The sequence below is a fragment of the Mustela nigripes genome, chromosome 10 (assembly GCF_022355385.1).
Source record: "Mustela nigripes isolate SB6536 chromosome 10, MUSNIG.SB6536, whole genome shotgun sequence".
Taxonomy (NCBI): Eukaryota; Metazoa; Chordata; class Mammalia; order Carnivora; family Mustelidae; genus Mustela; species Mustela nigripes.
The window spans coordinates 60,283,442-60,355,530 of NC_081566.1; the positions used below are offsets into that span (position 1 = coordinate 60,283,442).

At 41.5% G+C, this 72,089-nt stretch overlaps 1 protein-coding gene and 1 long non-coding RNA gene across 4 annotated transcripts; one reads left to right on the top strand and one right to left on the bottom strand.

Moving 5' to 3' along the window:
* Nucleotides 1-20,399: 20,399 nt before the first annotated feature.
* On the bottom strand, nucleotides 20,400-50,008 carry NUF2 (NUF2 component of NDC80 kinetochore complex). 2 transcript variants are annotated; one of them, XM_059413412.1, is made up of 14 exons: nucleotides 49,891-50,008; nucleotides 46,202-46,339; nucleotides 44,906-44,980; nucleotides 44,224-44,300; nucleotides 43,651-43,712; nucleotides 40,095-40,192; nucleotides 38,835-38,908; nucleotides 37,399-37,495; nucleotides 35,889-35,951; nucleotides 33,219-33,356; nucleotides 30,903-31,043; nucleotides 29,824-29,999; nucleotides 28,761-28,896; nucleotides 20,400-22,034 (listed from the first exon to the last, which is right to left on the bottom strand). In XM_059413412.1, the coding sequence occupies exons 2-14, from the start codon at nucleotides 46,322-46,324 to the stop codon at nucleotides 21,900-21,902; spliced, it is 1,395 nt and encodes a 464-aa protein (XP_059269395.1). In that variant the 5' UTR covers nucleotides 46,325-46,339; nucleotides 49,891-50,008; the 3' UTR covers nucleotides 20,400-21,899. The 2 variants fall into 2 exon arrangements, with proteins under 2 accessions (XP_059269395.1, XP_059269394.1); XM_059413411.1 differs by having other exon boundaries at nucleotides 46,202-46,336; nucleotides 49,891-50,007.
* An 83-nt stretch (nucleotides 50,009-50,091) lies between these two features.
* LOC132025738 (uncharacterized) lies at nucleotides 50,092-52,692 on the top strand. Of its 2 annotated transcripts, none has more exons than XR_009406686.1 (2): nucleotides 50,092-50,330; nucleotides 52,516-52,692. It is a non-coding gene; the product is annotated as an uncharacterized LOC132025738 (long non-coding RNA). The 2 variants fall into 2 exon arrangements; XR_009406685.1 differs by having other exon boundaries at nucleotides 50,092-50,278.
* The last annotated feature ends 19,397 nt before the right edge of the window (nucleotides 52,693-72,089 follow it).

Genomic DNA, 72,089 nt, shown 5'->3' on the forward strand with positions numbered 1-72,089 from the left:
CATCTCATTGTGTGCTTTAAGTGGGAACAGTTTATTTTATGTAAAGTTTTTCTCATTAAAACTATTAAAAATTGAAGAGGAAAAAAGATCATTCTAAAGCTGGGAGCATAGCAGTTTGGTTGCCACCATGAACCTGGTACTTTGTATATGCCCAGCGCATGGAGATGTTCAGTAAATAAGTAAATAATTTGGTTAACACAAAAGGTGCATTTGTTTTCATGGATATATAGAAATTTGTATCTTATGGAAGGAGAACACATATTTGTGCAGTTGGCCATAAAGTAGACTCCAACCCTCTCTTAAGAACAATGCCAAGAAACTAGGAAATAACAAAAAGACAATGGCAAAGCTGTAACAATTTGAAAAAATGTAAACACTTATTTCCAAGAGGAAATAAACAAGAAAGAAAAAGGGGAACAAAAAGATACAAATTCAGAAGCAAGAAAGGTTTACAAACACAGTTAAAACTAAAATATTTTTTAAAAATATAAAAAAACTGCTTTCTAACTGATTGCCTTGAAGGAAAAAAGAACCTATTTTTGTGCATCATTTACCAATCATGCCACACAAGCGTTTATTTTTAGTACATTTTATTTTTTCATAAAATTGCTAATGCCAAAGCTTTGTATTAAAATAAATAAATAATAAAATAAAAAAATATATATATATACATGATGTAATCTAACAATTTGAAAAATGTACCTGAAATGAACGTATTTCCAGAAAAGCTAAATTATCAAAACAGTCCAGATGAGATAGGAGATTTGAAAAGACCAGTATTAGGAGAGGATATTGTGTACATTGTCAAAGATTAGAAAAGGTACAAGTAAGCACAAAAAAAAAAATTATAGCTCATTATCACTTATGAATTTAGATACAAAAACTCCAACAAAAACATTAACAGACAGTCATATAACACATTAAAAATTATTCATGATCGAGTGGAGTTTGTTCCAAGGTTAAGGTGGAGGAAAAGCAGCAATAAATAGTTGTTTTATTTTTGTTAAAGGCATTTTTTAAAAAGTTACTTTTCAGTGATTTTTCACCTTAAATATCTTCATGTTATTTAAAAGAGAAAAAACATTGAACAATGACTGTAAAAAAAAAAAAAGTATCTATTAAAAGTAAGCAGCAATTCATAACAAAAATTCTAATTAAAATTGGATAGAATGAACATTTCTAAAAACAGTAAGAATCATGAAACAGAAATTGGTAACAAATGTAGAATTATATGATGAACCAGTAAGTGTATTTCTCTAAAGCCAGAAATGAGAGAAATGCTCACCTCATCACAAGTTTTACAGTATTCTGGAATTAATAGCTAATGAAATAAACAAAAAGAAATATATGTAAATATTTAATTTATTTTTAATTAAATTATATTTATTAATTTATATGTATATATGTATATACAATATACATATGTATATTTATTTGTATATTCAAATTAAAAATATATATATTCTAAGAGAGTCAACCAAAATAAAAATAACTATATAAAACTATGTAAAATAACTATATAAAAATAACTATTAGAATTACTAAAGAATTCAGCAAGTGGCTGGATACAAGATCAACATTAAATGGCTTTCTTTGATACTGACAAATCATTTAGAAACTGTAATTGAAAAAGATACTCTGTGCTTACACATCAGCAGAAAAAGTACAAAGTATCCAGAAATAAATATGTAAGGAAATGCGTAGTATTAATGAGGAACAGAACATAAGATTGTGTCGTACTTTTGTAATTCTGACACGTATGCTTAGTTCTTTCAGCATTTCCCTTTATCCAAGGTACAAGCAAGGAATTTTACTTACCTAGTCCTTAGAATAGGCAGGTAGCCTCTGATATCTACACTGTCCATTTCCCATCATTTTGAAACATCACAGTGACCATCTAATACATTCGTATATATATGTGACACTTTTTACTAGGCTACTCATGCTAGGCCACCGAATTGTTCTATTTACATATTTCTGACCTGATAATATAAACAGTTTTATGAGAAAATAATATTTGCTAGAGGATTCCAATCTACTGGTTAAAAACCCCTCCTGTAAACCATAAATTAAAAATTATTGGAATGTCATTAAACAGACTTCAGAATTCTGGGGCCAGGTGGTTTTCCGTTGAGAAATCCTGTGTGCATTAGTCTAAGAAAGTGGATTCTTTCACTGTCAGCATGCCCCCCCAACCTTGTTTTTGAAACTGTTATTAAATATAATGAGAAGTTGATCTTCACAGAAAGTTCCCACCTTATCTCTTCACTGACCTAGTTTGGAGCCCAGCAAGTTGTTGCTCAGCTTTTAAAAACTGGTGACGTTCTCCAGGGGGTTTTAAAACACTAGTGCCAGGTGCGGCACATTTATACAAAGGCACGGCTCAGCATTTCCAGACGATTCCAACTCTTCCCTAGGCTGAAGCTAGCAGTTCTGTCAGTCTGTCCCCAAGGTGGCTAGATGTCCCACCAGGAAAGAAAAGAGTCTTGCTTATTTAATTTTGATTTGCTTTAGAAAGCAAATACACACAAATTTTAGTAAGCGCCTACGAGGACTCATTTCTTAACCTGGTAACTATTTCATGGTTTAAATATATGTGGGTATCACCTTTCCTGTTTCCAAGGAGATTTAACTCTACCCACAGACAAAAACACAGAAAGGCTCCCTTTTATGAATCTGATCAGAACTTTTTCTGTTTTCACCAAGGATTTCCAAAAACTTCCATAGAAATAATGGGTATAATCTGGCTCTCTGAAAGCTCTCAAAGGTCAAAATTGGACCAATTTAGGGTGAATTTAAAGGTAGAGGAATCACACACAATTTTTAAATTGGCATTGTAAAATGAATCACCAGTTCAATGTATCATTATGATAGCTGGGTGTTCTCTTAAACATAGCTCTGGACCTTATTTTCAAAGTGACCAAAGGATCAAAAAGCTTAGACACAGGTTTTGTCTTCAGAAACTAAATTTAGATTTTTTTTCCAGAACAATTTTTCAAGGAATAGTTGGATATATCATTAAGTTTTTGAGGGATGGGGAAAGGAACAACCAATGTACTTTTGGCCAAATTCCTGTCATATAGAAGATTCAAGAGTATTGCAAATGACTCTCTACTTCAGATGGTTTAAGATTATAGGCTTTGGGGGATGATGAAACCCAGTGATATTTATTTTCAATCATGATTATAGACCATGGATCTGGCATCAGTTGCTATCTCATTCTGGGAAAACAAATTGACAAAGTAAAATAATCTAATGTGATTAACCTGCTTATTGTATAATATCTGGTTGGGGAAGGGGAGGCTTCTAATATATGCAACAGCCCATCAGACAAAAACTTTGCTCATCAAGTTTCAGTCTTAATGTGAGAGCAAAGAATTCAGTTGTTTTTTGTTTGTTTGTTTGTTTGTTTTAGATTTATTTATTTATTTGACAGAGATCACAAGTAGGCAGAGAGGCAGGCAGAGAGCAAGGAGGAAGCAGGCTCCCTGCTGAGCAGAGAGCCCGATGTGGTCCTCGATCCCAGGACCCCGGGATCATGACCTGAGCCGAAGACAGAGGCTTTAACCACTGAACCACCCATGTGCCCCCAAAGAATTCAGTTTGACCAGTGTTTATAGGATGTATATCATGTCCAGGAGCCATGCTAGGTGTAGGAGGTATAGCGATATGAGTCCAACCATAAGAATCTTACAGTCAAGTGGGAAAGACAGATGAACTGGCAAAGAAATAATCTCTCTGTAATGTGGTAACAAACAAGTTAGGACAAAACACAATAAAACAAAACGAAACAAACAAACAAACACCTCACAAAACTGTGAGCAACAAAATGATGTAGTAGTATCTAAGGGTAAAAGTCAGACTCCAGAATTTGGACCTCCTATGTACAACCTTGAGTTTCTCCAGGCCTTGAAAGACTTTACTGGTGAAGATTTAGAGGAGATACTTCATGTGCAATGTTAGCTTCTTAGTAGTCATTAAATAAATAGTAGCTACTGATAATATATACTATTAATATAGGGGATGTACAAGTCAATGCCCAGCTACTAAAAAAAGAAAAACAAAAAACATGGAGGAAGAGCCCACTCACAAAAGAACAAAGTCAAATAGCTAATAAAGAAAGAACATCATTCCAACTTCATGTGTAAAAAAATAGAAAACAATGAGATAACTTGGGGCACGAGGGTGGTTCAGTGGGTTAAAGCCTCTGCCTTTGGCTCAGGTCATGATCCCAGAGTCCTGGGATCGAGCCTCACATCAGGCTCTCTACTCAGCAGGGAGCCTGCTTCCTTCTCTTTCTTTCTCTGCCTACTTGTGATCTCTGTCTGTCAAATAAATAAATAAAATCTTTAAAAAAAAAAGAGGAAAGAAAGATACAAATTTGTTGTTATTGGTGTAACCTCTACCATGCAAATATATATATATGTATCAGTAAGATGTTGCTGCATAACAAACAGTCCCTAAAAATTTTAATTTAATTTATATTTAATTTAAATTTTAATTTAATTTAATTCAAACTTAAATTTAGTGATTTAAAATAACCATTTATTTGCTCATATTTTTGCAGGCATTTCAGGTTGGGCTCACCTGGGCAATTCTTCTCATCTGGATTTGTTTGGACATCTTTGATTATCTGGTCAGTTGGGAGCTGGCTGGTGTAGGATGGCCTCAGCTGGAATGATTCACCCATTCTCCAAATGTTCTTTTGTCCTTCATCAGGCCAGCCTCGGGTTGTTATCATGGCATATTGAGATTCCAAGAGAGAAAGGGGAAGGGTACAAGGCTCAGAACCTCCACATTATCACTTCTGCCATCGTCCATTTTTCTGAATAAAGTCACAAGGTTGACAAAAATTCTAGGTTGACAAAAGGGAAGGAAAGTCGATCCTACCTCCTGAAGGAAGGAACCACAAAGACATACGGCAAAGGACCAGAACATAGACAGAGGTGGAGAACTGAGAAAATGTTTTATAATTAACCTACCCCATAAACATAGAAAAAGGTTTGAAAGGTAAAACCAGCAACATATTAACATTGTACTTCTGAGTGGTAGAATGATGTGATTTTTAGTTTTTCACAATTTTCACTTTTTGAAAGCAAACTTTGCTTTGAGAAGCAGATAGAAATTAACATGAGAAATGTATTATGTAGTGCACATGACCTACTGCTGTAGACACATCCAAGCAGTTGTGGGATCCCAGCCCGGGTGGAGGTCAGAAGAGGCTTCTAGAGGGGGTGCCTTTTGAGCTGGAGGTTGATGGAAGACGATTTAGCCAAGCAAAGGAGGACAGGGCTTTGAAGGCAGTAGAACAGGTCAAGAAGAGCGTCCTTCGCAGGTGGAGGGAAAGAGTACTGAAATGAAGAGGGGGGCCGGGGGGAGCGTGACACACGGACGGGGCTTACGTTTTACTGTCTGGACAGCTATGAACATTTCAATTCAGTCCTTACAAACTCAGATCATTTTGAAAGGTGGTTCTCTTCTAAGGTTTCAAAAATATTAAATTATAGTCATAAGGACACTGGTGCAGAGGAAGAGAATTTGCTTTCAGCTGAGATCAAAACTCCCCAAGAATAAGTGTGCAGAAGTTAAAAGGAGAACAACCTATCTTCTCGGCAGTGGTGACCAACCCCCCCCCCCCCCCCCCCACTGCCCCTTCCCCTTTTGAAGCGTGGGGAATTTGGCAACTGCCTGCTAAGGAAGATTTTCAGAGCAGGATTAATCAGCACCTGCTGATTAAACTTTGGGCTATAAAATTGCAATATAGCTGTCACAGTTTTAGTGACAGTAGTCTATGTTATGTGTTTTCCAATGAAGGGCTTAATTAAAACGAATGCTTAGATATTTAAATTCCTAGAGCCAATCAATCAGATGGTTGTTTATGATTTCTCAAAGGACCCCTCGTGGCCCCAGTGCAACGTGGGCTGTGGTCCCACCACGGAGAGACATCACCTGTTCTGAAGTCGAGTTTACAGCCTCGTAAACTTGCTTGGTTTACCAAAGGAGAAAAAAATGCAACAAAACACAGCAAACTGGCCACGCTAGCAGAGATATGAATGGAAGGTCATGTGTGGAAATCCAGTCGCCAGCTTGGCAGACGTCACCCTATGTGTAGCTGTCGATTCTTTTCCCTTCTTAAGAAGACCAAGGATTGTAACGTATGTGTGTTGCTTTGTGACAGCCATTGGCACCTTAGTAAAAACTCACAGAATGTTCTTTTACTTCCCCGTCTAACTTTCTGTGGCTTTCTGTGATGGTGAGTAGCAACACCGGAGAGAAATGGTTGTTTCTTCTTGTAGTGATGAATGAATTTTAATTAGGATTGCTACATTTAGCAAATAAAAACTATAGGATGCCCAATTAAACTTGAATTTCAGATACACAACAAATATAAATGTAAGACATACTTCTCTTAAAAAAATTGTTGTGCATCTGAAATTCAAACGTAACTGGGTGTCCTGTATTTTATATGCCAACCCTGACATTAAGTGTTTGTTGGGAGGGCAAAGGTCCTTCTTCAGAGAGACAGCGGGACTCTGCATGGACACGAGAGAATCCAGGCAGGAGGCCAGGTGTCGGAGTCAGCACAGCAATGGAGGAATTCCTTGCCCCTGCTGGATACTCTTTCCTCACAACACCCTGGTGCACTTTGGTTGGGCAAGTCATTTCATGGATTTCATTATCTTCCAAATGACTTCATTGAATTTTATGTAGCTTACCCGGAGAGAAATAAGCTTCTTTAAGCAAAACTATCTAATCTGCTGAGTTGAGAGCCAGAAGTTTGACTGTTGGAGTCACCGTAGCAGCTACCCAGTCCAAATGCGCCAGGATATTGGAGTTCAGGAAAGAATGAGGACTTAAACCCTGAAGTATGAATAGCAACTGAACGTACTGACTTGGAGAGAAGTGAACATCAGAGAAAGGACTCCCTGTAATCAGCCGGAGCAACCATAAAATAGGACTTGGAACCTCCTCTGCAGTTCCTTCCTTGTTAAGAAGTTAGAAAAAAGGGGCATTTGGGTGGCTCAGTGGGTTAAGCATCTGCCTTCTGCTCAGGTCATGATCCCAGGGTCCTGGGATTGAGCCCCACATTGGGCTCCCCCTGCTCAGCGGGGAGCCTGTTTCTCCCTCTCCCTCTGCCTGCCACTCTCCCTGCTTGTGCTCTCTCTCTCTGTCAACTACATAAATAAAATCTTAAAAAAAAAAATACCCTTCAGCTCTACGTGGCCAAGAGAACCAACAACAATAACAACAAAACCCTCTGTTCTGGCAACAGCCAAATTCCTCTCTCATGTAGCCCTAATTCTAGAGACTCTGCCATATATTTTCTTCTGTCCTCACCCCCACACTGGTCTTTCTAGAGTGATGGTCCCAAATAACAAGGTCCTCGTGGCTCTGTGAAGATTTTTCTTAGTGACTGTCTGCCATTGGGCCTTGTTTGTTCTCAGCTCTAAATCCTGAGTGTTTTCCAAGAGTTCTACGAAGGATGTTTGCTCCTTCCAATACACTCCTCCTTCCAACACACTCTGCCAAATGTGTGCTAATTACTTTCCACCCTAGGAATAGTTTCTCTGTCTGTCTGCTTGGTATGGAGCTCAGCATTCTGCCCCGTTGGGTCATCCGCATGCTGCGGTGACAGGGGACGTTTGTCCCCCGTCTTGGGAAAAAGCACCGTTTTCTATTTGGGGTCTGATCTGAAAATAAATTCCAACATTGACTTCATTCATACATTTTTCCACAAATTATTGCTGAGCCCTGATTATGTGCCAGGAAGTACACAAGGCCATGGGAATAGAAATGAGAAAGAGAGGAAGGAAGGAAGGAATAAAGAAAGATCAAAAGAAAGATGTCCCCCATAGTCTAATGCAGAAGGCAGATATTTAGTAATAATTTCAATAATGTTGAGTGTTTTGATAGGATGGTATATGTATATGTATATGGTATATGTGAGGATGCCATGGGAGGCTTAATCTCAATTAGGTTCTCTTTTTTTTTTGTCTTGTGCAACTGGGTAGCTGGTGGTACCATCTGCTAAGAAGGGGAGATGAAAATGATGGATTATATTTTGGATGTGTTGGAATGGGGTCCCTAAGTGAGGGAGCTCAGAAGAAAGGTACATGCATAAGTCTGGGCTTAGAAGAAAGGTCTGGCACATGCAGCTATCGGAATAGCAGACTACAGAGCTGAGGGAAAGGGTAGACCTTGCATGGGGGACCTGGGGACAGCCAGCTATAGTCACTCAGGAGCATGACCGTTTCCCACGTCCAACATTAAGCCTGTAAGCTGGACGCCCTCAGAGCATGTCTCCTGGCAGTTGTCCAAAGGCCTGGCACAGCTCAGGATGATGTTAATTTTGCAAAACTTATTATATACCTAGCATGATCAAGGTCCTTTGTGAAACATGGTACAACACAGTAAATGTACCTCTTGGTAAGAATTGTGTATAGGAGGCCAGGGACCTGACAAGGATGCTATGGGGGCCATGGATGTGGGGTGACTCCCCCACCCTCCATATTGGTAATAACAGCAATCATGAGTCACGGAGTGTCTCTACACCAGTCATGGTGCTGGATGTTGGAGATCAAACAGTGAATGGGCCCAAAAGCTCACAGATGGAGGTGGAGTTACTCATGTAGGAAAACAACAAGAAACCACTGTGACGCACAAAAAGATAGGGAAAGGATCTTGTGGGACACAGGAGAGGGCGGGGTGAGTGGTGGTCTGGAACACAAGGGAGAGGTGGCGTTGCACCTGACCCGTGGCTGTGGCCAAATGCCTAATACTAGGATGGAGAGGTGGTACCAGCTAATGGTCACAGTCCTTGTCAGGACTCGCAGAGATAAAGCCCTTAAAACTCCTGATGGTTCCTGAAATGCTTGTGGGCTGGTGGGCATTTTTTACCCATTTCCAAACATACCAAAAATGAAAGACTCTATGGCAAAATGGTTGGATTGAATATCACCTGGTCCATACCTGGTCACTGACGGGGTCTAAAGAAGGAAAAACGGAAGCTGCTGTCGGGAACTGTTGGCAATTTTCTTCCTGGGTGTGGCCTACATACAAGACGTTTGGGATATCAAACTTCTCGGACCCTAAGTTCCTTCATCTGTAATCTAGGTGGGGGCACAGAGGAAGCATATGAAACACTCTCCACATAAGGACGGATGTCATGATGTCTTCGAATCAGGCCACCCCCTTGGGAAGTGGCCCAGGATATCCCAACTCTTCTAGTTACACCCGGTAACACTGATCGATATTTCTAGATGTATCTTCAGTACAGGTGTCGCATCTGAAGGACCTGGGTGTTGTGTGTTGGGATTTCCCTTGATGCACTCAAGCAGCAACCCTATCTATGCCTTACTTACTGAATTTAAAATTTACTGACTATAGAAAACAGAATGAGCGAAACCACAGTACTGGGAGAGCAAGTCAGACTCTCCATGTGACTGATGTGGATTAAGAAAAACAATCTACAGAACAGGACCCAAATTGCCTGAAGTTGGGCTTAAGTAGCAGAGATGATCCAGAATCCGGTGATAAGTTTGCAACTGCTCCAGGGTTAAGAGCTGTTGCTAATCTTAACAATGTCATTTTATTTAGAGTCCGTAGCAATGTTGGCTGAAGCCATCGTTTAAATGCTATGTCCTCCACATTAATTTTTCAGTCTAGACTTTCCAAATAAATCAGAACATTTGTTGATTAACCTGCCATTAATTTTTAGTTATTTTTGCTGTGTTAATGGTCTGCTCAAGTCCATGGTTTTAGTCACAAAGACTAGGCACAGGGAAGGAGGTAATGACAGCTTTGAGCGCGCTGGAAGGTGACAAGGGTGACAAGGGACCAGCCGGTTGGTCGTGGTGCCCAGAAGTGAGCCAACGGGAAGAATTTGAGACCAGAAGCTGTGGCTTTAGGTGACAAGTCTAGCAGACATTTGGGACCTGAGGGCTGGACCCTGCCCCATCCAGGTGTCCATTGCAGCAACCGCCATGGTAGAGACGGGAATATTCTGTGATCTTTCGGCAGAAGGTGCACAGATCCAACGGGTCTGTCCCGGGGAGTGAAAGCAGGGTGTGGAGGTGTCTTCCTCACTGTCCAGCCTCTCGGGAAGATCTTCAGGAAGCAGTGGAAATCATGCAGAAAGATTTCATTTCCCCTGAGCACTGGGCTGATTTTCTCCTCCGGCTGCCTTCTCATGAGCCAGGAATTCGGATAAACGGTGGTGTATGTCTTGTTCTAACAGGTCAGTAATGTAAGCCTCCAGCAGCCACATGGAACATTGTATCCAGTATAAAAATGAATCAGAGCATTTCACAACAACACTCTGTTCTCCTTTAAGGAAGGTGTTTATCTTTCAGAAATATGTCATGTTGCTACATCATGAATAATAATGGACATCCCTGTATACCATCACCTAACCAAAGAAAGAAAGCGTTAGCAATCCAGCCAAGCCTTTACTCTAGCCCTCCGTGAGGACAAGGCACCTCACCATTCTCCAGTAATCACTAACCTGAAAGTGACTGAAGTTTAAAATGGAAAGAGGGGCCTCTGCCCCTGCGAGTCTTGGACGTGGTGTGAGAACTTCCAAGGCAGCCATAGCTCTGGGACGCAGTTTTCCAGAAGCCCAGGCCCCCTGAAGGCTGTTGAGATTCCCTCCCACCACCCCACAAATCCCTGTTGCCAAGGTATGCCAGGGAACTTTAAAGCTGCAGCAAGCAAGCAGGGTTTAGTACATTTTTTAAAAATTCAAATTCATTACCATAAAAATGAGCCTCTTCTCTGTCACCGTTTGCAATTCTCTCTGACATTCAATTGACTGATCAGCAGACCTGTGCTTTATAGCAGGAGACTTCTTGCATTCCTCTTTGATCTGATTTCCCCCTATTTAATAGACAATTATAGGCTCTTTAAATCCCAAAGGTTCAGAGACAGCAAATAATTACCAGTAGCAATTTTAGAATAAAGCCAATCTAAATGAGTTCAGTTAAATTATGCAATACTAAGTAGTGGTGTTTTTTATTTTAAATAAGGACAGCAAATCCAAACCCCAAACAATCCTTACAGTGCTTCAAATTCCTCCTGACAGCTGCCTGTTAAACTTCTGACCTGTTTGTAAAAATCTGCACACCATCTACCAAAGGGATACACACATGATTGCAAACTTCTGTTCTAAGGACATTAAATAAATTATTTCTTTAAGATCATATGGCAGATCTATAATTAATTAAACCCACCATAATATTACGGCAAAATAATTTAGCTTTTCTAAAAAGGTAAATGTAATTTGCCGATCCGGTATTTGGAAGAATGCTTTGCCCAAAATCAATCCCTTTAGTTTCTAGAGAATAGGAACTAGAGGCAATCTCATTTTAATTATATCTCTTTATTGCTAACAAAGGAATGATTTATGCAATTAAATTAACTGGCTAGAAAATTATTCTCAGCTGGGCTGTCCTAATTCTTTGCTTTCTGAATTGCAGGCTCTCACACTTTCCTACGTAGATTAATTTTCCTGATATGCAAACAATGCTTCTGTGTTCATCTTGTCCTTTTTTTTTTTTTTTTTTTTTTAATTCAGAAGTACCCTTTTCTTCTTGCCAACGACATGAGTAATATTTGTTGAACTGCCGGGCTTTGACTAGTATTTTTTTAATGTTAAAAAGATGAAAAAGATCTTTTCTTTCCAGTCTCATTATTACAGAACAGAGAGAGGTTTGAGGGTTTCTTATCTGGGGTCCTGGAAGAGCAGAAAAGACACGGAAAAATTGCAGAAATGTCAAAGGCTGCAAAATCCGAAAGTGGTTTCAGCAGCCCCAGAAGTTGTAAATGAGCAAGTGCTTTCAGGAAGATCATTCTTCATTGCTTGCCTCATTGTCTCTCGGCCCCCTCCATACACCCCCCCCCATCTCCCATCCTTGGTCCCCTCTGTCTGCCCCAATTATTTCCTACAAAGTGCAACCAGGTAAATAACGTGCTATAATATCAGCAGCCCTAAGTCCTCATTTATGGAGCAATTTCCCTGCGCCCAGCACTGACTGCGGTGGGGCTGGGGGGCAGGGGGCTGGTGCTGGGAGACAGGCAGGGGAGGGAGGGTGACAAAGGAATTCAAAGACACTTTCTCACTTCCTAAGTAGTGGGTGACAATGGAGGCAACTTAGGGTAGAAATTTTTAGGAAACAATAACCATTTCTGTATTGGCAGGTTGAAGATAGAATGATGGCATCGTTGAGGACCAATATTCATTTTGATTATTTTTATTTTATTTTTTAAAAGATTTTATTTATTTATTTGAGAGAGAGAGCACGAGTGGGGGCAGTGCCAGAGGGAGAGAGAGACGCAGACTCTGCTCTGAAGTGGAGCCTTCTGTGCGGGATCCATCCCAGGACCCTCAGATCACGACCTGAGCCAAAATTAAGAGTCAGATGCTTAACCGACTAAGCCACCTAGGCGCCCCTAGATTATTTTAAAATATTCTGTATATTTTGTTATTGAGCTTTTAAAATAGGATGAGGTGAGGAGTTGTGACACACACACAACATACATTGAGGTGAGGAGTTGTGACACACACACAACATACATAGGCTGAGAGGTTGGGAAGCGACGGAAGGATTAGGTGCACTTTTTCTCTTGAAGGCGTGAGTATGTGATCAGCACATTCTTTCCTTTACATCACCTTTATCTGCTGGATCAGGGGTGACAACGGTCCTCTGTAAACGGCCACAGAATGGAGTCCAAGCTTGTCCTGCTCACCCCTCAACAGGCCAGGAAGTTAAGAAGCAAGGTCAAGTTGGGGAAGGACAGCAACCTTACTGGGAAAGCCCGCGAACAGGGAAGATGGTAGATCATTGTCCCAAAGAGCATCTTCCCTGGGCATGAAATTTGAGATTCTTTTATGTCAGGGGAAAGATTCTTTTATGACAGGAGGGGTTGGCCTCAACCTGTGACTGACCTCTGTAGACACCAGAGGAAGATTGTGACCGCTTTGTCCTTGGTCAGTTGACCTTCATGTGGGAATCTGGTCATGTCGTTCCCATAAATCTAGACATGCTTAGTCTTTTCTGCACCCACCTCCTTATCTCCTCAAGAGGTAGTTATGGGTAAAAACTTGATTTTGCAAATCTCAGCTATAACATGCAAATGTGCAGGGCTCAGCGGAAGTTTCTAAGCGCTAGGTCACAGCAGCAAGGGAAAAAGAAGCAATATGGAGTCAGACACGCTAAGTTTCTCCCTGGTACAGCCAGACATTAAATATTTTTGGCCCCGTGGCCCTTGTGGTTTCTATCTCCACTACTGAATTCTGCCACAGTAACAAGAGAGCAGCCATAGGGATAATCTATATAAGCAATAAGTATGACTGTGTTCTAATATAACTATTTCCAAAAGCAGGGAGCAGTCTGGTCTGGCCCATGGGCTGTGGTTTACCAAAGCCTGGACTACTCCCTACTTGCTGCTTTTCATTCTGTCTGAGGGCAGAGCCCTATCCATTTCAAAAATCAAAATCAAAAGTATTTACTGGGCCCCAGTACGTACAAGGTACCACGAATGATAGGAACCATGGCCTTCAAGAACTCCACAATCTGGTGGCTGAGGTATTTTTAATGGATTTAATGGATCTAATGGATTTTAAAATTACAGCTCAGGGACACCTGGGTGGCTCAGTGGGTTAAACCTCTGCTTTCAGCTCAGGTCATGATCCCAGGGTCCTGGGATCGAGCCCTGCATCGGGCTCTCTGCTCAGCAGGGAGCTTCCTTCCCCCTCTCTCTCTGCCTGCCTCTCTGCCTACTTGTGATCTCTGCCAAATAAGTGAATAAAATCTTTTTAAAAAAATTACAGCTCGATGTAATAAGTACTACAGTGCAAGTTTTAAAAAAATACTATGGGGAGAAGAAAATGAAAAGACAAGCCACAAATGAAATAAGACATTCGTAAAGCTGACAAAGGCTGGTACCCAGAATTAAAAATACATATATTCTTGAAGGCAGTAAGGGAAAAAAAAAATAATAACCAATCAGAAAAGTGGTCAAAAAATATGAACAGGTAATTCGCTAAAGAAGAAATCTAAATGGTCAATAAACATATGAGAAGATGTTTATCCTCAACAACAAACAGGAAGATAAAAAATGAAAACCACAGTGAAATGTCATTTCACATCTCAATGGCCAACATAATTCTGATTATACATAGTGTGAAAAACATAGGATATCTCCAGAATGCACAAATATCACTGGCACTAAGATAAAATGGCAGACCATTTTGGAGAGTCCATTGTTCTACTTCTTGATGTATATTCCAGAAATGTCACTATGTGCATAGGAAGGTAAACAAATTTTCATAGTGCATAGCATGTCTATAATAGCAAAAAAAAAAAAAAAAGGAAATGCTCTAACTGTACCCTTCGATAGGAGTATGCAATAGAACCATGCAGTGAAATACTACACAGAAGTAAAAGTGAAACAAGAGCTATCCATATAAATATAGACATAGCTCAAGAATGTAATGCCGATTCGGTCCGGGAAGACTTGAGTGTCCACTGTGTTCGCTGTTTTGGGCACAAAGTTTTAGGTGCTGCGGATATAACAGTGAACAAAACAAAGCCATCCTTTGTAAGTCATTCCCAGTAAGTGAAAAAAAAGCAAGTTGCAGAAGAACATATAAAACATGATATTCAACATTAGGCCCGTGTATTGTTAGGGATGCTTCCTATTAATAGTAAAAGTATAAAGAAATTCATAGAAATAATAAACTACAAATTTCAAGATAATGGTTGCCTGAGAGCAGTGAGGGGGTTTGTTATCGTGGGGCTTTAATTGCATTTGTGCTCTCTTTAAAATTAGGGGACGCTACAGGGAAGTTTATTATTATTCACCATGTAGTAGCCTTGTATATTTCTGAAATACAATACCTTTCTTTTAGGATAACAGAAGTGTCTTCGCATTCAATCATTATGTAAAGATTCTGATTATTAAGTGTCAAAACCAAACATTTTAAACACTAAAGAGTCTGCCTGATATTCTGAGTATCTAGAATAGATTCAACTAGCTCTTGAGAAAGTAACATTCTAGAGTTTTCATTACATTGAAACTAGTGCTGTGATTTGGTAGCATTAGACATTAAATTGTAACCTGTTGTATCAGGGTTTCTGGGCTAGGACACCATGTCTGATATTTATAAATAGAAATTCCCTTGTAACCAGGAAGGAAAAAAAAAAAAAAAAAGATGGTCGCCTTCAGGGAAGTATAAAATGAGGAGTAATTTGATCTGTAAGAGTCGGGGAAAACTTCTCAGTGGGTGCTCCAAGCCTGACCTGGATTCTTAGCCCTGCTTCAGTTACAGCCGTGTTATCTGTCCATGCTTGCCAACCATCTACTTCAAAGACTTCAAGGAGACATTTCTCCTGGGGTTGACAGAGGCAGAACTGACTTAGTGGGCCTGTTTGACCCTGAAACCACCTTTGGAAAATAAGTCAACTCTCTGGGACATGCTATGTAACTGTCAAATCCCTGGGACTAGGGCAGGCGGGACTGGTCTTGAGTGTCAAAGGAAAGCTGAAGTGAACCAAGATACATATGGGGGAGGGGGTTAGTGGTAACCTCCGAGGGCCACGATAGAAACGGAAGTTGGAAAAGAGCCGTATTTGTATTTCTTATAAGGGAACCCCTACTCGGAAGCCAAACAGTGCATCCCAAAATCTATATATCTATATCTCTAGCATCATACCTGGCTGTAGTTTATCCTCCAGGCTCCAAAATTCTGGAAATATGGCTAATAGATACCTGATTGCTTCTGGTAAAAGTTAAAAAATGTCAGATCCTATATGGAAGAAAATAGTTTTTTCAAATAACTAAATCTTTAATATCTTTATTTTTTAATTGCAGATAAAGAGAAATTAGAGTTGTGTGACAGAATCCTAGAACACTACCAACTTTCAAGACATGAGGTACATCGATGCGTAGTTAAAAAGTCACAGCAGGAGGGAGACTCTCTAGCTAAAATTCCAATGTTTGCTTCTTTTTTTCCTTTCCATTTGCTTAAGAAAGGGGGGCAGCTAGGATGTGTTGCCAGGGCTGGGAGGACTCTGACTGAGTATGTAGAAGACAGGAGCTTTCTCCTTGAATGCCTAGATCCCACAGATGGCCAGGTGTGAGGGAGCACGGCGGCGTACCTCTAGGCATACGCTTTGTAGGGTGGGAGGGCATGTGGGGCCCTGACTTTGCTTCTGGGCAGTTGGAAAAAGAATCTTCACTCATAGGAACTTTAGCAGTTTCCCTTCCCCTGAATATAAAACTTGAGCAAAAAAAGTCATCCTTCTCTGCGTTGGCAAAGGATGGCCTTGCTCTCTCCAGGAGAATCTGGGGCCTGGTGACCTAAGGTGTTACAGAGCCATGGATCACTAACACAAGGATTGGAGCAAAAGGAAGACTAGCAACATTTGGATGGAGATCAAGTCTTTAAGAGTTGACAGTATCGGGGGCGCCTGGGTGGCTCAGTGGGTTAAGCCGCTGCCTTAGCTCAGGTCATGATCTCAGGGTCCTGGGATCGAGTCCCGCATCGGGCTCTCTGCTCAGCAGAGAGCCTGCTTCCCTCTCTCTCTGTCTCTGCCTACTTGTGATCTCTGTCTGTCAAATAAATAAATAAATAAATTAAAAAAAAAAAAGTTGACAATATCGGGATGCCTGGGTGGCACAGTCAGTTAAGTGTCTGATTCTTGATTTCAACTCAGGTCGTGATCTCAGGGGCATGAGATTGAGCCCCATGTTGGGCTCCATGCTCAGCGCAGAGTCTGCTTGAAATTCTCTCTCTCCTTCTGCCCCCTCTCCAGCTCCTGCTCTCTTCCTCTCTCTAAAAAAAAAAAAGTGAATAAAATCTTTTTTTTTTTTAGATAGATAAAATCTTAAAAAAAAAAAAAAGTTGACAATATCCATGGACACTTCTGGAGAGCAGAAATTACACTTTCACTTCTCTCCAGGCACCTGGTTTAGACCTGTTATATCACGGATTCTTGGTAGCTGTCGCTTGAATTATTGAGCAAAGGTGGGGGACTAAACTTTGTGCAAATAAAGAGAGCCCGACCACGGAGGGGACCCTGGGGTGAATAGGACTTCATGGATAAGAAATGTCTAGGGAGACCAACCATCTTGGCTTGCCTAGAATGCAGGCCTTCCCTGAATGTGGGACATGAGCACTGAAACTGTAACAGAGGGAGCCCCATTAGAGGAACCTTCCAGGGAAAGCAGAGAATTCATGTAAGAACCTACTGAGGGGCAGCCTACTATGCCTTTGAGGACGGTGAAGTCTCTTCACCAAATACTATTTCGCTTCCTTTATGTGCTAAGATCTAACGATGAAAACATGAATCCTGGCCTCCAAAAGAGAACTGATAGGAAGTTGCCTTGGTTACACAGAACAGCTTCGCCCTCCTGGAAAAATGCAGTTGATTTCTGAGAACTTTTTAGAAGATATTAATGTCCCCGTGACATTATTTTTTCCTTCCGATCTCGTCAAAAGGATGGCTTTCAGCAATCCATAGTTCCCGAATCCTCTCTCCTTTGCCTGGCGACAGAGCCCATGGCCATAAACAAACACTGGTGCGGGTAGTGGGTGCCACAATCCCGAGTCAGAATCCCACAGACAGTGAGGCTTGTTCTTCCGCTTGGATTCTCTTTCTTTCCAGCTGTAAGAGCTCACCTGGGGCCACAGCCAGTTTGGTCAAATCAGTGTCTCCAGCTTTACCAGTAACAACAGCCATTTACAAAGGGTGCTACGTAGTCCGCATTAATTATCTGATTTAATCCTTAGAGCAGCTTAAAGACACTGTAATTTCCGACTCACACGCGAGAAACCCAAGGCTCAGCGCCGTTCCCTAACGCACCCTGTTCACTCGGCTGGTCATCGGGAAGCACGGATTTCCAAAGTCTTTCCAAAACCCGCGCCCTGACCCGCTGGGCTGCATTCCAACGACGTACAAGGGGGGCCACAGGGCGGGTCTTCACGACCACGAGCGCACGTCGTGTGTGACCAGGGCCTGGCCGTTGCGCCAAACGCTTCGCGCGCATCAGCTCATCCTCGAAAGGCCAAGAACCGGCAGCAGGAGGAATCGACGACAAGAGGCCGTTAATGTCCTATTTCAAGTGTGGCCCAGCGGCGCCCGGATCGCCTGCGAGCTCTGTAGGATGCAGGTTATGGTTACGTCTCACCCAGACCGACCACGTGAGCATTTCCACCTTCACAAGACGCTGGGGGACCTGAACACACCGGAGACCTGTAAAAACCCCAATCCGGCTGTGGGTGGCTTCCCCTAAAGCTTTAACTGGGACCCCGAATCAGCAACATCAGCTTCTCCTGGGAACTTGACTGAAAGGCACGTTCTAGAGCCTCACCCCGGCCCTTCTGAACCAGAAGCTCCGAGTCTGGGGCGGGAAGCTGGTGTGGAGCGCGCAGGTGGCTCAGCACGCGCCTCGGCTCTACCTGGAAAGAAGAGCGAGCAGCGACACCCTGTGGACTCAAGGGAGGTTTGCACCTTCTCAGAAATGCACCTGCAGCTTTTCCCAGGTAAGGTGAAACTGTCCTGAGGTTTGTTCTTTGTACCAAAAATACAAAACTGATGTCTTCCCCGAGAACTGTTTGCTTTGGGATCTTGTGCCCATTGTGATCGAGCAAACTGGATCATTTAGATCAGAGAACATTTACTCATTCATCACCAAGTGGGTGTCAGGGATTGCCGTGGAGGTAGTGCAGAAGGTAGAAAGCCTATCAGATCGGTCCCCGGAGCAGTGTACTAACAATCATATTTGTAAGAGCACCTGCTACCCCTGGAATACTGGTCATGTGGCAGGCACTGTGCTAATTGTTTTCCCAAACTCCCTCAGTCCTTACGAGCTAGAGATGCAGCTACTATTGCCATTTTATAATAAAGATAGTAACGCGAGGGCTGGTTCTGAGGCCAAGTGCTTGATCACCTAGAAGCACTTCTTAAAAAGTGATCCCGGAGGATCGAGGTTCTGAGAGCCACTTACGTGTAGAGTGAGAGCTTGTCTTACGTGTAGGTTCCCAGGGACCCGACACATCAAGGCATGTGTGACAAGTACCCCAGGCAAAAGTTAGACTCTCCCAGTCTGAGAACTGCTGTGCTGCACTGAACTCCCTCCATCGCAACAATGTCCTTCCAAGGGCTGTGGACTGTTCCCAGAATGGGGAAAGCAGTCAGGGAGATGACCAAGGGGACCTCCATACGGAGATCTATGGGGTGGCCGTAGGGATGGATTAGAGAAGGATGTGGTGGTAGAGACTGATTTAATCATCCTATAAGGAAAAAAGGATGTCCCCAGAGTCCTCAATGCCGGTGGCTATCGAGCGTCGTTTCCTAAGTCACTTGCTTATCCTCGTATGGGGTGTCTCAAATTCTTGTCTCAGGGAAACTCAGTTTTAATACTTGCATGAAATCTGAGCCAGAAATCCAGCACCAAGCACTAGAAGGATGATTTAGATAAAATAAGCTTAAAATTAAGATAATAAAATTGGGTCTGAAATTGGTGCTGTGGTGTCATCCTTGTGAGCAAAATTTTAAATAATTTTAAGTTACCTCTTAAAACCCATTTTGAGTGTAAATAGATGGTCTCCGGATTCTTTCTGACACTTTTTTTTTTTTTTTTTGAGCTGTAACTATCCCTTTAAATTTTCCAGCTTCCAAATCTTAAAATCAAGTTATTCTGGCATTGGTCATGCAAGCTCTGTTATGCCCCCTGGTGGCAATATGGGTAGGAAGATGAGAGGCCGGTTTCAATCAAAGGGAGAGAGCCAACTTAATTGAAGTCGGTGGCGGGCCCTGAATTTGAAATGGAATTTCATATGAAACTTTTCTGGTCTTACTAAAAATAGGAAACATCCCGTTAAGCTAAAATCAGATGTATTAACTTCAGCCTGCAAGGTGCATATTTCAATTTCCCTTGCTTTGTCACAAAATGGATTAGTTCCTTGAAATATGCCAGTTGAATATGAAATTAAATATTTGCTCTACATATAGCTACGAGCCGGACTCATAAAAGATGCCTACAGTCTAAATATGGGGAGAAGTTCCTTCGCGATCAGGCCTCAGCCTATGTCACATACACACTGGTCTCTCCTTTCATTCAGGACAGTCATTGCCCTGTTAATATGGTTTTTAAAAAGCTATACGGCCCAAGGATGTCATATATATTCAAGGAGACTTTGGGGAAAAAATTCAAATTTTGTAGTGTAGTCTTCAACTGAAACAGCCACGTATAGGTTTAAATGTGGATTATACTGAGGGCTTCTTGAATGTGGCTTTTTATGTATCTGGGTGGGGAGAGGGAAATTTGGAAATTCTTTCACTGTGCCCCTGGTCCAAAAAAAAAAAAAAAACAACAAACACTCAAGAGTTCCATCATTAAGTAGTTAGATTAAAACAGTGTAATGGGCATTTCCGTTCTAACAATGTGTGTTTAAGAAAAGTAACACAAAAACTGCAGGTATTTTTATTCTACTCTTAAATAACCAATTATTAATTGGATGTCACCACCCTCATTTCTTATTCCCTAAGAAAATGATACTTACCACAGCAAACGCCAGAACCCCACTTCATCAAGATGTTTGCATTGAAAGGAATGCCGCGCAATCTAACTGAAACGGTGAGCTACCCTGGGCTAGCAGTTTGCAACAGCGTCCAATAAAGCCACTATCTCTATGCTTCTCTTACAAATTTCAGCTATTCCCTGTGGGGTCACCACAGCATCCCAGCAGCAGCTTGAAAATCCAAAACACTTTGTACACATCACGGACATAATCTAACTTGCAAGTTTAGAATGCCCCAGGGCCGTTGGAGGGGTGGGGAGAGACCGGGAGCCTGGTGAGGTCCGCGTAAGCTTCTCAGGCAGGAAAGGGCAATGCAAACTGCAGCGCGGGGGGAAGCACGGGGGAGACGCGAGAAGGGGCAGAGCTGGGTACCTCGGTCCACAGCTCTGCTAACTGAAGGTTATAAAGGAGTGAGGTGCACAAGAGGGAAAGTGGAAGGTTTCTGACTAAGTGTAGTGAGCCCTACTATTTAGCAGAACACGTGTTAAGTATCTTGACAATCCTGGTTGAATCTCATTGGTTCCCCTTCCAATCCTGTATTTCATTTCATGCATGAAAAACGTGCATGAGAGTATCCATTAGGCTCCAACAGAATGCCAAAAGGTTAAAAACATCTACTGACTATTGACATCCAAGTGTGAAATTCAAGACAAAAAGGCAAAATGTAAATGCATGTACTCAATGCAAAAAAAGTTGCATGGATGTCTCGGTGATTGGAGCTGTGGGTGTAGATACAAGTTTTCAAGCCGAGTCAGAGGTTGAGGATCAAGGGCAGAAGCCCACACTCAAACTTTCTTTCAAATGATACGTGAGAAAGCGTGATACAGGGGGCACGTTCCCGGCTCCAGCATCATATAGAGCACCGCGCATTCTGACTCCGCTGTTTAATCTCAGGACCCTCACGGCTTCTTCACCCATAAAGCAGTAATAAAAGTGTGCACCCAGAGTTGACCAAGAAGGATCAAATGAGATCCCCACCGCAATGCTCAGGAACACGACACTGCTTGATGGCCACGAACAAAGCCCGACAGCCAGGACAACAACTGGAAAATTGCATCTGCCAAATGCCCCTCCTCTGGCTTCATTCCGACTACGTAGAGCGGTGGAGATCTGAATGGCTACACAAGTTATTTGAGTTACAAGTTAATGAACGTCTACATTAAGTGCATTATCTTACAAAAGAACAGCCTACGAGAGTATACAGAACATTATGTGTTGCTTCTGATACTTCTGTTGACTTCAGTTCAACTCTTCCCTTTCCAAAGGTGAAATGAAGGCGGTGAGCTGTTCACAGGCAGACAAGTGACTGTGCCGCTCAGGCCGACGTCCTGAACATCCTCTTCCTCAGTTCAGCCGTCTTCTGCTCTAGCTGAGCACCGCAGGCCTCTGTGGCCTTTTCAATGCCTTCATGGTATTTCTCCAAAGCAGCTTTCAAACTCAGAAATATTTCCTAAGTGGAAAATGAAATGGAGTAAGAATTATCCCGTGCATGATCCTAAACTGATAAGAGTTCTAATCATCTAACAAGAATTCTAATCATCTCTTTAAGACTTCTTAATATTTTAAAGCCTAAACAATCTCACATGCACTCCCGACCCACCACCCCCCGACACACACGTGTGCCTGTTCGTTTTTAAAGTTCCTTCTTTAGGTGGTACAGACACATCAAAGCCTGCTATTTAGAAGGAGCAGAGCAGAGACATGTAACAATGACTTGGATTCAAAACATGAAGAACATATTTGTAATTGCCAAGGAAAAGCTTTTATTTTGGAGCTTTTCATGTCCAGACAAGTCTCTGGGTTACTGCGGATTCCTAGACCCTCTGCGTCTGGCCCTGGTCACCACTGAAAGATAGGTCAACAGATGTGCTAAGTCATCTGTACAACCAAAAAATACACGTGAGAGACGTTTTAGTAAACCCATCGGGTAATTCTACTATAAGCAATAATGAGTTTTCATAGGAACCTATGTGAATGTGCTAAGAATGAAGGAAAAAATGAAAGAACCAGGTTTACAGATGGACTAGAGTAACAGAAGAAGCCTGCAAACACTTTCTTCTATCATCCTCATCCAGTGCAATTTCGATCCTTGTATTATTCATTTTTCTTGAACAAAATAACTCTCAAATCTAGACATAAGAAGAAGTGGTACTCTTAAGTTGATCGGTTTTTTTATCACTGAAATAAAACAGCAGTTCTCTTCCTATGGGAGGAAGGAGCAGTAAATGCGCATAATGTCCTCAATTTTAATTGTCCCTGCCATTAAATTTTTCTTAAAACCTATAGTTTGGCTACTACTTACCTTAGTTTAAATTTTAGTGTAGATATTTTCCGATTTTGAACAACTTACAGAGATTATAATTTATTACAATTCATAGTGTTTCAAAAAAAGAACCAAACTATTTCCAGACTCTCGCATGTATGCAAGTTTGAGAGCTATTGCTTAAGATTCAGCAAATATAAATAGATGCTTAAGGCTAGACACTCTCCAAAAATCCAGACACAGATCGTTATTAAGTCCTGATATAAAAATACAAGAGTCTATTTAGATTTCTAAGATCTAATTGGGCATCACACTACTACAACAATGATGGAGTACGGATTATTAAGAAAATAAATCAAACATTTTTGAAGGCTTTATTTCTTCAATCTTAAAAGAAAAACAAGGAGAATTAGTTGCTAGCTTGTATAAACACCATTAAAAAAAAAAACAAAACTCGGCACATTCAGCAGCTATAGATCAATTTAACTTCCTAGTTCCATAGGACTGTATGTTTATTCTTACTAAAAAGGATGCTGAGTAAATTTGGCAGAAAGATAGTACTTCTAAGAAACTGTTAAAACTCAGTGTGGTTAGATAAAGATACACAATCTCAACACTTAACCAGCCACTTCAACACACCTAAAGAAACCATTTCCTTCCACGAACAAAGACACTCTCGTGGAGGAACCAAACCGCACAGGTAGAGCCGCCAGAAACGACAAGTGGAAGCCCCCTCCGGAGGCGCCTGGGTGGCTCGGGGAGATAAGCATCTGACTCTCGATCTCACCTCAGGGTCGTGCGCTTGAGCCCCACGCTGAACTCCACACCAGACATGGAGCCGACTTAAGGAAAAAAACAAAAGCCCAGTCCAGGGCACATCAACAGAAAGAAGCAAGCGCACACTCGAAGTTACAAGCAGCCCGGAGAGGACGTTAACGGGAACAAGCACAGCCCTCACGGACACTATTTCAGGTTCCCATTAACTTCCGTATCCAAGTAGAACTTGACACTTTTAATCCACAAAACAAATCCACCTTACAGTGATGACTTCACTAGACTGAAATATTTTTAAAATCCAAGTCTGGTTCTGTGGTGTCTGTGTGGTACCCGCCGGGTGCCTGTGGCTAGAAAACGGACATTTTAAGACCTCCAGGCCCCTGGGCTGCACTAATCCCACGTCAGCTCCTCCGCAGACACAGGGACCCAGTGGCTGCCGTACTGAGCAGGACACAAGAGCATCCCCATCACTGCACAAGGGTCCACCAGACCGCACCAGTCCAGGGAACTTCCTCACTTTGGCATCAGATAAATTTAAGAGGACAGTCGACCCTTGAGCAACATGGGTTTGAACTGCACGGGTCCACGCATACATGGATTTTGTACAGTATGGGATTAGAACAGTATTTTCTCTTCCTCGTGATTTTCTTCCTAACATTTTCTTTGCTCTGGCCTCCATAATGTCAGGATACAGTACACAATACATATAGCATACAGAACACGTGTTAATTGGCTGTTTGTGTTACTAGTAGACTATTAGTCAACAGCAGGCTATTAGTAGCTAAGGTTTTAGCAAGTAAGAAGTTAACATGTGGATTTTCAACTGCGTGCTGTTGGCACCCCGAGTCCCTGGGTTGTTCAAGGTTCAATTGTATATAATATACATGGGGTTTTACAGCCAGTCATTACCCTACAAGTACGTATTTAATTCATCAACCAAATACATTACTGAGTACCTTCTAGAAGTAGCACTGTGCCTAAGTACACTAGAAAATGCAGATGTGCTTTTTACCCTGAAGGAACATATAACCCAGACCAGACTGGATACCAAGAGCTTAAAGGATGGCCAAAATTATGTACTAAATTTTAAATTTCAATACTTTTTCATTATAATTAATTTAAATGTAAATGCAAACAGCCATATGCTGCCAGTAGCTACGAACTGGACAGCACAAACCCAGATTATCTAGAATCAACTAAAAGCACTCTAGGAGTATTTGAGGGAGGAGAGAGATCGAAGATATGTCATAGGAACCGAGAAAGTTATACAGAGGCTATCCTTTCTAGTAAATTGTAAATAATGGAAATGATTAAGCCTAGATCTAAAGCGTGACAAGCCTAGAAGGCAGGGATCATGCCTTCATTATTCACTACTAACTCCAAGTCAGGGGGCGCCCAGCAGGTGCACAGGCCATAGGTGACCGAGGGACAGAGTGAGTGCTCTATGGGGAAACCGCGAGCTCCCGTTTTAAGCAGGAAAGCACAGCAACAGGGATAGTTCAGTTTAGTAGCATAAATCTGGCAGCCCTTAGCATTCAGGGCAGATGTGATGCACAGAATCTTGGGTCAAGGAAGAAATTTAGCAAGTTTTTGCCACAATCCATGAGCATTACCAAATTAGGTGACAGGAGAAGAACAGAAAGGGATTGTGGTGCACAGGATCAAGGGCGTTTAAGAAAATCCGAACACTAACCTGGTGCTTGTCTGGATGTCAGGATTATCTACAGAAAGTCCAAAATATCAACTCTCTGTGATGGAAAAATGACGAAGCCATCAAAGCATAAGAAGAAATTTGCGAAGAAGGGCAGTAAAAGGGGAAGAGAGAAAGGAGGGTGAGGAGGAGAGACGCTGGAAGCTGCTGGAAGCATTCTATAAATGCTATTCTGCTGTGATGGACGAGAACACCGACAACATCCGACAGGCAGCTCCAACAAGGAGAAGAGTTGGGGTGAGCAGACAGAACAGGACACCAATTTAGAAGCCGCTCTAAATGAAGGTGTTAAGGGAAAGCAGCAGAGACAAGGATCTCTGGGAAAGAATATTTAAGGAGAGAAGGGTGCGAAGATCATTAGGATTTCACAGAAACTGCACCGAGAACAAATGGGCAACTGCAGCCCATCTTTTCCTTCCCATGGAGGGGGGTGAGGAAGGAAGCTAAAATGAACTCTTGAGAAAAATGTGTCACGATTCACTACAGTAATTTTAGACTCTCCCACGCTGTTCAGGACACACGGGTATCACAATGCAGACTGGGAAAAGTTACAACTTAGCAACTTCCAACAACTGTATCCAAAGTTCTACTCAGTGCTCTAAGTCAGTCTGAAGGAAGACATACCTACTGTATCCAAGGGCCCAGTTCTACTCAACATTTTTATTTTGGAGAAAAAGGCATGTTAATCAAATGTGCAAGTGACGCTAAGCCATGAAATATCATTAATGTGAATGATACAAATATTTAAAATGACCTTGATACTTTGAAATCCACACAGAAGTAAACAGATGAAGCCTTAGAGAAATACTAGTAAAATTCTGATTTAAAAGTCCCAAGAAATGGCTGCATTCAAGTATGGTGAAGCAATTTAACCAGGCAGAACTACATGTGGAACGGATCGGGGTCATTTAATTGATCACCAGCTCAATATGAGCCAAGGGCGAGATGTTGCTGCTAAAACTCCAAGCCAGTATTACACTTCATTAACAGAAGCACAGCGCTTTGGGACTGGTCACAGCATTATCTGGAAGGCTATGTTTAGTACTGGGTCCTACATTTTAAACAGAATAATGACAAACAGGAAACAGAGGGGAGAAGACAGTAAACAGGATAGTAATGAATCTGAAAATTAAGCTATATAAAGAATGGCTGGGAAACTGGGGCTCATTAACCCAGATGAGAAGGCTGGAGGAACCCACAATCATTATCCTCAAGTGTCTGAAGTGATATTAAGCAGAGGACGATACAGATTTATTCCAGAGAGATCTTGGTTCACTTGAGTACAGAAATTATATTTTAAATTCGAAATAAGAAATAACATTTTAACCACTAAAGCGGTCCTAGCAGAACAGCCTGGGTGGTTATGAGCTCGATGATATTGAAAACAATGAAGCAGAACGTATCAATGGTTCTCAAAAGCCACAGTAAAAAATTCTGGTTCATGAACCCCGTTGCTGATGATCCTAATTCAGGGCATTTGGGGCAGGTGGCTGTTTGTTCATTTCTGAATTCTAATACATAGATGACCATCCAAGTTTACAAATACTGATGAAAAACATATTACATATAAGGAGCCATTCCAGGCATGGTCTGACAGGACATACTAAGGTAGCCAAGTACATGATCACTACTGTTGAGAAACTGAACATGTTCTTGGTGAGACAGACAGACCTGACACAGTGAGGGAAGGCCGGCAGGGGTGCCTTTACGACTGACAGGCCAGAAGTGCTGAGGCACATGGTAGCAGGTTCACGAGCTAAGCCTGACCACGTGATAACAAATAAATATTAACTTATTTATTACTTTGATTAAGAAGTAGGATTAAATATCTCCCATGATCTTCCTAACACACATTCTAGAGATAAACAGAGAGCTGGGCCTTCGGGAATATCCAGTTCAGGGGCAGGAAAAAGTAGTTGAAATGTGGAAAGAAAGGGAAGAACACAGAAAGTCAGGATAGCAGATTGGGTCAAGCACGGCCGGAAAGACAGTCATTCCCTTCGGTTTGCCTTTGTTCCGTCCATCCTTCCTTTGTTCCTTTCTCACAGCCTCGAGACAGCGCTCGGGTATGTCGGCGCGCGCTTCCATGGGCACAGGCAGCGATGCCAGCTCTGGAGGGGATACAAGTTCTGGAGAATGGGCGAGGGGATGGGGTGCGGTGGCTTTTAGTATCAGGACTGCTCGCAAATTGGATGTGGATGGTGGAAGTATTTAAATATTTCCCAGGTATCAGGGTTTTAGGAAACCTGGATCCAATATGTTAACAAAGGGAAGGGGGTAAAAGAATGAGGGGGAAAAAAGAGGCCATGGGATTTCACCCAATAAAGGGCTGTTCTTAGTGATTTCTAGTAGAGCATTTTGGGATAATCTGGAAAATATAGGCCAAAGTTCAAAAGTTCAGAGAAAATGAGATATAACACACACATCAGGAACAGACTGCTTGGAGACACGGGTGGTTAAGAAAAAGACAGAAAGAGGTCAACACATGTTTGGCGCTGTCCTGACATTCTGGAAGGACAGAAATGTGGACGTCTGTCCTCATGAAACTTAGGACTGCTTATGAAACGATAAAATATATTGAAACAAGGCAAGAATAAAAGCAGTAACATTAGGCAATTACAATAAAGAGATCATGGAAGGTCTCATCACATAGGGACTGCCCTCAGCTGCTCTGTTTCAGGTAACAACTCAAAGACATTTAACACTGATGGTGACAAATTTTTTTTTTAAATATTTTATTTATTTATTTGTCAGAGAGAGAGAGAGCACAAGCAGGGGAAGCAGCAGAGGGAGAAGGAGAAGCAGACTCCCCGCTGAGCAGAGGGCCTGATGCAGGGCTCGATCCCAGAACCCTGGGATCATGACCTGAACAGAAGGGAGATGCTTAACTGACTGAGCTACCCAGGAACCTCTGGAAATACTTTTGAGATCCTTTTATCAGGACCAAAAAAAAAAAAAACCAAAACTGCAGAAACTTTTCAGAGGACATTACTTAAAAATCACTATCCAAGTTCATCTATCAAAGAAGCTCAGAATAAGCACGGGGTATTACATAAGACTGATGAATCACTGACCTCTACCTCTGAAACCAATAATACATTATACGTTAATTAGCTGAATAGAAGTTAAAAAAATAAGATTAATTAAAAACAAAAGCTCAGGGTCCTTCTGGAGCACCGCACTCTTACTGCAGAGCACCATGCTTGGCTAGGTCAGGGGAAGGACCTGGGGGAAAATGTAAGAAGGAGCCATACATTCCAACGAACACTGGTAATGGAAAAGGGGCTGGAAATGCGATCAGAACCAAGGCCCTGGGGGTCCATCTCTACCTCAGAGAGCCGGCAGTGTCCTGAACGTGAGGCTGGCAGAGTCGCCGCCGTGAGCTGGTGAGACCACCAGAACTGCCCCTGCGGCCACCCACTCACCTGAGACTTCAGCCTCTCCCTCTCAGTGGCATCTTTCAGTTGCTGGATTCCGAATTTGATTTTTTGAATTTCTTGATTAATTGTGGTTACTCGCTCGTAGACAGCTCCTCTTTTTTCTTGAACTTTATTGCAATCTCTAAAGGAAAACAGACAGCTAAATTTTAATTCCGCTCAAGCATCTGAAAAGGAAAACATGAAACTCTTAATTTTGGTTCCAAAGAGATCACATATATTTGTTTGACAAGCCTAAACTCCTTCTCGGACATAAAAACCAAGAGCTGTGAACCCCAGTGGGTACTGTGGCCGAGGGTTGTCATTTACACCGGAGACTTGAAGGCTGAAGGTGCACTCCCCCAGCCAAGCTCACGAATGTACTACTGGGCATAAGGGGGCGGGGAGTGGATGTGACTCGGACAACTTGTCTGCGAGGCAGTTTGGCAGCAAATACAAAATCTGCCAATTCTGCCCTTTGTCTTCATCTGCATGAGCCAGAACAAAGGAAATCTTCATGACATGCAGGCTGAAGCACGGACATTTCATACACTATCTGGGGAGTGTATTCTAAAAATACATTCTTAGAACTGACAGGAAGAAGGCTCTACCACAGGAATACCCCAGCATGCTGGATAACAATGGCCATAAAACACTTAGTGAAATATTACTTGTTACCTGGATTAAAAAAAAAAAAAGGACCTTTTCTCAATACGTAGATGCTATAATGCCGGAGCCCAGCTATACGCACAAGATGGACAGGTTAACTCATCCGCTGCAGCCCCAGCCCACTCCTCTAAATGCACTGAAACAGACAGGGGCACCAGAACCCTTCTGGGGAATCCTGCAAAGGATCTGGAAGGGTGGTATCTGGACAGGGAAAAGTCGAAAAATGAAAACAGCTCTAAATCTCGACCTAACATTGTAAGATTCATAATTAATTAATCTTTTTTAGTCACCCAAAGGTGGAATACCTTGTTGAAATTATAGGAGTTTTGGGATCCTAGGGGAGAAAATGGACTAGCTTTTCCCAATTACTGTCTAACACATTAAACTGAAAACAAGTTCGTACTCAATCACTGTGCGTTTGTACTGCTTGACATCCTCATGCTTCTTATTTATTTTGAATTGTGCTGTGGCGAGTTTTTCCTTCTTCACAATCATCAGTCTTTTGAAGGAATTTTCTTCTGTCTTCAACTTCTTCAACTCTGACTCATCACTCTCAATTTGGTCCTCCAAGTTCAGGCTCTATAGTTGACGGGAAGTATTTAAAGTCGATACAACCAATTAGGATTTAAAAACAAAACGAACATCTATTTCCTGGGATGAGCTATACGGAGATACAATTTGAAAGCGAGATAAAACCATTTAAGCCCTAAAGCTGAGCAGAAGACAGTGTCAGGAGGAGAACAGAGCAGGACGCTGGGGACGCTGGGAAAGAACAGGACCCCGGCGAAGCTACACAGAGAGGGTTCGGGTCTGAACTAAGGTAGAAGGAGTAAAAGAGAAAAGGGGAAATCCTAGAACCATTAAAAGCAACCTTTTGCTGACTCAGGATGGCAGACAAGGGAGTATACGATTGGGATAGAATATCTCAGACCACCTCACCTTCTAACCCCTACTTTCTCAAAAAAAAAAAAAAAAAGAAATCCTTTGTCAAATGCACTGTTAGTGATCCTGGGGATAATGTAGGTTACTATGATAAAGTGAAGAAGCAGAGAAGGATTTTCAAGCTTTCAGCCTGGGAGAATGAACATTGGCACTGGCTCTCTATCTTCAGGGCAGGCACTAAGCATAAACTTAAATCCCAGGAATGGTGTGAGGCCGTGAGTTGGGACTCGGGGCTTACTGGTGGGAAGATCATTTCCAACTGTTAGAACAGGTTTAAAATTCCATGACTTTTCTCCAAAATACACACGGCAACATGCCATGTTAATTAATCATTCATTTCATCTGAAGGTTAACATAGGTCTTACCATTGCTGTGTTTAAGAAGATGTTTTCTTGCTCAGCGTATACTGCCACATCTGTTATACTCTAGAATGATTTTGCTTTCCTTTCAGCAAACAGTAACACAAAGTAAAAGCAAAGCCACGGAACTACAGTAAATCATTCCATAATAAAAACATTGAAATTCCACACAAACACAAACCTCCTTTAAGATGCTGGTTAATTTTTCCCGGTTATCCGCCAGGTCCCGTATTTTCTTCTGATATAACTGCACCTCCAACTGACATGAAGGCAAACAGTCCACGGAGTCTCTGTAGATCTCATACTTTTCCATCACTTCTTGCTTTCAAGGAAAGAAACATAAAAACCAGTTTGATAGTCTCCTTCATGAAACTGCAGTCCTGTCAGTTTGTTTGCTCTTAAATAATTTCTGCACTTAATACTGAAAGCTTAAGAGCAGAGAACAATTAAGTTTCTAGGTCACTAAGAAAGTGCTATTACTGACATGTGTCTAAGTATATATAATTATGCTTCTTAATTGCCAAATATCCTTACACAAAGGAAAACTGCCACAATTTTACTAAATCACTCACTGAAGTACCTTCCACAGATTATTCACAATGATTTGAAAAGCGTTCATGTCTGCTAATACTCAAACTGCTCCTAATTGCTCCTGGGCAATTGTATTTCCAATTATGATCTTCCTATTCATCTGTATAATAACTATTACTATGGCTGATTCTTTTTTAAAAGATTAATTCCTCTTCTAAAATTAGAAAATGAACATGTTCCCCACAACCACTGTAACAATACGGACTTACTTTTCTTCTCCCCGGTGACCAGCCTATCCCTCCGCCCACCTTCTTAATCAATTGGATTTTGTCTTCAGTGACGTCCTTACTCATACCATTGCTCATTTTTGTTGTCCTTTTCTTACCAGTCTGTAACCACTCTTTGAATCTTTGCATGTCATGGATATAATCCCTTTCCCTCTCATATGCCTTATGAACATGTTCCATTGATGTCCTTTTCTCTATGTTAATTTTTTTTAAAGATTTTATTTATTTATTTGACAGACAGAGATCACAAGCAGGCAGAGAGGCAGGCAGAGATGGGGGGAAGCAGGCTCCCCGCCGAGCAGAGAGCCCGATGCGGGGCTCGATCCCAGGACCCTGGGATCATGACCTGAGCTGAAGGCAGAGGCTTAACCCACTGAGCCACCCAGGCGCCCCTCTCTATATTAATTTAAAAAAAAAAAATTATCCCAGCTCAAGATTATACAAACATTATCCTAAAATTTCTAAAATTGTTCAACTCACATAAAATTTATTTTTGTAAATGGTGCAAGATGTAGACCCAGCTCCCTTTTCTTCAAAGTGAACAGCCAATTGAACCAGAGCTGTTTTTTATTAAATGAACTATACTTTTCTCATAAATACTCAGATATAGTTTTTCACTCTCATTTCTGTTCTGGTAATCTTTGTCTATTCCTGGGTGATAATTCTTAATTATTAGGAATGATCAGAACACCAAATTCAGGGATAAACCAGAAAAGTTCTAGTAATTGATGGTTTAAAAGCCCTGCCCCACCAAGGATGCTAACTTGTCTGCGCACTTCTACTTCTGTCCCACTGAGCCTCCATCCATCTCCCACAGACACCCATCATCTTGTTAAACATAAGTTGTATCATGTTCCAACATCCCCCTTTTAAACTAAACAGCGGTGTACCCTTGCTCCTAAAGTAAAACCCAGAGCACCCTGAATAATCTGCCCATTGCTTATCTTCCTATGGTCACCTCATGCCACTCCCCTTCTTATGCATGAGGCTTTGTTCCTAGAATATACTTTGCTTCCTTCTGACTCAAAGAATTTGCACATGCTGTTTCTCTGCCTCCAAGGGTCTTCCATGCACACATTTAGGAGGATAACCAATTTCTTCTTCAGATGTCAACATCAATTCCTACTTCCTTCCCCTTCCCACCCCCAGATTTCCAAAACATTAAATTAGGCTACCCTCATTACATTATTTCAAAGAAGCCTATACTTTTTTTTTATTTCTTTTTGGTGCTCTTTAAAAAATATTTTTAGAGCAGTTTTAAATTTACAGCAGAACTGAGCGGAAGGTACAGGGATTTCCCATGTACTTCCGATCCCAACATGCGCACACCCTATATATTTTCATAATATATACCTGTAATTCTATCATTAATTATAAACTTAAAACTTTTCTCCCTTATATAAAGTAAGCCTCAGGAGAACAGAGAATTTTTGTTCTGATCATTCAGGGCAAAGTCCCCCAAACTTTTTGCATCATTGGACAAATGTCTCAAAATTGTACTTCTTTTCCGTACACTAACTTTCCAGGAGAGCTACGTATCAGCGACAAGGGCGAAAACCTTAAGAGAAAAAGAAGTATCGATAAACTGGAAATCACAGAATGAACACACAATTAAACAGAAGTTGCTAAAAAGAAAAAAATATATAGAAAAGCATTAAAATCAAAAAAAGGAAATTCACCCTGGAATTTTTAAGTTTCTGGACTGTATCTTTCATTTTTTCTTTATAATTCTTTAGCTTCTCTGGAGAATCCACAATTTTTGTTTTCAAACTCTCTTGTACTTCTTTCAAAGAAACTACTGACAATTTTAGTTCATTCTGTTGAGAAAACATATTTACATATTAGATACAATAACAAAACTGTTCACTTACCATTACAATAATGGAAAAGAACAAAGAAACTGGGCCTGTGCTCGTCGTAGTGGGGGAAAAATTTAGATCACCTGTTTATTTGCTCCCTTTTGTCTATGAGCCAAAGACCGAGCCCCTTAGCAGAACATTCAAGGTCCTTCACTGTGTACTCCTCTTGTCCTCACGGGGTCCTCTGCTGCGAGTGCCCTCTGTACCTACAGCCTGCTAATGCCAGTCCTGGGTTAGAGCAGATGCAAGTGATCTCTCTTTGATCAGTACGGTCCTCCTGAACACCATTATGTCACCCTTGTACTGCTCCTGAGTTTCATTAGTCCTTGGAAATCCTGCTCCCACTTCCTCTGCGTTCCTTCTATGAACAGTACAATCACTGTACATGCAATGCTATAATTATGTACTTAATCTGTGTGACTGAATTTGACTGCACAGCTTGGAGTGCTGAGAAGTTATCTTTGTTCTCCCAGAACACAGACAAAGCCATGGCACTGAGGAGGCACTTAGTACAAGCCGGCTGAATTACAACCCATTTCCCCTTACTCTCCTGAATTTAAACCATTCGGGGAATTGAGGTGAAGGGCATCGGAGAATTTGGTGAAAACTTTGTTATAAATCTAAAATTATATAAAAAGATTAAAAAATATTCATATGAACATCCTCCCTAAGTATTAGCTGATGAATTGTGTTTACTTTGTTTTGAGATACTATGTATCAATATGGGAAAATTTCCAAGAAATATTAAGTGAAAGAATCAATTACAGATCAACAAACACCACAAGCCCATTTCTAGGAACTAAATAATGAAACAGCAAGAGAACTGCCGGAGTCTGCATTCGAGCACATAATGCCATGGAAAGGGAGGGGAGGGAGGAGCCTACGGGGGAAGCAGGCCCAGGGAAGAGGCCTTCTGTGTCGGACTCCCTCTCTCACCATACATACACGTACGCGTACACAAAGGTATGTCATTGAGTATTTTATAACAGGACTATGTTACTGGACGGCTTCTGAAATTTGTCTGCCGATGATTTTCAACTAAAAAGAACCACAAATGATCTTACATTTTGATCAGCTAACACTGAGGCCAAAATTGAACGTTTGACACAACTTATCTGTTATTTCAGCAAATGGCCATACGTGTTCCATCCTCTACAAAACCCGAGGCCGCCCTCCTCACACCTGATGTTGACTTTCATTACGTCTCTTCACTTTATAAGAAGCCTAAACCTGATAGTGTAATTACTAAATGATTTCGTTTGACCATAGATTTAAGTGGGACAGAAAGAAATGAATAAAAACATGGTCAGTACTACTCAGGTGAAAGCATTTGCTAATCAAACGAGAGACAGAAAAATAAGGACTATAGTACATCAAAGTCAATTTCTGGTGGTTCTAGAGCGTAAGTGTTAATAGGGAAGACATAACAGTACAATGGGGCTAAAAACATGAGAAATAGGACAGGGTTTTCTATGTATAGAATTAAAGCCACAAACCATAAAGGCCATGTTTATAAATTTTACATTAAAAACCTAAGCCTTCTAATGAAAAAAAAAAATCATGAATTTAAAGGAGAAGTAGTTAATATCCCCAATTCATAAAGTTCCTTAAAAAAAACAAAAGAAGCCAGGAATACAGGAAGTTTACAAAATAAAACATAACCACAAACCATTGAATAAGATGTCAAAATCATTAAGAAGCAAAAAAATAAAAATGAAAATGGGGTTTTTTTTTTGTTTTTTTTTTCCTATAAAAGCAACAGAGAAAGCAAACTACAAACCTCCCGTTTTGGCAAGACGGCGGGAAAAAGAACACTCACACTGTATCGGTAGGAATGTAAATGCGTATCTTTTTAGAAGTCAGGTTGGCAAGGTGGGTCAGTTTTAAATGTGTATTCCCTTTGACCCAGAAATCCTACAAGTAGGAATATGGTCTAAGAAAAAAAGCAGCCCTGTACACAGATCTCGGGGTGTGTGTGTGTGTGTGTGTGTGTGTGTGTGCAGCACACACACTGCTGTCCAGTAGCAGAAACATCAGAAGCCAGTGCGTGTCCACCAACAGGACACCGGAAAGATCAACCTCAGTGTGACGCACAGCCGTAAGCAGCCATTAAGACAATGAGTCTCTCCGGTGGCGTGTAAGTATTTATGCTCTTTTGGGTTCAGTGAAAAAAGACAGGTGTGAGACATGAAGAGTCTCACACCTCTGACGTAACATTGCATATGGCTCTGCATAGAAAAATGTCGTCTACGCACATCTCAGACCATGTGGTGAGCCTTCAGGTGATTTTCACTCTCCTACACATTTCTGTATTTCCATTAAAAAAAAAAAAAACAGTAGTCAGCTATTATATTTAACCTGAAAAAAAGTTAAACTAGATTCATTTTAAGGAAAAAGGAAGAAACTTTTACTATAACAACGCACACAGTTAACATACTCCCCCACAGAAAATATTCAAACCGTAAGTCTGGTTATATGAAAGATGCTTACCAAACGCTTGGTCTTCTCTGAAATATCAGACTTCTTTTGGGAATTTCCATCCTGGAGCACTATCTAAGGAAAAAAGCCAACAACTGTTTTCTGTGATGATCCAAAACAAATTTAAATTTAGCCTCTCAGTGCTTTCTCATAAAATAAAGGTAAAGGAGGAGTTAAATGGATTAGAGCAGAAATTCTCAAATTTTCTGTGTACGATGCCCCAGGCCACAAGAAATACCTAAAGATTCCTTTAGTAAGCAGTGGAGTCCGAGTACTGTGTAAGTCCTCAAGTCCTAACAACTTAGTAGCTCTTTGAAAATGTCATGCATACAAATCGGAAAAAAATAATGTTTATTTCATTCTTAAATAACCACAACTACTTCTACATTGGATGGGTACCTATTGGGCACTGCACTAATTCACAAAGGTTGGAATCGGACTGGACAAAGACTTCCTCATTTCCTGTTCTGTAAGGTTGTTCAGGTACTGGTTCTTCACCAGGACAAATGCCAGAACCCAGGTTCACAAAGACACGAACGGAAGGCGCCTGAGCTGCTGGAACTGTGGACTGCCTTGAGCCAGGAGTTCAAGCAGAGTACGACGTGCTGACCCTCAGTTTCCCATGAAATTCTGAAATATCCTGCAGTGCCCCCCCCAAACCCCACAGGGTTTCCTGTCAAGTCCAGGGGGCTCCCTTATAGTTTGGGAACAGCAAGTTTAGAAAAAGGCAAATCCTAAAAAATTCCAGTCAACAAGACAGCACAGAACTTGGGCAACACAAATAGATAACCACACTTGACAGAAGTTTATATCCGTGACAAGGAGCACAAATGGGCGCAGCAACATACCCTAGAGCTTTCGTAACTAAAAGTAACGGACGTGCTCTTACCGCTCCCATCCACCAAAAAAAAAAGTTTGTTTTTTTAAGCAAACAACTATGAAAAAACAATGAAACCTCACTCACACGGAGTCGAGAGGCCAGGAGGGGGAGCTCTCACGCTGCAGTAGGCCCAGTGGACTCCAAAGGGCCTCAACTAGGCCCCTGCCCAGGGCAAGAGATCCCCCACGTCTCTACAGGACAGCCACTACCCCTGTAGCTTCCCCAGTGAGAAACCATCACCACCCTCATGCTAGGTTAGTCTTTTCAGACCCCAAGAAAGGTGGTTCTCTTAGCGTTCTTGAAGTTCTAGCATAGCAATTACTTTGTTGTGCTTTCTGCTAGTGTTCCCTAGCTTTGAGCAAAAATAAAGTGTCTGAAAGGAAGAATTTTTTTTGTGATATAATGAATGAGACTGTGTTTGGACTGTTGCTTTCCTTCCAAGGACTCTGATTCCAAGCAACCCCTCCTAACCTCCTCCTCCTCCATAAAATAACATCTCTCTCCTTTGTTTGTTAGACTCATCTATGATTTTTCCTGCAGCTCACTTGTACCAAGTTGCAATCCTCTGCTATTCCCAAATAAACCCATTTTTGCTGATAAGATAACTGGCTGTTTAATTTTTAAGGTCAACACAGCTGATACCGTTTTTTGACGAAATTCTTGATTCAGTGACTGCTGCAGCTCCTGAATGTCATCCGAAAGCTGCTTGAACTCTGCTTGCTCTTCAACTGGAACAGAACTAAACATAGCAAAACAGATGAAAATAACATATATTGAGTCCTTAACTCTGCAAGGCCAAAATAGTCTCTGTCCTCAAATGACTCAAGTTAAAAACACACACACACACACACAAAAAAACATAAACTGTCTTTCATGTTTCTGAATTCTCATCCTCCCATGTGACAGAGGTTTAAAATAGATGACCTGGCCTCCGCAACACAGAAAATAAAGATCCGATGAGCTCCTTCAGCCTTCCACCAGCGAGTCCGCATATGGACTCATCTGCATTCATACCTGCCTTTTCTAACTTGGCTCTTAATAAAACCAGTGGGACGTTCCCTTCCCTGTCCAGTGCCAGCTCCTGCCTGGCTCCTCGCCTCGCCTCCCTCTCCCAGACCAGCCACTCCCTTCGCTCTGCCCATCCGTCTTAACAGCCCCATCTGTGTAAAAGTTTCTGCCGTGCACATGGTTCTCAACTTCTGTTTTGAGACATGGCATAGAATTATGCTTTTAATGATCATTTCCCTGACTGCTAATGAGTTTAATAATCTTTACCTGTTTTTAATTATCTATTTGTAGTCATTCTTCTATAAATGCCCTGTTCTTAGCCTTTGCCCATTTTTCTATTATCCTTTTGTCCTTGGTTTGTAGGAGTTCTCCACGTGTTAGGAATATTACACAGGCTTTCTCACTAGGGACGGTGCTGCTCTGCTGCGTAGGCTACAAATAGCCACACCCCACTTTGTCATTTATCTCTTAACTTCGTTTACGTTAAATTTACCTGTGAGATTTTAGTATCTGCCTCCTGTTCCCAGTCTTTGCAGCCTACTGCTGTCTCTGAGACACTCTATACCAGGGCAGGTTAGGAAAGCTCTCCAGTGAAACAAAGAAACTCAGAGCCAGCAAGAAAGTACAAGGGATAGAAAATCCGTCTGCTCAAAATCGATCTGTCTGGCCAAGAACTCATAACTCCAATGGGACCAATGAGGCAAAAACAAAACAAAGCTCTCTTAACAGAATTAACTGGCTTTAAGAAAGAAAGAAAGTCCACTTAATTACTGCTCACCTATACAAGATAACTACTTCCAGACATAACTTAGGAGGTAAGTTAATGGCTTTAAACATCTCATGCTAATTCACTAATAACAAGAATAAAGTAAAAGAACATATGATACCCTAACAGTTAGAAAGAAGGAGAACGAGTTTTTCTTTCTCTGGAACAGATAAACTTAAATAGTCTGCTCTTAGTGAGGAAGGAGAAGGAGACTTGAGGTATCCTGCAGGGTTGTCAAATACTATTCATGATCCATTCTGCATCTTGAAATTATACTCATTTAATTTGTAAAACTCCTACTTACTCAAGTCTCTCCAATTTCATTAACGCTTCCTGGTGTGCAGTATTTAACTGGTGCATTTTGTCCAGAGAAGATTTCTATGAAAGCAATTTTCATATTAGGGCTTTTCAACACAAACACAACATGTATTTAAAAAAAAAAAAGAAAAGAAAACTACCAGTACACACTGAAAAATGCTTAGTCCTAAGCTTTCACCATCAGAATTAAGACATGTTTAAGAGACAACAGGCATTTGTGACTAGGGAATGAGAAATTTCTTTATTCGCACATAAATGCTGAGTCCTTACCATGGTCAGGTACTGGGCTAAGTGCCAAGAATAATACCCAAGAAGTAGTATAGTTGGGACTTAAGTAGCGCATTCTCCTCGAAGGGTCAGATACATGCATGTAAGTCCACAAACCAACTTGCTACAGGACTAAAGATAACGACACCAGCCAACCAGGGTCATGGCTGGGGAGGAACATCAAGGGACGCTTCGTGAATATGATAGACTCTGAGCTGTGTCTTAAAAGAATGAGGAAAAATTAGCCAAGCAAAATTGTATGTTTCTGTGTGTGTGTTAGCAAATCCACATGAAGCTTTGGAGAGTATGTGATGTTTGAGAAGTTTAAGCTTGACACGATTTGTACAAGGAAGTTTCTATCTATACAACTCAGTCGCTGGAGGGGAAGTTCTAATAGTCTGGTGTTACTTTGGCACTTTACTAAGAATATGATAACCCAAGACTGGGACAGATGGAAACGAATCACATGGATGACCCGTAATCTTTCCAAATTCTCTAAATTGTTGATGAAATGAGTTTCCATCTGTTAAAGTGATTTACTTGGACTGGATCTTATAATGCAATGTTGGGCCAGCATGATAAACAAAACATCATTTTAGGCCATTCTTTAGAAAGCAAACATCAACCTCAAATATCTCAATTAAATAAAGAACACTACAGTATAACTCCAAAGCAAAAAACATGTATTTGTCATTATTTCTCCCCTTACATAACCTAATATAGGAAAAGGTTCCTCAGCTATAAGATTAGAACAAAAAACCCCAGCCTTTCCCTAATGTTATCCAATAGCGATGAAAATCTCATTCTGATACATGCTTTCCATTAACAAAAATCTGCAACTTACATAAATATTAAAATAAATGATTCTAACAGCCATATGACAATTAGTTATCTGCGACTACTATTTCAAAATAGTTTAGTAGTTCATAAGTGATATTACTAATCTGGTATGTGACTCAAAAATATATTTAAATCTTACATATTGCCAAAGAAATTCCATGTATGTCTCACGGCATGCTTCTCTGAAGTGAATGAAGTTGATAATGCCACTTAAAAACCGACTTGTCCGTTTTGCCTCTAAAACAGAGAGCAAGACTTCTTAAGTAAATCTTTGAAACAATGTAAAAATAAAAATTCATCCTCTCCCACGATATACTTTGCTCATAGCGCATAGAACAAAACTGCACGCATGCTATAATTAACCAAATCACAAAAAATGTGCTCTAATATAAAGATCAGAATTCTCTTTGCATTAATAACTTTAAAAATTAAAAATAAATAAATAAATATAATAAATAAATAAATATAAATAAATAAATCATTCTTGGCCAAGAGAAAATAATAAGGAACAGACTTATTCTCCCATCTTAAACAACAAGAAAACCAGATAAAATACACAAAGTTAAAAATTTTAGACACCAGACGACGGGCAATACAGGACAGCGATCCATAAGAGAAACAAATGAGGTGATCTTTGGCTAGTGATAACCCTGGAACAACTGCCAACAGCAGAAAGTATCCCAGGAGGGATGTGGCCTCAACCCCAGGAGCAGAAGATCACAGGGCTACCCTGCTGAAGACAAGATTACATTTATAATCCAAAGGCATGTGGGCGTATGCATCCACACATACAGAAGAACAATCAGTCCTCAGTTTGTGGGATGCGGCTAAAGTTGACAAAAGGGAAATTTATAGCATTAAACACCTGTATTAGGAAAGAAGAAAAGTCAAATGAACTTCCTCAGCTTCTACCTAAAAAAAAGGGGTGGGGGAGAGAGGAGAGAGCAAATCCAAACTACACATGAAAGAAAGGAATAGCAATATAAGCACAGAAAACAAGAGAACAAAAACATAAATAAAATACAGAAAAACCAATGAAACCAAAAGCTGTTCTTTGAAAAGATAAACAAAATTGATAAGCCTCTGGCCAGACTGGTCTGGGAAAACTACAAGAGTGAAAAAACAAATGAAAAACATCAGAATGAAAGAGGGGACATCACTACTGAACCCCAAAACTGTTAAAAATTATACAGGAAGGGGCGCCTGGGTGGCTCAGTGGGTTAAGCTTCTGCCTTCGGCTCAGGTCATGATCTCAGGGTCCTGGGATCGAGCCCCGCATCGGGTTCTCTACTCAGCAGGGAGCCTGCTTCCCCCTCTCTCTCTCTGCCTACTTCTCTGCCTACTCATGATCTCTCTCTCTAGTAAATAAAATATTTAAAAAGAAAGATACAGGAAAATTATGAACAACTTTATGTTAATCAACTTGCCAACTGAAAAGAAGTGGATAAATTCCCTGAAAAAAGGAAACACCAAAGCTCACTCAGGAGCGCTGGCAGGAAACCGCCAGCATTTGATACTATCAGTGTTTGGATGTGTGCTATTCTAATAGGTGTGTGGTGGTTGGTCAATTGATTTTTGACAAAACTGCCACAGTAATTCAATGGGAAAAAGAAGAATCTTTTCAATAAGTGGTGCTGAAATAATTTGATAACTCTATGCAAAAAAGAAAAAAAAAAACTCTAAAAAAGAAAGACCCTGACCTATATCATATATAAAAATTCAAGTGTTAAATAACAAAAGCCAGAACAATACGCTTGGGGCACCTGGGTGGCTCAGTCAGTTAAGCGTCCGACACTGGATTTTGGCTCAGGTCATGATCTCAGCGTTGTGAGATCGAACCCAACGAACCTCAAGGAGATTCTCCCTCTATCCCTCCCCTCCCCGCTTCACATACACACTCTCGCTCGCTCTTTCTCATAAGTAAATAAATAATAAATCAATAAAACTATGATACGCTTAAAACATATGAGTAAAATCTCAGCATCTCTGAGGCCAAGATTTCTTAACAGTACACACCAAAAATGGTTTTATGAATCATTTTTATGAAAACAGAAACAATGATTAGAACCTTCAAAATGGAAATATATTTTGCTCTTCAAAGGACACTGTTACAATATTCAAAAGGCAAGTAACAGATTGGGAGAAAACATCTGCATAATCCCTATCTGATAAACTATGTGTTTTTATAACATCTGAAGAAGACTTATAATTCAATAATAAGACAAACAATCCAAAAACAGAACAACACAACAACAACAACAACACTAGGGTGCCTGGCTGCCTCAGTCGGGGGAGCATGTGACTCTTAATCTCAGGGTTATGGGTTTTAGCCCCACACTCGGTGCAGAGATTACTTTAAAAAAAACACAAAATCTTAAAAAAATGATTCAAAAAGACAATTCACCAAAGAAAATATACAGATAGCAAATAAGCATATGGAAATATGCTGCTTTTAGTCATCAGGGAAATAAAAATTAAAACCATGAGATACAGTGATACAGCCACTAAAATGGCTAAAATTAAAACTTTCCAATATCAGTGCAGGGGAGGACGTGGAGCAATTGAACTTAACAGATGCCGTGGATGGTATGAGGCAGCCATGTTAGAAAACAGTTCGGCAGTTTCTTAAAACATTAAGAATATACTGAACACATGAGCCAGTATTTCTACTGCTAGGTAGAAATGAAAACACATGACCTCAGGAAGACTTTTATCCTACGTTCAGAGCAGCCTTGTTCACAATGGCCGGAATGTGGAAACAGTGCAAATGTCTACCAATTGGCCACCAGGTAAATAAACTGCAGTTTTTATTTACAATGGAATACTATTCCAAAATAAAAAGAAATGGATTACTGATAAATGCAACAAACACGGATGAATCTCAGAAGCATTCGGCTAAGACACCAGACACAAAAGAATACGGACTATTATTTCATTTACATCAAATATCAGACAAGTCAAGAAACCACAGTGACAGAAAGCAGGTCAGTGGTTGCCAGGGAAGAGGGCTCAGTCAGAGTAATCAGCTGCGAGGGGAACCGAGGGAACTTTTGTAGGGCCATCGAAATTCCTACACAGGATCGTGGCAATAGCTATACAACCATGTACCTCTGTTAAAATTCATTTAGTTACACATTTAAAATTGTTGAAATTTTATTTTGTGTAAATTATAGATCAATAGACAAAACAAAAAGGTAGATGAGAAAGAGGAAAAAAACATTTTTAAATAGCAAACTGAATCTCTTGCAACAGAAAATAACTTGATGCATAAATGTGAGTCAAAAGAATTAAGGGACATTTAAATAAAGTGAAGACAAATTGTTATGTTAATATCATATCAAGACTATTCTTATCACTGTTAAAAGATATTTTCTTCAGAGTAAAAAATAATTGCTACACTGGAGAAAACTGTATGATGAATCCACAATCCAGCTTGCATATTACTCATATTCATGCTTTCAAATTTACAGGATGTCTTTTAAATATAAGGAGGTAAGACAAATGGATCAGAAAAATAGCTTTCCTGTGGACCTTCAAAGGAAAACAATTCCAGTAATAGGCTATGAAAAAACTCAGACTTAAAATTGACTTTCTAAAGCCAATTACCTGTAGTTTATTATTTTTTTCTACATTTATTGATGGAGAAGTAAAATATTAAAGTCAGATATTAAAAATTGCTTTGAATTCTCACTTACTTGGATATAGAATATCAGCAATCTCAAAGTCATTCACCCGACAGATGGGCAGAAAGGAGTCCCTTAAAGATGAGGTGGACAAAGAATATTTTAAGTTATATATAAACCATTTGATATAAACATTTTATTTTCCAAGAGATTCCTGGATATGTTTCTCAATGTCCAAAGACCAAGCAGAAGTCTACTACCACGCAAAACTCTGTAGCACAGAGATCTACGTTATCTGTACCCTACGCCAGTATTCAAGCAATGCCAAGATATAGTTATAAACTCTAATAAGCGACAAACGCTTTTGGAGGTACTAGGACTCTTTAAAAAAAACTCAAAACCTCCAAAACAATTTTAGATTCACAACGTCTTAAAATTCCACTGAAAGCAGAATTGAAAGTGCCACAGAGGGAAGCAATTAGTTCTATTTGAAGGAAGTCTACAATTTTCAGTGTACTGATGGAGTGGAGAGGGAGTTGACAGAAATTCTTTCTCTAAGAAAATCCTGACATTAAGGAAGCTTAATGCAAAAAAAAAAAACAATGAATGTTTATAGTCTCGGAAAAATAAATCCCCCTTACTCACAGATGAATAAATAAGTTGCTGACTGGTAAGAAGCCTTCCATGATATGTGGATACATGACTTCCAAGTTCACTGGCATCTAAATGTAATATCACAAGATCTAAGTTACACATTGATTAGATAAAATGAGAAAAATCTTCAACCTCAAAATTACCTTCTCTTCCCCTTAAGTAGGCTCCCTAAATTCATGACCCTTCAATCAAGAGTCATACGCTCCCCTGAGCACCCCCTGTTAATCATAAATTAAGATCAAAATAACATTTACCATTAAATGTTGAAAATTTAGTTAACAATAAAGATCCTAGCACAAAACTAGAGTCATTACTAATAATGCTAGGTTCACAGTACATGCTCAGTAAGGTTTTTTTAAGTGAATGCACAAAGGGGTAAAGTCAGCATCTACTACGTCAGGAACTATGCTGAGAATTTTACATGTATTCTTCTTTAATTTTCATAACTAACCTAAAACACTGTGTCATTTAAGTCTAGTACTGTTGTCTTACTAAAACTATCAATGTATGCCACTAGTATGCCTAAGATTTTTCTGCAAATGACATTAATTTTACATAAGCCTTTTGATTTTGTTAAAAATAAAGTTGTGAACTTTCTATCCTGAAACCAGTATGCCATGTGAACCAGGGAAATGCAGCAAAACAAAGTAATTTTGCCTCATCTGAAACGCACCATGTAAAAATGCTCCAGCCGAATTCCATATACTATTTGCAAAGCTCTCATGTAGATCATGTGCAAGACTTCAGGCTACAACAGAAAAACAAACTTTTAATGCTCCGACGCATGACTCTCCAGCTGAATCACCATCAGCTGCCACAGTAGACAATGGATGCAAAGAATAGAGTAATAAAATTACTCTATTTCTCTTGAAATATTTTATTTTTCCGAATTTTAGAATACCTGTGTACTTACCAGTTTGCTCAGGTGTAATAAGTGCTCAGTAAGATCAGCCATTTAACCTTACATGCAGAATGAGAGCAAGTGTACCCAAAACCAATCCAAGAAATCCATCTGCATCAGGGAAGACGGTTTAGTCTTTCAAAATAGACGGCAGGCATGAGGCAGACACAATGGCACGCTGAGAGTGTTTTTGTTTTTGTTTTCAGTTTTTTTTTTTTTTTTTAAGATCATGGGCAAACTTCTTTCATGCTTTAGATGTTAAGGTTTCCTGAGATGTTAAAGTTTAAGTGAACACTATAATCCTGGGGGTATAAATTTAATAGAGTAGCAAGGCATTTTCAAAAGTTTCCTCTTTTAATTCAGGAGCTGCTAAATACTGGCCTGTAGAACTTGCTCTGATCCATAGGCAAGTTCATTTATTTTGAGATTATTCCTTCCATTGTAAAGAATTAAAAAGGGACTGAGATCAAAAAGTTTGAGTTCTACACCATTAAATCAGGTTTTATTATGTTATCACGTCAAGATGAGCACAGAAAAATGGAAGGAGACTTTGGGATTTTCTGTGACATATAAATAGTTCATTTTTGCATTTAATAACTAAAGAAATAAGAATGACTTGTCAAAACAAGTCAATCCCCCCTTGGGGCATAATGCAAGAAAATTAATCTGTAAGCTTCCAAAGAGAATTGTTTCAAAGCACTTTTTATGGTTGGAAACCACTTGGAATACGTTCCTTCAAGCCCTACCAATAAATGATACACTCAGACCACCACTCCAATAGTAATAAAAAATTTAATATACTTTAATACATCTATGATTAAGAAGTGTTCTTTTTTTTAAAGAAAACAACCATATTAAGGAATCGAATTCCTAATGGAAATGTAGATGTCACCTCACATAAACTTAACATTATTTTAAAATTACATTTGGTGAGAGATTGCTTCTGGATTAAAATGACTGGCCCACATCAAGTAGTAGGGTACATGCCCTTCTGCAAATTCTATAGGCCGAGTAGTTTCATTTCTCTTTAAATACCATCATCCACATGCAAACACAACCACATCATACCTTTGGATTTGGATAAAGATCATTCTTGGAGAGGTTTTTACCATCAGCTCCTGTTAAGATTTTGTTGCGAATATGAATCACGATCTCAGCTACATTATATCTGGGGAAAGACAAAGTTTCCATCTTGGGAATCTCCTGCTGGTTGGAAGGAAGAAAAAGCAAAGGTGAGAAACATGGCACAACTAGCTCTTCTCTTTACCTGGAAGCTGATAAACATAAGCAAAACTAACAAGCCCATGTCGAACCATTCATAGTCGTATTAACTATAAGCAAACACCCTCATAAGATAACACAAAGCACACACATGTGTATATCCTAAATTATGAGTGTGTGTGTGTTTGTGTGTGTGTGTGTATCTGTCCTGAAATATCTTTTATGAATGGCTCAGTCATTCTCTAATTTCCTAATGCTATTCTCTTTCATACGGGAAAGAGGACTTTGCTTGAATATACGTGAAAATTCCTGGTTTGTTTGGTTTTTTTCCTTTGTTAAATTTAGGGGACTTAGGGTTTAACAAGATTGGTCCTGAGAATTAATCCTCAAGGCAAGATTTATAGGCAATGCTATCAGCAGAAGTGTTACATATAAAGAGTACCAACATAAGGATAATAAAACTGTACTCTGATCTAACATCCTATTTGATGTATACATAGTGAGATGGTTAGTAAGATTTAAGATGCATATGGGAGGAGAGAGGTGAAAAAATATAGTAAAAACAGAATGCTGTAATTGGTGGGAATTGCAATCACCAGAGAGATAACTTAAAACCACCACCACCACCACCACCACCACCACCACTTTCCCCTAATGTCCTCAGATGTGAGCTACTCCCATCTGTGTCCCCCTACAGCAGTTGTTCTCACAATTTCGCACCTCCCCTCCCAGGTGGGGGGACACGAGGGTATGTGTGGAGACATCTTTGGGGGTCAGGACTGGAATGGGTGCTACTAGAATCTAGTGGTAAGTGTCCCAACATGCTGCTGAACAACGTACAACGCACAGAAGTGCCCCCCCCACCTCCACCGCAGCAAAGAATTATTCAGTCCAAATGTCAATAATGCTGAGGTTAAGAAATCATGTCCTAGAGCCTTGCATTTAACTGTTATAATGCCTGCCACAGTGTATTGTGATGTTTCTAGAACTGTGATACTACACTTTGAGCCCCCAGAAGCTGACACCTTTTCATTTTATTTCTAGCTGTACCCGGCAGAACAGCAGTGGTGGCAAGAGCAGGAGGAGCACCGGCCACAGCCGCGCCGCCTCTGCCTCTCAGTGAACAATGTCGGGTTTATTACATACAGATCCCCTACTCCGTGAGGAAGTAGCGTAATTCAAAAGACCCAATGTGAATACATTCAATTTTGCAAACAAACTGAAATGACCCCAAATTCTGGAAATCCATTTCTTTAGGTGCCTAATGTTTCATAGACTATTACAGCTAAAAGAAGTTTCAACAATTTCCCTAACCTCTGATAAATGCGGGCAGCCACTCTGAAAGATGACTGACAAACAACTTTGCACTTCTCTGTGAACACGTGCAAACATCACAAAATTCACTAACTCCCAAGGCAACTTTTTTCCACTTCAGTGTGGTTCTCACGATTAGGTAACTCTTCCTCACCCTGTGTAGACATCTGTTTGCTGTAATCTTTACCCACTGGTCCTATTTGCCGTCAAGGCAGCTACAAATAATGTATTAACTTCTGTTTACATGACACCACTTTTAAAAATGTGAAGAAAGATACCACACCTCTGCTTAGCCATCTCTTCTCAAAGGTTAAGTATACTTTAAGTAGAGCCACCGCTTACATGATATTATTTTAGAAACTACCATTCTACTCACTTTCCTCTAAAGCAATTTTGTCTATGTCTTCTTGAAACGTAATGCTCAAACTAAACGCAATACTTCAGATACAGGTTGCAGGCAGAGTATTAATATAAGTAGACATTAGCCACTGCTAATCTAGTCTACGACTGTGCATGTACTCTCTGCCTCGGTCACTGTCTCTCTCTCTTTCATACACACACACAAAGAAAACTCCCGGAACTCCTTCAGTGTGACCCATTGATATCAAGCCAGGACTTCCCCATATTTTTCTTACATAATTATTTGAACCGTAAGCAAGGATCTGCCCTCCCATTACTGAATTTTGTAATTTCACACTTTCATTCCATAGTCAGCATCTTTCTGACTCCAGATCCTCACACCTCACATATTAAATGTCCTTTTCAGCATAAACACCCATTCCTCAATTTCATCTAAGTCACAGATTTAAAAACTACTGACAGAAATACTTGGCCAAAAGATTGTAGAAAAAGTCACTTTTCCAAAACAAGCTACATCCGGATCGAAGATTATCACAATAGAGGGGCAGTCAAGCAACAGACCCCTGGTTTTGGCGCTGGGGATGATCTCGGGTCAGGAGATGGAGCCCCAGGCCAGGCTCTGCGTTCAGCATGACGTCTGCTTGGGATTTCCCTCTCCCTCTGCTCTGCCCTTCCCATTCATGCTCTTTCTCTCTCCCTCTCAAATAAATAAATAAATCTTTAAAAGAATTATCACGAGAGAGAAAGAGGAGGTGTAAAATGCCTTCATAATCACTACTGCACATCCTTCTCTAATGTGTCTTGCACACTCTATCAGATCAATCCTTACAAACACCAAATGCACCATGTAACATCTTTACAAAAATACTCCAGTAACCCTACCCTCCACATCAAATTCAAATTTTTCTGTTGGTTTCGAAAACACTCCAATATTTAATAAATCAATGAATTTTCTGCTTCAAGTTAGTCTCCTCCAAGATGTTTCCCAAACTCCCAGGGTTCCTTTTTGGAATCTTCTCCCATATCCAATTTCTATCTTTCTGTGATAGTACAATTTCCGTTCCAAGGCATTTTGGGGAGGTGGGGGAAAAGGCCTTCCAGCTGAACGGTAGGAGGTCTCTAGTGGCATAAAGCACATAAACAACCTAGTCCTATACCAGGGTGACCCTCAGCCCGCCTGGCAAGTAGGTGGTACCAACGGCTCGTTATCCCTCTGGTTTCTGCAGACCCGCAGCCCCCAGCCCCCAGCCCCCAGCAGCTGCACGAAGTGGAGGCTGACAGAAACCTGTCCTACCCTACACTCTTCGTTTTGCTAAAACAAGTTAGTTCATGAAATCAAAATTCCGGGAGGCAAAGACTAAACAAACACGACCTCAATAAATCAAGTAAAAAGTTCCCTGAACTCGCTCAGGGAAAATGAAGGTGCTATGCGCGCAGAGGGCCGTGCACACACCGCCCTCTTCCTGCGAATCTTGGATTGCTCGAAGTACCGCACCTTCGCGGCGGCCGAGCGATGCGTGCGCAGCGGAGGCGTGTGCCAGGCTGCCGAGCGCCCCAATCCCGCCGCTGCTAGATCAATGGGCTCCAAACATAGGAACACAAGCTTGGACGGGCCAGCTTCAGCTCGAGTTTCTGCTCACACGGTCTGCGGGGCAACAGACACTCGTCGTTCCGCGGGAACTACGCTCGGGCTGTTTCTGGGACCGACACAAACTGAGGAGCCGCATCTCCCGGGGACCGGCTCCCCCAGACGCCCCCAGCGCGGCGCGGCCACCGAGCCCGGGTGTGGGCTCCTGCCCGCGCCTCCGGAGGGACGACGCCCTCCGGCTCCCGTCCCCCCGCGTCTGCTCGCGTTCCCTCACCGCGCCAGCCGGCCGCCCGCAGGAGGGCGAAGAGCTGCGGCGCTGCCGCAGGCCCGGTCAGAAGTCAACAGACGTCCACCACCGACGGTTGTCTCTTTTCAAACTTGCCGCCGCCTCCTGGAAGTCCCGCCCCCTCCGCCCAGCCCACTTCCTCCTCGGCCGCCGCGCCGGGTGCCGGTAAGGCTCAATAGACTGGAGGCGTGTGGGGCTTGTGCCGCGAGAGAGGGCGCCGGGCTGGGGCCGGAACCGCTTTTCGCGGCGTCGGCGTCTCGTCGGACCTGAATTCCACCGGAAGTGGGAGCGCCGCGGCTGGCAGGAAGGGCTGGGAACTTAGAAGTATGGCCGCTGCGCCGTTCTTCCGCAGCACGGAGCCCGTCTGGGGCCCGAGGTGGGGAGCAAAAGCAGATGGACAGTTTGTAGAGACTTGAGCTAAGCTCAGGGTGAGAAGGGAGAGCGGATGTGGGGCCCACAAGCAGCACCACCACTATCCAGACCCCAGTCCCCGTACTCTGCGTGGGGAGGCACGGCCGGGAGAGGCGAAAGGAAGCTCAGGCTCGTCGGGCGGACGGGGCTGGAAGGGGTTTGTTCGCGGCTTGTAGCAGCCGCACTGTTGGGAGTAGAAGCCAGGCCTCCCCACCGTTAGCTTCTGCCTCCCTCCGGCGTCTCTCCACAGCAGCCGGCCCGGCAGGCGCTTCCCGACGCCGGCGGCTCCCCCGACGGCTCCCCCGACGAGCACGTCCCCGGGTGAAAGGTGCTTCATACGCGACCCCGGTCCGCCTTCTGCCGCGCAGGGCGGGAGCGAACGGGCGTCGGGGGAGCGCTCGGGAGGTGTCCTTGGGTTTGGGGGCTTTGGGGGCCAGAATGGGAGTCGCGTCCGACCGCGGGAGCTGGTGGAGGTCCTGTGTGGGATGGCGCGTCTGGCCTGGAGAAAGTGAAACGTCACGCTAGAAAAACTGTGTTGGAAGTAGACAAATTCCGGTGCTTTTTAGTGAGTATTGATAGAGAAGTGCATGCCCGTGTCTAACAAAAATACGGTTCCTATTAAGTGGTTTAGGGCTTCTGTTTGCTTAAGTCTAAGTCTCAAAGTCAGAATGTAGTAAAAACTCCAAAAGGAGGTGAGGACAGTCGACTTTTTTTTTTTTTTTATAAGATTTTATCCGTTTATTTGACAGAGAGATCACAAGGAGGCAGAGAGGCAGGCAGAGAGAGAGGAGGAAGCAGGCTCCCCGCGGAGCAGAGAGCCCGATGCGGGGCTCGATCCCAGGACCCTGAGATCATGACCTGCGCCGAAGGCAGAGGCTTAACCCACGGAGCCACCCAGGCGCCCCAGGACAGTCGACTTTTAAAGATCCCAGAGAGTCAGTGAGGAAAGGAGAGAGAGAGAGGCGAAAAAAAAAAACTTTTATTGGCAGTTGCCAAATCAAATGTGTTACTTGTGCTCACTTACCCTCCACTGGAGCACATCTCCTCGGAGGCAGGGAAAGGGGAGACACCTAAGGGTGGAGGCCACAGCTCCGGAATCAGTAGCTGGGTTTGAATTTCAGGTCACACTACTTACTGCTTATGTGGACTCAGGCAATGGCTTCCCCTAACTAGGCTGCTTTCCACCTCTGCGAAATGGAGATAATGCTCTTGTCATCCGTAGGTTGTCATGAAGATTAAATGAATTTGTTCGTGTTAAGTGCCCAGCAGAACTGTGAGCACTCCGTAAGAATTAGCTGTTATTTTGGACATTATTTGTATTTGGTCCCTATGCACGTGGTAAGGACTCCACAAATATCGGAACTGTTGAGAATCCAGACAAGACAAGAGCGACCTGTATGTGGCCCGAGAATAGAAGGGACCCGATGGGAAGAAAAACAAGACAACTTTACAATATAATGGTTTGATTGGGGGATGATTTTACCATAGGTGTGGCAATTTTGATAGTTCTATTAGAATTAAAAGTATGAAAGGGCTAATGGGTGTTTGTTGAAATTATCGAAGGATAAATTTGACTTTTTAAAAAATTCAGTTGCCTGTCACTGGGTAGTGTGAGGTGGAGGGTGGAATGGCAGAAACCTCAACTTAGACTTTCTGGAATTTTAATCATCCTCCATAAAGACACTACCTACAGCAGAATATTGAACCTAGTATTCTTGATGACTGTGGCGTCCTGGTTTTCTGCACCCGGACACCCTCCCATGATCTGTATCCGCTCTTCTATTTCATTTTGCCTGTCAGTGCTCAGGCCATGGCCTCCCTCCCAGCTGAGACTGCAGGGTTTATCAGCATCCAGACTCCCTGTGTCTAAGGCCTCTGACCCAGGTGCCTGTCAGAACTGTGGCCCCGAATGCATCCCACAAGTCCCGAGCTCGGCTCCCTGAAGGAAACAGTACACAGGGGCATGTGACATATTTGTGGTCTCCAGCTTTGGCTCACCTCCTGCTTCTTGACAGTCCATTGGTTTCCTCAGAGCTTTCGGTGCCTTCTCACAAACTACCCCTTCCAGCCCCAACTCCGGTCTTTGTGAGAAGGTGGCCAGTGTAGTCCGAAAGGTGTTTTTAAGCCCGTAACACATTCACAAGCATCTACAGTTTTTATACCTGTTTCTGATCTCAGTTTAATTCCATGTTCCCTTTCCAGATCGCACTTTCCAGGCTGGGTGACAGACCTGCAAGGACTGAGCGGACCTTCGAGTGACATGATGGGGATGCTCAGCGAGGCGACGACAGCCTGCAGCTGGGACCTCCCCTTTAGTGCAGGTGGTGCTCAGTGGTAGCTTCTACTTTAGGTTAAAATAAACATCTCTTTTTAAAGTGAGGGGTTCCAAATTGTGGCTTCTGCTTTGTTTTTAGCAGTTAGCAGATCAATAAGGCCGAAAACTTGGTTCGCTTAATCTAGGATGGTAGAAATGGGCAAAAATACGAAGCTGGATTCTACTCCCTACTTGCCGTCAGGCACCCATGCATTGGAACAGAGGCTCCCCAGGGGCCACACTCATGTCCAGTAGTCGCCTTGTTTCAAGTTAACTGAGAAAATTCAAGCCGTTACGCAACACACACCTTAAGGTCCTGCGTCCCCGTGTCCGTCCCTGCCTCGCGTACCTTCCTCTTACTCATTGGCCTGGGCTGCTGATCAGTGGTTCTCTTTCTGGGCCTCTCAGCTGTATTCCTACCACTGATCAGTCCCTTCTTAAAACCTAACTCCCTTTGCTTTGCTCCTTTTTCTTCTCGCTACTTCATACTTCTTAGCTGGCTCTTTCCTCTCTTTAAATAGTGTAAGTTCCAGCATCATCATCATCGTTACTGTTATTTTGTCTGTTTTCTCCTTGGGCGTATCATCCACTCACCGTTTTAATCTGTTTGTTCACGAAGCCTAAAACTACTGTTGTTCCGGACTTCTCCCTTGAGATTCAGGCTTTCACTTCTATTGATTGACAAGTTCCTTGGGGCCTTCCTAGATGTATTCTGAAACCAGGCCCACAGTTGGACGGCAGGACAAGGCAAAAGAAAGAGGTAGGCCATGCTGGATTGGTAGGTGGCGGGTTGAATAAGCAAAGGAACTTATATACAAGACTTGTCTTGGGTGGCTGCAAGAGGAGAAGATCTCTTGACTTGCCTGCCAAATCTTGAAAGTTTATATCCTTTGAGTCACGTATACAATCCAGATGGGTCTCAACAGTACATCACTATCTCAAGGCTGTGTCCTTGGAGCAGCCTCTGGGTGCAGAGAAGGCAAGCTGGACACCCATTCCAAGAACGGGGGGTGGAGTGAGAAGCCTCCAGTTGCCAGTGTCCAGCTCACAGGTCAACCAGTGGTCATGTCCTCTTGGTGACTCCAATAATTTCCTTGGCTTCTAGATAGATCCACTTGGGAGGGTGCACGAACCACTCCAACTTTAACTTATCCTGTTCATTTCCATTATCTTGGTGCTGTTTCTAGCTTTACCACCCCTGCCCACACCCCCAAATTCATCTTGTAAGTAGGAACCATAATGATCAGTCCCAAATGTAAATCTAAACGTTTCACTTGTCTGCTTATATTTCTTCCATTCATCTTTCTTGTCACCTCCAAGGTAAAGTCATAACTTCAGAGCCTGCCATGCTAAGAACTTCATGATCTTGTCACTGTTGATGTTTCCAACCTGACCTCCCACCACACCCACTCCCAGGTCATGAGGCTGTTTTATACTTTGAGACCTTATTTTTGTTGACTGTCTGGGCTATCCTGATTTTCTTTGCCTGACTTTTAGTTATCCTTACTTATTTTTTTGGAGGGCCTTTCAAGAAGTTTTTACCCAATCTGCAGTCTGAATTAGTTGACTTTCCTCCTGGCTTTTACTGGCAATCATCTTTTCATTCAAAAAACTTTATTAAGCCCCTAATTTTGTGCCAGATGCTGAGCTACATACTAGAAACATAATAGTGAACAGATTGATAGAAACCCATCCAACAGTGGACCTGACAGTCTCATAGGGAAGGGAAGCAGGTAATAAAAAGATGTTTTAAAAGAATGCAGTTAAGCCAGATTGGCTCCATGCTTGAGAATATCTGGGAATTGGCCAGCTTTAACAGATGGGGGCGGGGGGAGAGAACGGAGGCGAGACAGGTGCTGCAGATAGAGGTAATAAGTCATTTGAAGGCCCTTTCAGGAGAGGAGAGCACAGTCTGGGAACACAGATTCCAGACAACGGGCTGAGGAGGTAAGTAGAGACCAGATCATGAATATTCTGGTCATGTTAAGGAGTTCTTACTAAAGACGATAGAAAGCTTGAAGGATTTTGACATGACTAGATTTATATTTTAGGTGATGATTCCGGCTAGTCTGAGAAAAATGGAATTCAAGAGTGGCAGGGAAACGAGTTCAAGAGGGAGAGAAACCAGTTGGGACATCATTATAGTAATCCAGAGAAATGAAGACCGCAGCCTGTACAAGGGTATTGCCAGTGTGAAGGAAACAGATCCCAAAGGAATTTAAGAAAAAGTGGTGCGGACACCTGGGTGTCAGTCGTTAAGCATCTGCCTTCGGCTCAGGTCATAATCCCAGGGACCTGGGGTTGAGTCCAGCTATCATATATTCATAGCCTAGTACAGGTCCTTAAGGGTAGATGCTTGATAAATGTTGTTCTGTGAGAGTTTTCTGACTCAAGCACCCAGACAAATGGTCATTCTGATTTATAGAGGGAAACTCATTTGGTGGTGAGTGGTGGTTGAGTTTTAGGCATGTCAAACTCAAGACGCGCCTGTGGGAGATACACATGAAAATGTCCAGATCCATGGCATTTGGAAGAGATCAGTGGATTCTTTGTATACATAGAAATAAATAAATAAACAAATATATAAATAAAAGTTTCTATTATACTGAAATAGTCTGTTTCATGTCTGTCTCAACGACTATCCAGGGCTGTTCTTAATGACTTGATTCCCAAGCACCTAACACCACGTCTGGCACAAACAGAGCACCCAGTTAATGTTTGTTGTTGAAAGGAGCTACTTTTTAAAAATGGTTCATCTAAAAAAAAAAAAATGGTTCATCTAACAGGAGAAATCAGTAATAGTAGCCTCTAAGGAGGGAAAAGGGGAGGCTGAGTCAGAGTAAAAGCAGATTCTGATTGTATATACTTATGGTCCCCCCTCTATGTGCTTATATTGCTTAAGAAAAATAAAAGGATGGCCAAAAAAGTGTTCTGCTCAACTTTTCTGAACATTAGACTGAAAACCACACTCTGACTAGGGTCTGGTCAGTGTAAGATAGGATGGTAATGTCTGAAATCATGACAGCATTTTTGACCACATCCCGGACTGATTCACAGATTTGTTGTTGCATCATTGATGCCATTATTTAAATCACTTAATAATATTTATTCATTTCTTTAAAATGATGACTAATCATGAGTAGCCCACTGAAGTAAAATTATGAAGGGCATCAAGACAAAATATTTGAAGCTGCATATCCAGAGATGTAGATAACACCTAGTGCAAAGGAGTCTCGTAGTTTTATGCCTCCTTAACATTTCATAAGAGAGAAGACAATGTGTTATCTAACATCTATTTCTCTGCAACATCACCGGTTATATCTGATATGCAAAGCCCTTTGCACAAGTGTTGGAATATCCTTTGCACGTTTTAACAGTTAATTAAAATGAATAACTAAAGATATACAATGCTTTTATAGATTTTTGAATTACTATTTTGTGTATAATTTGATATAAAAGTTTGGGGCTATAGAGCTACTGAAAATGTGTGAATATTTAAAGAAAATAGCAAATTCGAGTAACATTTCTGTATGCATGGCATGTTCACTGGGTGGCGTGGTTGTATTAACGTTAACCTTATGCCCCTTGAAAATCAACGGAAGTAGAATGATAAACATCAAACACAATGTTCTAGGGGGAAAAATTAGATTCTAAATTTATTGACTTTAAAATACATGTGCAGAGTTCAGGCTTAAGAAAAACAGCATTGAAGTCAAAGTAGCTGTCTGCTTTGATTATCTTTTAATCATTCCAGACCCATTGATGTACTTCATCCCTCAGTTGTGTACATCTTTGTTAGTGGATTTGGGAACTGAACTCTACATTTGCAATGGTTTAAACATAATTTTTGTTGTGGATTCAAATGGAATTTTTAGTTTGAAACCATAAAACACATGTCCTCTGCTCATTTCTGATGAGCTCTAAACCAGATCCAAGGGAGAAAACACATGGTATGTTATACTCGAACCCCTCTAGGATCCTCCTCACCACCTTTCACACCAACGTCTTGTTTTAACATAAGATGTTAATATAGAATACCTTAGGGATTAATAGCCCAAACGAATGCGACATTGATAAAAATATTTGTCCAATGTGACTTTTTTTTTCCAAATATAATTTTCATGCCCTGGGTATTTCCAGTGTTGTCATTAAAATATCTTGTAGTGTTTCCAGTTATTTCAAGGGAGCTCGTGAGAGTCTCGAGAAAGAATATTAATGTTAATCAATTTAAGAAACAAAGCAGATGATGAGGGGAGGAGAGGCAAACCAGAAAAGAGACTCTCAATGATAGGAGAACATAATAAGGGAGGGATGTGGGTAGGGGACAGGCTAGATGGGTGACGGGTATTAAGAAGGGCACCTGTTGTGATGAGCCCTGGGTGTTGTATGCAAGGGATGCATCACTGAATTCTACCCCTGAAACTAATATCACACTATGTGTGAAATAACTGGAATTTAAATAAAACATTGAAAAAAATTAAAGAATAATAATGTTAAAATTAATCATTCATAACAAATTTTGGAAGAGAAAGTTACAATGAAACCAGTAATGACAGAGTAGCACAAATCAGAAAACTCTGGGGCAAACAGCTTTTGTCACAGTTCTAGTATCACATTGTCAATGGATCCCTTAATGCTAGTGACTTCTGTTATCTAGAGTAAGTCTAATATAGACTCTGTTTAGTGAAGCCTGAGAGGGAAATCATTTCTGAGTTCCCAACATCTTTTCATAGACCCTAATTCTGCTTTCTCTCAAGAAAGATACTCTGCGTGTTTTATCAAAAAATTTTGGTGTAAGTACGAAATAATAGTATCTAATTTCATCCTTGGTATTTAGAAAAATTTCACCTGTCAATTTTCATCCACTACTTATTAAGCAGACTCAACCTGGTAAATAAGAGTTTGGCCATATAGAGTCAAAATTCATACTGAATATTGCTGCTAGTATAGCCCATTATTATATATCTCATTTATAATATCTTTTGTTTGTGGTGCTTTAATAGTAAGAAATTGCGTTTCCAAAAAATGTCCCAGGTACCAGTTCCTCTGCATGCACTACCTCATTAATGCTAACAGCTACATGAAGTAGTTTCTATGCCCATTTTCAGATGAAAAACCAAAAGTGAAAATCACCAAAGAAACTAACAATTTACTCATAGTCATATAGCTAGGAGATCAGGGAGCCGAACGTTGAACCCAAGTACTCTCATGGTAGAAGACCTGCCCTGCGCTGCTCCACTGCACCACCTATGAACCCCTGCAGCGTAGCAGTAGGATCAGGGCTGATTCCTGTAGCCTGTGCAGCAGACCCCTTCTCTTTCCGTTCTGCAGCTTGTATCCCTAGGTCCTTGTAGCAAGGCTGTATCCCTAGATACCTTCTATCCTCTCCCACATCCCTGCAATACACACACACAAAACCAATGAGAGGGGCTATGGGGCATTGAGTGGCTCCTTTCGGGTTTAGTTGATGGATCCTTTCACCCAACTTCTTGGCTTCTTTGTGTTGTTCCAGGGATCATGACCCTCTGAAGGCTTTGGGGTGGGTTGGGAGCCTCACAAGAAGATTCTAGGCCTTCAGAGATGTCCTAGGTAGATATTCTCTCATACCTAACCCTCTTTTTCCACAATTTGGCAGCTTCCAAGTCTCCCTATTTCTCTAGGAATACCATCACTCCAAAGAGGGCGAAGTCCTAGGCTCTCCTGGGTTCTTCCTTTGTCTTAAAAGGAAGCCTCACAGAATCGCCATTTGTTGATTGCCACTTGCTTCTGGTTCTGCTCATTGACATGCTCTCCTTTCGGGGTTTTTCTCCAGGGATTAATATTAACTAAAACATAACACATTTAATAAATTCTCCTACTCCAAGAGTTGATTTCCTTGAGAAAACCACTATTTGCTTTCCATGAGAAATTCCTAATCATAATGTTTACACAGTTTTGACCTTATTTCTTGGGAACAAACCAACTGTCTTCTGCTAAGGGATTTTTTTTACCTTGACTGACAAGGAATTATTTATCTTGAAGTCACTTTATTTCTCCCCTAACCACAGCAAGTGTGTAGTCATGCGGGAGAATGTGGACATTCTATTTAACCTCTTATGTTTTCATTTTAAGCATGGAGACAGAAAGCAGAGTGGCAAACCACCTGGCTAGAACTAAGCTTCTAACCCCAGGACAAAGCAGACTCAACAAGCATTACAAAGATTTTGTATAGACTATAAATATACTGTGTGTCCGTGGGAATTCATTGAAAACTTGTATGTGTCTGACACTATATTTTCAGGACCAAAAATTAGGACATATTACCAGTGCAAAATATTGTTTTAACTTTCTATTCTTTTCTAGGCCAGTGCAAAGGAAAGACTCTGCTTCTCCTCTCCACATTCTATCGCAATTCTAGTCACCAAATGTGTGGGTTTCTCCCCCACACTGACCAATTCTCCAATGCCCATTGGGTGACCTACAGTTCAATTCAGTTCTGACACTAACTACCAGGGATTAGCATCAAGTCCCACAAGAACCCAGCCCACAAGGCTGCCCCACTTCAGATACCAATCATATAGGTCCAAGGTTTGACACCTGTGCTTCTGACCAATAGCTATAAATTGGGGTTTCCATGACCCCTTCAACAGGTTTAATAATTTGCTAAAATGGCTCAAAAAACTAAGGGGAATGCATTTACCCATTTACTGCGTAATGAAGGATATGATAAGAGACACACAGAAGGAGGTCTAGGGTGGTCCCGAGTGCAGGAGCTTCTGGCCCCATGAGGTTGGGGTGCCACCTCCTGATGAGTGACTACCGTCACCAAGCAGAAGCTCTCGGAATCCCATCGTATAGGAATATTTATGGAGGCTTCATCACATAGGCATGATTGATCATTAACCCGATCCCCATCTCTTCTCCCTATCCTAAGAATGGGGGAAAGGCTGAAAAGTTCTAAGCTTCTAATCATGACTTGGTCATTCTGATGGCCAGCTCCATTCTGAAGCCATCCAGAGCCCACCCAGAGTCACCTCACTAGAATAAAAGATAACTCCTGTCTCCCAAGAAATTCCAAGAAATTTAGGAGCCCCGTGTCAGGAACTAGGGTCAAAAACAAGAACAAAAGATGCTCCTAGTGTTTGTACTGCTGAGGATGTTACAAGGTTTTAAAAGCTCTGTGCCAGGAACCAGGGGGTGGAGCGGGCATGGACAGGAGGAGAGAAACCATATATTTTGCCTATTATTTCTGTTTCCTTCTTAGAGAAATGGAGGCCTTTTCTAGATAGGTTTGAAAAAAAAAAGACAAAGATTCTCATTTTTATTTCACAAATAATACTATGAATATTTTATTTATTAAGTTCCCAACTATTTACCGCTTTGCCAATGGAGAATTCTACATTTGAGTTGGGGGAAACAATTTCATTTCAGGGAAAATAAAGGTTTTTTTTCCTAGAGGATGACATCTCCCAGAAAGCGGATGAGGGAGAGAGGTAGCAGGGGCTGGAGAGGTAAGGGTGGGAAGACCACTCATTGGGCAGCCCGGCCACAGAATCCCAGTAGCCCTGCCCCCTGCTTTAGCCTCGCCTCCTATGGCGTTTGTTGCTCCCAAATGGGAGGTGAGGGCTCTTGGTATATGAGTTTAGAAATTAAGAGATTAAGAAAAACGTGTTATGTGTTAGAGCTGCCATAGCTAGTACCATAAACAGGTTGGCTTCAACACCAGAAACTCACTGTCTCACAGTATGGAGACCAGAAGTCCAAGATCAAGGTATCAACAGTACTGGTTCCTTCTCAGGTTATGAAGAAGGGTCCGTTCTGTGCCTCTCCCCAGAGGCTGACGGTTTGCTGCCGTGTCTGGTTTTTCTTGGCTTGTAGATGTACCACCCCAATCTTTGCCTTTATCTTCACATGACATTCTTTGTGTATGTGTGTCTGGGTCCCAGTTTCCCATTCTTTCACGGACACCAGTCATATAGGAGTAAGGGCCACTCTAATGATCTCATTTAACTTGGTTGTGCCCAGAAAGACCCTGTTTCCAAATAAGGTCACATTCTGAGATTTTTGTGGATGTGGACTTCAATGCACCTCTTTTGGAGAACACAATTTAACCCATAGAAGATGGATCACAACATCATGAACGAAAAGCCTTCCTGCGCAAGGTCTATAAATAGCCTGAGGGCTCAAGCCAGGACAAATGTGCCAGCTCCCCTCGGAGCACAGTACAGTTCCTGGATTCATACTTTGGAAAACCAAGAGCTAATTACTTATTATTTTTATATTACTAATGCTCTTTGAGTGCAACATGCTGAATCCGTATGATCCACTTTATTTTTCTTAGAAACTGCGCTCTTAAAAAGTAGTCTGGATAACTTCAGAATGAACAAACAGAAAGTTAATTGAACTGGTGACTCTTTGGATCTCTTTCATGGAGGAAAACAAAAATGGGGTTTTATGCAACCGAGCCTGGAAGATTGCTTTAAATTTCCCCAGGACTGACAGTGTCTGTGAATTCTAAACTAGGCACTTGGTGAATACACAGAGATAAAGATAAAGGTGAATACACAGAGATAAACAAAGTATGGGTTTAGAAACAACTTCAGAAGGGTTCCCAAGCCCCAGGCTGCTGATAACATGCGACTTTGCTAACCATGAAAGAGCTTGTTTTCAGGGAGCCCTGTGACAGAGTCCACCTTAGTTAGCTCTGCAGGCAGTTCTAGACCAGCACCAGGGGGCACCACGTACAGTGACGCCGGTCCAGAGCATCTCTCAGAGCTGACCAGCTGAGGACCAGTGACCCTACTTAAGGAAAGCTGCCTGAGAGGATGGTCAAGGGGCGTACGCCGCAAGGGAATCCCAAGTAAAAATGGAGGTGCCCACCAACGGGAGACTCTGTCTTCTTCTCCCTCGTTGATCTGCAGAACCTGTGGCCCACCACAGAGCTCCCACTGGAGAACAGTAGATCACTGTGGGGAGAGAACCCTTAGGACAACCTGACAAGGAATCCAGAGTAAGAACATGTTTGTAACATGACAGAAAGTGCCTATTTCTTTTGTAGACATTATGAATACGTAGGGTACGCTGGTGTAGCCTGTACCTGCAGGGCTCAACGGCACTGAAATAAATACCTGGGAAGAGAACCCATGATATGAAACCCGAGGCTCCAAATGAAAGGATAGGGTGTTTGGGTCGGGGGCAGGATCTTTAGAGCAGCTTAAGCAGCCATAGGACCAAGGCAGGGAGCCCTCCTCCTCCCAAAAATATTACATCAGAGGTGGAGTTAGTCTAGCCTGAGGACAACTGAACACCTCTCCAAGAAACTAAGTGTTCCTTCCTTACAGAGACCACCACATCCACAGAAGCCACCAGCAAAGGAGAGCCACTTCAGACCAGGGGGATTCCAGAAATGCCTTCCATGTTGGTCCAGAATAGAGCTGGTTTTGTAGGATGAACTCTGGGTCTCTTGTTTCTCCTTCCTGCCTTCAGCTTCAAAGAAAATGGGCCTAGAAAGAAGAGAGGGGAGTAGGGGTAGAGCTTCACCTTCTCCCCTCCTGTTTTGAATTGGTAAATCTATGTTTTAATGATTGAAAGTGGCCCAAAAGTTGTGGAATCTGCCAAGATGCGATTAAAGAAACAAAAGAGAGAGATTCAAAATAGCATAGTTGGAGGCAATAATTAAAGGAAACAAAACAGTTTAGAATTTATAGTGCTTGGCATTGTAAACACTCCTGAGCCAGTAATGATCCTATTCTTAGATGGAATCTCCAGGCCTGACTGCTAGACATAACTAAAGACGGCTTGTTAAAACATGAGACCAAAATAAGTTGTCTTTTGGGGCTGTTTTCAGTGTTTGAGCTTCTAATCATTAAAGAGTCATTATACTGGCTGTTCTAGACATAGGTATCCCATTTCCATAAATTTATCAAAATATTTATCTAACAAATGTATATTGATTGCCTAGTATTAGATGGGCGTTGTATTAGATGTGGGCAGTAGAAGTGTGTAGAAGATATGGTCCATGTTCTTGAAAAAGTCATTGTGTGTGTGTGTGTGTGTGTGTGTGCATGCACATGTGCCTCTGGGCATGTGCATGTTTATGAACGGCTAATTATACCTCAACTAGAGAAGACGGATACCAGAGGGCTGATAGGTGGTAACAGGGGCTCCTGGGTAGCTTAGTCATTAAGCATCTGCCTTCAGCTCAGTTCTTGATTCCAGGGTCCAGGAATCAAGCTCCACATCAGGCTCCCTGCTTGGGGAGAAGCCTTCTTCTCCCTCTGCCACTCCTCCTGCTTGTGTTCCCTTTGTCTCTCTCTGTCAAATAAATGCATAAAATCAGAAAGAAAGAGAGGAAGGAAGGAAGGAAGGAAGGAAGGAAGGAAGGAAGGAAGGAAGGAAGGAAGGTGATGACAGCTCCCAGGAGGAAGCTGCGAATCTCCAGGGGAATCAATAGTCTTCACACAAAGCAGGACATTTAAGCTGATCCTGGGAGGAGGAGCCCATTAAGCCCTCTAAATCCATATTCAGAGGAGTTCTTTTTTCCGCCTGGCAGTTAAAAGAAAGCGGGAGGGCTCTGAAGGGGGGAAGAAGTGCTGGAGGGAGGGAGGAGGCCCACCAAGGACAGAAGCCCGGTGGGCTGGGCTGAGTCTCCAAAGGGCAAGGAGAGAGGGAGGAGGTGCTGCCAGAGTGGGAGGGGCAGCCGAAACTAGGGCCTGATCACTTTACTGAGGTTCGTCCCCATTCCCTTGATGTCTATCAGGGGTCTTCTCATAACTCTATTCCATTTAGCAGGCAGGTTTGGCCAGTGACCAGACAGACAGGACGGTCCCTGATTCTTAAGACTTTACAGTTTGAAAAAACGTGCAAATGTGTAGAGACATAAAGATCAGTAAAACAGGGGCTAAAACACTTGTAAATGGAAGATCCCAAAGGAGCCACTGAGCACGTACAGACATGAGGTTCAAGTTCTCTCCATCCTTAGCTCTCTCCGAAACTTTGGTGATCTATTCCAGTTTCCATGACGTGTACACTAGAACATCAGTTAGTTGCATGATTTGGAGCAAGTCTTGGAGAGATCCCATTTTTAAAAATAATCCTAAAACAAGAAGGTCGGGCTCAATTACCATCATGATCCTTTCCAAATATATCAGTTATGACTCTCTGAGCTTAGTTCAGTAAGTGCTAAGGGTACCACAGACTTGGATCACTAGGATGAAATCCATTCATTTAAAAGCAATGTGTTGAGCATCTATTAGTAAAGTTCCTCAGTAAAATGCAGGCTACCTACTTATATTTGAATTTCAGATAAAGAATGAAGACTCTTTTTAAATACAAGGATGTTCCATGAAGTATATTGTGCATATTCAAATATTATACTTAAAAAGTATATTTGATTTGAAATTCAAATTTAGCTAGATGTCCTCTTTAAATATACAGTTCTTCTAAATCTAACATCCTTACAAGGAAGAGCTGAGCTCTATGGATTACGGTGAATCTGGTATAGATCCTACCCTGGCCCTAAAGGGTGAGAGAAGACTCAAATGTCAGTAATCATATTACAATGTGAAAAGTGATAAGTGTATGCAAAACATACAGAGAGAAGGCTATGAAAGTTCATGAGAGGGAGAAATGGCTTCCAGCCATGAGAAGTAAGGGAAGACTCTGAGGAGGGCTGGGCAAAATGGCAGGAGTGAGGCTGGTGTACATGGAAGGGGGAGAGGGAAGGGTCTCCCTGGGAGAGCTGGCAGTTCCAGAAGAGTCTTGGAAGTGGGAGAGCTGAGAATAAGAGAGGACACTAGTCACTGGGTGGACCTGTGTCCTGCATGCCTGGAGGGAAATCATGGCAGAAGGGACTGGAAATGTAGGGTTGGGCCGTATCACAGGAAGTTGGCTGGCCAAAGGTAGGATGATGGAGGCTGGAAATCTGAAAAGGCTAAGGGGTTGTACTTGGTGTTTGAGGTTTTCGATCCAGGGTGACACCAGCCACTAGGAGGAGAGAAGGTGAAGGATCATCCCCAGCTACTCACTTCCAAGAAAACATGGCTCCTTCATGTCCTCTCTGTTCATGAGAGAAAATACTTATCTTAATAAACATAGTAAGTGGAGAAGTAACGTGGTAAAGTGGGAGAAAACACAAGCTTGTCTGAAAACACTGTGAGTTCAAATCCACATTCCTCCTCTGTAGGATCTTATTTCCTGTCTCTGAAGCCTGGTTTCCTTATCTATCAATGGGACGAACAGCACCATCCTTTGCTTGCATGTCATGAGTGAGTACCGGTATCTACCTGAAACTCAGGAGGAGCTCATTAAAACTGATAACAATGTGAGCTATTATTTCACACACTACTTATTCTCCTCTACCCTCAAGTGTCTTTCTTTATTGTAACAGGCGAACAATAGAAAACTCCCTTTCAAAACATTCATTTTTTTCTCCTTATAAAAAAATACTTTTTTGAAAAATAAAAAACAACATACCCACTTGAACTGAAAAAAAAAAATGAAAAAGGGAAAAGAAAAAGAAAAACCAAGAAGTCAATATTTGGAATATTGGGGCCGAATATTTGCTCTCGATGTGTTCCCTCAATACTGAAGGAAAGCTAGATTTCTGTCCTAACTAAAGTATCATATAGTTTGAACAAGTATCCTGGGAAGAGCTTGAGTAGTTATTTTGGGTAGTTATTTGGGCAATTATTAGCTGAAAGCAGGCATTTCTACTTAAGTATCTGTGGCCTGGCCAGACCGTGCGAAAGTTCTAGGTCAGCTCATGAATCAGGGAGTCTCAGGGTGCTCTGTGCTCAGTGGGGGAATAAAGCCTAGTGTTCATGACCTGTGAGAGCCAGAGAGAAGGGGAACTTGCCCAGGAATAGAATAGTTTACTCCTTGTAAGGACTTATTCTAGATAATTCTTCTTGTTTCTAGTTTTGTCCCCTAGAAGTCTATCTCAGTTGTTTTCGTAAAACAGGCCACAAAGATGGATGATAAATTTGTTCTCTGAGAAAAGCACCTAGAGGAACACTGACCCAAAGTATACTGTCAAAGTCTGACATAGCCACCGGAGCTGAGATTGCATTTACAGATAATACCTCCCCATCTGGGTACTTTTCTTTTAAAAATGAATTATCACCAGTAGCTACCTTTATTCATATCTTTTCTCCTCAACCTCATTCCTGCCCCATTGCTGAGCATCTAAAACAGATTTGGGGGGAAGAAAACCTACCCATCCCTTTGTCTTTCCCGCCAAGCCTGCTGTTGGCTTCGAGCTCATTCCTACGAAGGTTTATTCTCATACTTGGTATTTGGGGTCAGTAAACTCAGTTAGTGCACAGCTGTGACACAGGAGGATTCCTACAGGCTTTAAGCACATGTACGTGATTTTATCAGTCCCAGAAGACTGGCCCTTGAGCTATTTGCTTGGGTAACATTCTTGGCAGAGCTTCTTTCTTTGTTTTTAATAATGTTCTGGGTTCATGTTTGGGAGACTCTCAAATTTATTTCCAACTAGATAAAGGTGACCTTCCCTTTCTCCAAGCTATGTCTCCCGGGAGACTCATGAATCCTGTGGAGGTCTCTCAGAGCTGCCATTAGTTAGCTGGGAGACCACCTTCAGTCCTAAAACAGACTAAGACCACACACTGAGGAAGGACAGAATGGTCAGGCGTATCACACCACATTTTTATCAAATTATTCGGGTTCGCCCTTGAAGACCTGATTCGTGCTTGAACATTGAGAGACGTTTTGAAGTCAAGGTGGAGAAACCGAAGGGAGTGAAGTCACAGAGCTTGGAGTTCGGATGAGTCACATTCAGGACAGAAACATCTTGGGCTCAGTATCTGGGGACACTGAGAACAGATGGCTTTAGAACTTAGCTCTCATTTGTCTGGGTGGCCCCCAGGTATGCGTCATCACTCTCTGACCTAGGTGGGGCTGAGGTGGCCGTGACAAGACCACTGGCCTCCATTCCTTCTGTTTGCCAAGCCTTAATTCCCACAGGACTCATCAGTGTTAATCTCGCTTTGGGAATGAGCTATCGGAGCAATCCCCTTCTTCCTACTTCTCTTTCTGCCTCTCTAGAACTTTGAAAAACATGAAATTCAAACACATTAAATGTAAACAGTGGATGATACCAGCATTGGATGCTAAAGTTGAAAGCAAGACTTGATATTCTGAAGTAAAGTGTGCTCTTTAAGTATGAATTATTTTACAAGGTTGATTCCTGCCACTTTACTCAAATATTCCCCAAATGATGACAGAGTACAGTCGTAATTTAAAACACTGGAGATGCCCCGGGTAGAAGAAAACACTTGTCTTGCCTTTCAGTTAGGAAAGAATAACACCCAGATCAAAATAATCGGGTAGTGACGTTTACTTAGAAGATAGCACTGGCCTCTAGGAAACAGAATCCAAACCAGTATTTCTCAAAAATATTCACCCCCATGACCCACAGATAGTTTTCCTACATGAGAAAGCATCTCAATGTTTGTTGCAGAGTCTCCATCAGCAAAGAACAGTACGTTGTACATATAACATGCTTCCACATTTTCAAGGCGTTTTGCACGTGCTCCTGAATTGTACATGACAATATAACCCTGTGCCGGTGTCACTAACCCCATTCCCCAAATGAGGCCACTGAGACAGAGCAGATAAGGGCCCTGCATAACCTACATGCCTTGTGATCGTCAAGTAGAGACAGACTAAGTCCCGGCCACAACCTTCCTCCATGTGCAAAGGACCTTCCTGAGTTCTTTGGGGTCACTCTTCCATGGTGGCAAAGCCCTCCAAAATTGGAAAGATGTGCAAAAGGAGGGGGAGCCATTCTGCAACTTTCTTCTCTATAGCCTTTTCCTCCCCAGATGTAAAATCTATAAAGAAAAGAAGACTGGCTTCTAAACACTGAGCTTTGCTCAAAGAGAATTTACTTCTCTGATAGAAAAGGAGTACTTCTTCAGGGTCATACAACAGCACTGCTTACCTAGATCATACAACAGCACTGCTTACCTAGATCATACAACAGCACTGCTTACCTAGATCATACACCACACTGCTTACCTAGATCATACAACAGCACTGCTTACCTAGATCATTCAACAGTACTGCTTACATAGATCATATGGTTTCCAGCTCCTTTTCCATCTTTTCAGTGACTACCCCAAGAAAACAGAGAACATTCTACTGGCTTAATAATTTTGTAGGGGCACCAGGGTGTCTCATTCATTAGACAGTTGATGCTCGGTTTCTGCTCAGGTTGTGATCTCAGGGTCATGGGACTGTGCCCCATGGAGGTCTCCGTGCTCAGTGCTGAGTCTGCTTGTCCCTCTCCCCTCTTTCCCTCTCCCTACGTGCTCTCTTTCTCTCTCAAATAAATAAACAAAATCTTTTAAAAAATGATCTTGTGAAACACAGTGCTTGAATTTCAGAGTAGAGATAAAGGAAACACACAAGCCATCTTGTCGATTTTATGTTTCTATCCCAGAAATGTGAGTGTTCTCTTACAGGGAAGAATTATTTTTTTTTTTTTCCTGCCAGAAGCCACAAGGTAAATAACAATCTGCTTGACACGCACACAAGTAATTGTACTTTGGAATTTGTAGCTGCAATTTGGAATTCAACCAGTTGTTGCATACATACAAGTATGTCCTTGTCCTGTCACGCTAAATAGAGTGATGTGCACGTTCAATGTGCAATTCATATCTTCCATGTCCTGTTTCCCCTTCGTTCCCTGCATTGGAATATTTTTAGCACTCAATACATTTTGCCAAATCAATCAGAAATGAGACAAAAGAAATAAAATGTCCCATCTACAAGTCTGTAACAGTCAACAACAGTGGCAGTATTTTTCTTTCAGATAAACAAAACACCAGCTCCAAGCAAAAGCAATCTTGGAGATGTGCCTCAATGACTTGGCAATCAATAGTTCCCAGCTCAAAAACTAAACATAAAACAAAACATTACCTTTGTTGTTGCAAACGCCATCAGAATAACTTACCATCATCAATTCAAGTATGATTAGATTGTAGTTTTACAAAACTATTAGGGACTATTTTGTTTTGCTCCTTCCTTGTTCTCAATTACATGTGTAGCAAGTTGGGGTTCTCCCTCTCCTTTGTTCCTTTTTCGCTGCTCTGCCCATTTCTGTGGAAAGAGAGAACTGATTTAAAAAAACAAAAACAAAAAAGGTCGACACTTGATGAAGATAATACCAATGATTGCCAAGAGGAAGACGTTTTGTTTTGTCTTGTAACTACCATGCTCTGAAAAATTTAAGAACCAAACGTCTGCTCCATGATTCATAGTCTCAATGTGATGTCATTCATCAAGAGCGGAACCAGGATATTTGCTTGAAACCTTAATGCCCGACGGGTTTACAAAATGGATTTAAGCATGTGAAGGTGGGCAGAAAAGGAAGGGAAAAAAGGGGAGCGAGACCAGAGGGAGCAAGAAAGCAATTTGCTTGTCTCGATCTTGGGAAGAGGTAAAGTCCGGTGGTTCGTGTCGCCATTCTCCGGAATTGAACAGCAAAAGTTGAATCTATCATCTTGTTAAATAAGAGAACTAATAGTCTGGCTTCGAAGAGTTATTTTAAGAATTAGAGTGCCTGGGTGGCTCAGTGGGTTGGGCCTCTGCTCAGGTCATGATCCCATGGGCCTGGGATCGAGTCCGGCATCGGGCTCTCTGCTCAGCAGGGAGCCTGCTTCTCCTCATCTCTCTCTCTGCCTACTTGTGATCTCTCTCGGTCAAATAAATAAATAAAATCTTTAAAAAAGAGAGAATTAAATGAGTTAATCCATGTAAATTGCTTAGAACAGTGGCTGACAAGTAATCATTTTCTAAATGTTAGTCATTTATATCTGAGTTTGTCTCATTAGAATTGGTGGGGATTTTGAGAGCTAAAGTGTGCTACTGTTTTGGCCTCTTTTCCGGACTACATATGTATGTTGAATCAGTCTTTGGTTATTATGGTCCTAAGTGACAATCCATTACATTCAGTTTCCAAATTCCCTTTATGGCACAGTAATGCCTTTGCGTTCCCAGCTCACAGGAGACCATCACTATCTCAGAAGATCCCATAATTCTTCTTGAGGAAAGAGCTCAAGCTCCCTGCTTTTTTTCAAATCTACATGATTTGTTTGTTTCTTGAGCTAAGTGCACTAAGGTTAACAGGTTATTTTCCTATTTTTAGTGTGCAGTCATATTTTTTACATAAAATCTTGTGTTTCCTTGTTTTATTCAAAGTGCCGTGAAAGGAAATGCTCACAATATACTATCAATTTTTTTTAAAGACAGGACAAAACTCACGTGTGCACAGGTGAACCCCAATAGTTTATTGTGGTTGCCTCCAAAGGTGAGCTGATGGGCAACTTCTGTGTACCTTCCTTATAGTCTTGCATATTTTCTGAATTTTCTTAAAATGCTCAGATTCCTTTGACTGATAATGACAACATTAAGTAAAATGTTTATGGAGAAACAAAGCCAAAAAAAAGTGCCCAATTTCCCTTGCATCATATCCTACTGGATTACAACCACGAGTGATCTCACCGCTGACCCAAGATGAAATGATAAAAATAAACGGTACCAATATGTTTCAAAGATTGCTTCATCAGGAGCGCCTCAGTGACCCAGTCAGTTAAGTATCTGCCTTCAGCTCAGGTCATGCTCCCAGGAACTGGGGTCGAGTCCCGCTTCAGGCTCTCTGCTCAGTGGGGAATCTGCTTCTCCCTCTCCCTCTGCTGCTCCCCCTGCTTGTATGTGCACTTGCTCCCTCTATCAAATAAGTAAACAAATCTTAAAAAAATATAAGATTGCTTTATCAGAATAATGTGGCTGATGGAACCCAAACACATGGCATTTTCTCTCTCCTTGATACTATTTAGTCCACATCACAAAGAATCTATGTATCACTCCCACAAATAAGATGGCTAGTCTACGTTAGAGCTATTGACAATTCCAGGCTTTTTAGAATTAAAAAGGAGGGAGGAAGTGGAAAAGATTTTGTCCAACCCTAAATGCTATGTATAACATCAAAACCATTTCCATTTGGTTTTAAAAAGTAAATCCAATAATGAAGTTACTCTAGAGACTTGACATGAGGTAGCAAAGTTGTTTCAGTTCAAACAAAACAAAAACAAAATTTTTTAAATGGCCTGGTTTCTCCTCAAAATGCATGTCCCAATGCTACTGTAGCATTGGGATCTGTATGGTATCAAAAGAAATCTTTTGATTCATTTAGTTAACTCAGCAAAATTCATGGAGTGAGAGAACAACAGAATTCTACTCAACTCTAATGTTACTTGAATTATTAAATTCCTGTGGTTACCACTTAAAGCATGATTTTGGCCTTTTTCTCCCTAATACTAAGCCCAAAGAATTCTATTCAAGTGATACTTATTATATCAACCATGTTTAGGACTGTATTTCACTGTGAGTAAAAAATTTCAAATTGGGCCTATCTCACATAACATCCTTTACTTAGTGAAGATGTGAGAAGAAAAATGGAGAGAAATGCTTTCTTTGATATTTAAAAGGCTAATTGGTTTTTTTCTCTTCCAGCTATGGAAGTCCTAAAATTCTGAAATCCTTAAAAGCTTCATGTATTTTTCTCTGTATGAGTTTCAAGTGTTTTCTGGACAAGATACTTGAATATGGACTTTTTTTTTTGCATGAGAGAGATGAACATAAAATTAATATGGTATAATGATATAAAGCATAATTAGATTATCCTAAAGAGACATCTCTATAAATACACTGAAATGGCTTAGTAAACAATCAAGACATTTTGCACAACAGCTCTGGCCAGACCTATGCAGGAGGAGATAACAGTCCAATGTCGTTTGTGAGATTAAATATGAAATGGGGTATAGTTGCACTGAGCCAGAAGGTAATAGAATCATATGATCAGAATTTTAGATCAGGAGGATACCTAAGAAATCAACTAACCCAATGCTAGCATTTTAAAGTATGAAAAATAGTGTTCAGAAAGATGGACTTTTCCAAGGTCAGAGTCAATATCACAATTAAATTTAATTATAAGAAGCATGTACTAGGCATCAGGCATTTAGAACCCCAGAGAACAAAGATTTTTTTAAAAGATTTTTAAAAAAATAAGACAAATCCTCCTTTGATCTGATTAGCCACTCTCTCATTGGAGAACCAGGCAACATTGAGCGTGGTATCATAATACTATGATAGAGGTGTACACATTGTCTGACTCAGAGTTTCAGAAAAGGCTTTCTAGACAAGATGAGTTATCCAAGCCAAGAGTGGCAGGAAGAGCATTCCAGGGAAATGCAACTGCAGGAGAAAAGGCATAGGGGTATCGTACGCAGAGGAATTAATGAGGAGAAAAGTGTGGAGGCAGAAGGATGCTGAGAGCTTTTCAAGGTAGCGACAGGTCTTAGAGGGACAGACAGTTGGACCTGATCCTTTAAAATAGTAATATGAGGCATTCAAAGAGTTTTAAGCCTGAGAATATTAGGAATTCGGATTTACT

Bases quoted from the DNA above. Each gene is read 5' to 3' on its own strand.
- NUF2 (XM_059413412.1), bottom strand. From the start codon at position 46,324: ATGGAAACTTTGTCTTTCCCCAGATATAATGTAGCTGAGATCGTGATT. The intron at 38,909-40,094 runs GTAAGATTTAAA...TTGCTTTCATAG, and splicing joins TGGAATTTCTTTGGCAATAT to AAATCTTCTCTGGACAAAAT. The intron at 37,496-38,834 runs GTAAGTAGGAGT...TGCTATGTTTAG, and splicing joins ATGAAATTGGAGAGACTTGA to TTCTGTTCCAGTTGAAGAGC.